The 70,518-nt window shown below is 51.3% G+C and overlaps 1 protein-coding gene across 2 annotated transcripts; it reads left to right on the forward strand.

Moving 5' to 3' along the window:
• The first annotated feature begins 12,065 nt into the window (after positions 1-12,065).
• On the forward strand, positions 12,066-45,998 carry WNT9A (Wnt family member 9A). Of its 2 annotated transcripts, none has more exons than XM_066266433.1 (4): positions 12,066-12,270; positions 38,490-38,746; positions 40,112-40,374; positions 43,023-45,998. In XM_066266433.1, the coding sequence occupies exons 1-4, from the start codon at positions 12,176-12,178 to the stop codon at positions 43,500-43,502; spliced, it is 1,095 nt and encodes a 364-aa protein (XP_066122530.1). In that variant the 5' UTR covers positions 12,066-12,175; the 3' UTR covers positions 43,503-45,998. The 2 variants fall into 2 exon arrangements, with proteins under 2 accessions (XP_066122530.1, XP_066122526.1); XM_066266429.1 differs by having other exon boundaries at positions 12,088-12,270; positions 40,112-40,362.
• Positions 45,999-70,518: the final 24,520 nt, after the last annotated feature.

Below are 70,518 nucleotides of genomic sequence, written 5' to 3' on the forward strand. Positions count from 1 at the left end.
CGAACCGGCGACCTCAGTGTTTCCAGGTCGACACTTTATCCACTGCGCCACCACAGGTCAGGCCGGCCTTGCATCTTTTTATTCATTTATTATCATTTTAGTAAAGTCTTGGGAGGAAGAAGTCAATGTGTGGGCTTAGCAGTCATCTTTAGTCAGGATTTTTCTCATGTCCTTAGACAGTTAAAATTGCCGGGAAACATTATTTGAAAACATATGTCCTCTGGGGGACATTTATAATACTTGTAATTTTGTATGATTACAAATCATGCTTTGATCTCTACACCTGTCCTTGGTGTTTGTCGGCCTGTTACTTTTCTAGCATAAACGCCTAGAGACTGGGTCAAAGATTTGACAAGGTTCGAGCTCTAGTGCCAGATGGCCTACAAAATTTGCACTGCCCCGCCAGCCTCTTCCTCCTGTGATAAAAGCACTGGAAAATTGTGTGTTTTATTTTCATTATTTTAAAGTCTCTTAAATACCTCTGAAAGCCATTTATGGCAAAGCTAAGGGTGTATGACTCTTTCTTTTTCCAATAGTTCATTTATTCTCTTTTATCTTTTTTTTTTACTTTAAAAAAAATTTTTTTATTGATTTTTAGAGAGAGAGGAGAGAGAGTGAGAGAGAGAGAGAGAGAGAGAGAGAGAGAGAAGGGGGAGGAGCAGGAAGCATCAACTCCCATATGTGCCTTGACCAGGCAAGCCCAGGGTTTCGAACCGGCCGGCGACCTCAGTGTTCCAGGTCGACGCTTTATCCCACTGCGCCACCACAGGTCAGGCTGTTTGTTTTTTGATAGAGACATAGAGAAAGAGGCAGATAGGGACAGACAGACAGGAAGGGAGAGAGAGATGAGAAGCATCAATTCTTCGTCACAGGACTTTAGTTGTTCATTGATTGCTTTCTCATATGTGCCTTGACTAGGGGCTACAGCAGATCAAGTGACCCCTTGCTCAAGCCAGCGACTTTGGGCTCAAGTTAGTGACCTTGGGCTCAAGCCAGGAATCCCATGCTTAAGCTGGTGAACAAGGCACTCAAGCCAGATGATCCAGTGCTCATGCTGGTGACGTCAGGGTTTTGAACCTGGGTCCTATGCCTCCCAGTCCGGCACTCTATCCACTGCACTACCACCTGGTCAGGTTCTTTCATTGTTTTCAGTCAGCATGTCCCTGTTGCTCATTTGTGCCTCTTCCCACCTCACGGTGGTGCAGGGCTGCACAGGTGGGACCAGTTCGTGGTCTGGCTCAGAGAACAGTTGTGAGTCCCGCTGGCTCTGCTATGACACCGCCAGCCACCTGCACTGGCATGAGAACAGCGCTTCACCCGCCACCCAGCTGATGTGTCTCAGGAATGTCTTCCCAGTACAGGTCAGGTTTGAGCTAAGAAGGTCGGAAGAGGTTCATAATAAACACTTGACCACGTGTGGTTCTGCAGCACTTCACACAGGTTCTCTGAAGCTGCTTATTCAGAAGTCCACACAGGCCAGAGAGGATGGAGGTGAATGTTATGTCCTTGCATGGGGCGCTGCTGCTCTCTGCCCTGCATTCTGAACACCCTGGCTGGCTGGAGGGTCCAGAAGGAGCTGGGAGCCTCACCAACAGCAGGGACAACATGACCTGGCACCCACCCCTCAAGGATCCAGGCTGCTGAATCTGCAGGATGAAGTCATGGGAAAGGCAGGTCCAACTTGGGGAGGGGGGAACTGTTCAGTGTGCCTGTCCCTTGGCTGCTGGCATCTGGATGCCTACTGACAGCCCCCCTTCCTGGCTTCAGAGGAGCCTGCTAAAACTGGGGTTGCTCCTGGGTCAGGGCCAATCCCAGGGAACATGCTGAGCATCTGGAGAGGTTCAGCATGGCTTGTGTATCCCCATCTGCTCTTGTGGGCCAGTGAGGCCCTGGAGCAGGGGCACCTGACAGAACACGGTAGTCTCAGGGTCAGAGCTCCACTGGCCAGAGAGAAGAGTAAAGAGCCTGAAATCAGGATCTGTGCTCCCCTTCAGGGAGCCTGAAGCCACTGGACTCCCGCCAGGGGCAGGGGCCTGTAGGGGCAGAAGCCAGGCCTTAACAGTGGGAACGGTGCCCCTCCCACTTGTGCTCTAGGTGGGAACAGTCTTTCAGTCTGAGCACCTGCTTGCTTTCTCTGCAGGCCCTTTGGCAAGCATGGATCAGCACCCACTGAGGGAACTATGTCCTACCAGTGGCAGATAAACCAAGGAAGAAGAGGCTGTTCAGAAATCCAGTTTGGAGTAGGTTATTCATGTGAAATCCTTTCTCAAATCAGGTGTCAACATCAAATTAGTGGACAGACTATTTCTGCTTTCATTAAAGAATGTATTCAATATTTTTAAAATTTCTTTTGAGACTCTTTGACCCATGGGTTATTAGAAGTGTGTCATTTAGTTTCCAAGTGTTTGGAAATTTTCCAGGTGCCTTTCTGGCACTGATTTTTTTTTTTTTTTAGATTTTATTTAATGATTTTAGAGGGGGGAAGGCAGTGGTGGGACTCAGCCAGTTCACACCGGTTCTGCAGAACTGATACCTAATTTTTCGTTGAGTTCGGCAAACCGGTTGTCAAAATGGCACTTGTCATCAGGGTTCTAAGGCCTGGGCAGCCGCCCAATGTGGAAATCACAAATTTACATTCCTTATTTTTTTTTAACATTCATCTGTGCAACAGTGTATTCTAAGTGCCAGTAGTAATTTCATCCCATGCATTGGTGAAAAAAATTGCAAGTGAGGATGGCAATCAAGAAGCAATATGAAAGTATCTTAAATAAGTTTTATGTTTTTTGTCAGGTGTTAATATTTTTTCACTAATATTTAAAAAGCCTTTCTTATAACATAATCTAGTTTTGTGTACATCTTTTATTGTTCTTATTAAAGTATTAAATGCATGAAATAATAAACTACCTTTCAGTATAGTGTTTTTTTTTATACTTAAAACAGTCATTAGGGCAGAGAACCAGTTGTTAAATTATTTGAATTCCACCACTGGAGGAGAGAGAGAGAGAAAGGTGGGGGAAGGAGGAGCAGGAACATCAAATCACTGTTGCTTCTTATATGTGCCTTGACTGGGCAAGCCCAGGCTCTCAAACTGGTGATCTCACTATTCCAGGTTGCTACATCATCCACTGTGCCACCACAGGTCAGGCTCTGGCACTGACTTTTAGTTTGATTCTATTGTTGTCAGAGAACACAACCCAATGACTTCGTTCCTTTTACATCAGCTCAGGTTTATTCTATGCCCTGAGGTTTGATTTGTGTTCCACAGCCATTTGAAAAGAAGGTACATTTGGCTGTTGTTGGGTGGGTCTTAATCAGATCTCTTGGGGCGTTGAATTTTTCAATGTCCCTGCTGATTTTCTGTGTAGTAATTCTTCCCACTGCCAACTGAGGGACATTGCTGTCCCCAACAATTAGGGTTTGTCTACATCTCATTTCAGCTCTATCAGTTTTGCTTCATGGGTGTGGAGTCTCTTGTTGCTTGTTATGCACATTGTGGAAATTACAATGAAAATACAATGTATCAAATATGTAGGATACAGCTAAAGCAATGCTGAGGAAAAGTTTATAGCACTGAATACTTAAACATTAAACAAGAGGACACTGCTCAAGTAAATATTCTAAGTTTCCATCTCAAGAAACTGGAAAAACAGGAGCAAAATAAAACCAAAGCAAGAAGGAAGTAGTAAGAGCAGAAATCAATGAAACTGAAAACAAGAAAACGATAGAGAAATCAGTGAAACAAAAGCTGGCTCTTCAAAAAAAATCAATAATGTTTATAAACCTCTAGTAAGACTGAAGAAGATACAAAGAGAGAAGACACAAGTCACCAATAACAGGAGGAAAGAGGGAGACATCACTATAAACCTTGGAGCATTACAGTGATAATAAGATAATATTTTACGAAAAACTCTCTGCTGATAAATTCAACAACTTAAGAAGAAATGAACCAATTTCTCACAAACTAGACTACCAAAACTCAACCAAGATGAAAAAAAAACAACCACAACAGCCCTACTATCATTTAAAATATTGATATACATAAGAAACAGATTTATAGATACAGATAACAAACTAATGGTTGCCAGATGGGAGGGGGTGAGGGGTCTGGGTGAAAAAGGTGAAGGGAGTAAGAAGTACAATTGGCAGTTACAGTATAGTCACAGGGATGTAAAGTACAGTATAGGGAATATAGTCAACAATATTGTAATAACTATATAGGATGCCAGGTGGGTACTAGACTTATCAGGGGATCATTTTTGTAAGTTACATAAATGTCTAACCACTATGCTCTACATCTGAAACTAATATAATATTGAATGTCAATTGTAATAAAAAAAAAACTCCCCAGAAAGAAATCTCCATGACCACAAGGTTTCATTGCAGACTTCTATCAAATAGTTAAAGAAGAAATAACACCAGCCTGACCAGGCGGTGTCGCAGTGAATAGAGCGTTGGATTGGGATGCAGAGGACCCAGGTTCGAGACCCCAAGCTTGCCAGCTTGAGCACAGGCTCTTCTGGTTTGAGTAAGGCTCACTAGCTTGAGCCCAAGGTCGCTGGCTAGAGAAAAGGGTCACTCGGTCTGCTGTAGACCCCTAGTCAAAGCACATGTGAGAAAGCAATCAATGAACAACTAAGGTGCTGCAATGAAGAATTGATGCTATTCATCTCTCACCCTTCCTGTCTGTCTGTCCCTCTCTCTGTCTCTGTCATGGATAAAAATAAATAAATAAATAAATAAATAAAAAGAACATCAATTTTATACAATTCCTTCTAGGAAACAGAGGAGATGGGAATAGTTCACAACTCATTTTAGAAAGCTAGTATTGCCCTGTCTAACTCCTACACTAGGCAGACAGTACAAAAAACAAAACAAAACTACAAACTAATAGCCCTTATGAATGTAGAAGCAAAAATTCACAACAAAATATTAGCAAATTGAATGTAGCAATGTACGAAAAAAATTATATAACACCACAACCAAGTGGGGTTCATTCCAGGTATGCAAGTCTGAGTCAACATTTGCAGTCAATCTATTTAACTTATAATATCAACAAGCTAAAGAAAAAAAAACCCCATACAATTGTATCAGTACACAAGAAGCATTTGGAAAAAAATCTAACACCCATTCGTGACAAAACTTTTAGATTGAGGGGGAATATCTCTGCTAACCTACAGTTCATTTCATACATGGTGGAGAAAAGTGAATGCTTTCCTTTTAAGGATGAGAACAAGGCAGGGATGTCTGCTCTCACTGCTGCAAAACATTGTGATGGAAGTTTTAGTCAGTGGACTAAGACAGAAAAAAGAAAAAAGGCAGACACATAGGAAAAGAAGAAATAAACTATTCCTATTGGCAGACGGCAAGATTATCTACATAGGAAATTAGAATATTTTCCAGTGAATATTAAGAAAAAACAAAACAAAACAAAATACAAAACCTTCTAGAACTAGGTGAGTTCTGTAAAATTGCAGGATACAAGAACAAATGCACGAAACTCAACCACATTTCCACATACTCATAGTGAGCCTGTGGATACTGGAGGGTATCACACAGCACTGTTTATAACCACTCTAAAGAAAATAACACAGTTACAAACTGAACTTGTGTAAAATATGCACATTCCAAGTTTGTGGATTGCAGGATTCCACTCTCCCCACATTGCTATACAGATTGAGCATGATTTCAATTACAATCCCAGCAAAGCTTCTTGTTGGCACAGACAAGCTTATTTTAAAACTTATATGAAAAGGTACAAACCCTGGCACAGCAAACAGTCCTGAAAAAGAAGAAAGTGGAAGAATCACCCTGTCTGACATGAAGGCTGCTCTACACCTACAGAAATCCAGACAGCACGGTATCACAGAGGGACATGCAGAGATGAATGAAGTTGACAAAGAAGTCACAAACAGGCCCACACACATCTGTCTGATCTTTGACAGATGTGCAAAAGCACTTCAGTGGAGAAGGACCCTTTTCAACAAATGGTGCTGGAGCAACTGGACGTCCACAGGTTAAAAAAATGAACCCCGATCTAAATCTCACAGTTTAGATAAAAATGAACTCAAAACGGATCACAGACTTAAATGTAAATGGTAAAATATAAATATTAAACTTCTATTTTAAAAAGGATAAATCTTCAGAATCTCAAGCTAGGAAAAGAGTGTAGACAAGACCAACAGCATGAGCTGTAAAAGGAAATATTGATAAACCTCATCAATAGTAAAAAGTTTTGCTCTGCATATGAATCAGGATGAGAAGACAAGCTATAGACTAGGAGAAAATATGTGCATACCAGGCATCTGACAAAAGAATCATATCCTCAATATATAAAAAGCTTTCAAAACTCAACGTAGGCCCTGGCCGGTTGGCTCAGCGGTAGAGCGTCGGCCTAGCGTGCGGAGGACCCGGGTTCGATTCCGGCCAGGGCACATAGGAGAAGCGCCCATTTGCTTCTCCACCCCTCCGCCACGCCTTCCTCTCTGTCTCTCTCTTCCCCTCCCGCAGCCAAGGCTCCATTGGAGCAGAGATGGCCCGGGCGCTGGGGATGGCTCTGTGGCCTCTGCCCCAGGCGCTAGAGTGGCTCTGGTCGCAACATGGCGACACCCAGGAGGGTCGCAACACGGCGACGCCCAGGATGGGCAGAGCATCGCCCCCTGGTGGGCAGAGCGTCGCCCCCTGGTGGGCGTGCCGGGTGGATCCCGGTCGGGCGCATGCGGGAGTCTGTCTGACTGTCTCTCCCTGTTTCCAGCTTCAGAAAAATGCAAAAACAAAAACAAAACAAAACAAAAAAAAACTCAACGTAAAATAATCCAAGTAGAAAATGGGCAAAGATGAACAGACATTTCACCAAGGAGGAGACAGAGATGGCAAATAAAAATAATTAATATTCAACATCTAGCCAATAGATAAATGCAAATTAAAACCACAATGAAATATACTCTATCAGAATGGCTAAAATAAACACGACAACCCCAAGTGCTGACAAGGATATGAGAAACTGGACCAGTCTCACACTACTGATGGGAATGAAAGGTTAGCTTCTCTGGAAACAGTTTGGCAGTTTCTTACAAAACTAAACATGCAGCCACCACATTACCCAGCTATTGCCCTCCTGGGCATTAGTCCCAGAGAAACAAAACATATGTTCACACAAACCCTGCATATGAATGTTTGCAATAGTTTTGTTTGTAGTAGCCAGAAGCTGGATGCAACCTAGATGTCTTTCAATGGGCAACTGGTTAAACAGACTGTGGGACATACATACAGTGAATTCCTGTGCAGCAATAAACAAGAACTATGGATATGCTTAACAACCTGGGTAAATCTCCAGAGAACTATGCTCAGTGCAAAGTCCATCCCAGAAAGTGACATACTGTATGATTCCATGCGTAAAGCTTTTTTGAATACACAAGTGGTAGGGGGAGCAGTGTGAGGGATTCTGTGCTGATGGGGATGTTCAGTTATGACTGTGGTGGTAGACACTTGAATCTCCATGAGTGATAACAGGGCACAGAACTAAATACATGTGCACACAAATAAGTGCATGTAGTGAGGTCAATGGACTATGTCAATGTCAGTTTCCTGGCATATTGTCCTAGGGTTTTGCAAGATGCTACCATTGAAATAAGCAGGGAAGGGCTCAAGGTTTGGTTCTCGTTATTTTTTTTTTTACAGCTGCATGTGAGTCTGCAATTCTCTCAAAACAATGCTTTCAAATTTTTGAAACATGTTGAAAAATGCATAGTACACATCTAAGTATCCAACCCACATCTCACAAAGAAAAGTTGGAATGACTAGACAGTGTCCCATTGTGAAGAATTAGCTCCACATCTATTTGGCATCGGTCCCAAGAAAGGTCCTCTGGTGCTGCACAGAGAGTGTATGCGTGCTAGAACAGGATGCTAGATGAGGATGCTGGACTGGAAGCTGGACAAGGATGCTGGATGAGGATGCTGGACTAGATGCTGGACAAGGATGCTGGACCAGATGCTGAACTGGATCCTGGATTGGATGTTGAATTCTGGATGAGGACGCTAAACGAGGATGCTGAACTGACATTGAGCCCTTCCCTTTCTGACCTGCAGGGGGCAGCCTGGCCAATCAAGGAGAGGGCTGTGGTGAAGGCCCTGCTGGTCTCAGCTTTCCAATCCTAACTGTGTGAGCACCAGTGTTCTCCCACCTCCCCACCCCACCCTGCACAGCACACACACATGCACACATGCACGCACGCTCCACAGCTCATGAGCTCATTCTGCCCACGACTGACAGGCTGGGTGGGATCATTTCTCCTTGAGCTCTTTGTCCAGCTCAGTTTCAAATGACTCATGAGTGGTCCCCTAGGGAGACCTCCTGCCTGGCCTCATAAACCTTCCCAGTTAGGCAATGCTTCCTGATAAGTGGTTGTTCACCCACTCTCCCAGACCACCCGAGAGAACTATTCCTCTTCCCGGGCAGCAGCTGGCAACATGGCCTCCCCAGCTGTCTTGTCTCCTTCTTCTCTCCCCTTCTGTCTCTGGCCTGGGGGGGGGACTGAGAAGGTCTCTGAATAGACAGTTGAGAACTCACCACTGCACCAAATACAACCCTGAATATGTTGGGTGGCTTGCCCTCACCCAGTCTGGGGTCATGGTGGCCTCCTCTGACTTTGCAGGAGTTTGCTGTTCAGTGAGGTCTTGGCAGCCTCACTGCATTGCTAGGCACCCCCTTCCCTAGGGCACAGGACCTGTTGTTGTGCTGACTCGGCCAGTTCACAGTGCCAAGGTCTCATGAAGCTGGATGTCTGCAAAAGCTCTGGGTCTGATGAGCATTCACGGCCTACTGCCTTTATGCTTTGGCTCCCTGAGTGGGTTCTGCATCAGAGCATATACTCCTGCCTTGGGCCCATGTAGCTCTCTTGGGGCTGTTGTGCATGTTCCAACTCTCATTAGGAGTGTGCAGGAGGGAGATAAACCCAGCCCAGCCTGGACTGCTCCTTATCGGCCTTGCTCTGCACACGGTAGCTGCAGTCTCTGGGCCAATGACAGCTTGTCCTACCCCTGACTCTGATGTTCTCTCCTGGCCAGTTACTCTGTGCCAGGCAGGCCTGGAGGCCATGGGGATGAAGGAAGCCCAAAGCTTGGCATCTCCAACATGGCCACTTTGTCATTGACCAGAGCACACCATACTAGCCGAGAGAGCTCTGCCCTCTGGGAAAACACTGCTCCTCAGGATGTGCCCAAGGCCAGTGAGATGATCTGTGATATGATTAAGCTGGGAAAGCAGGAGGCTGGGCTCAGGGATTTGTCCCCTAGCTTGCCCTGTGCCCTTCAGCAGTTCTCTGGGTCTCAGTTTACCATCCAAATCAAGTGAGCAGTTGCTGGTCTGTCAATGGTTGTTCCCCATGAATTCACCTTCCTTCTCCAGTATGGACACAAATGGAGATTTACACATATTCACTGGGTGGCCAGGGGAGGTGTTACAGATAATCAGTTAGTACAGGTGGACTAGGCAGAGTTTGGGGGAGGCAAGAGCTATAGGCACAGAAGTGATAGCACCAAATTCCCACCTGGAGAGGGATACACTCTACAAGATCTCCTTGAAGGACAACTTGGCTCTCCCTGCAAGTTAGGAAGGACTCTCAGTGACTGTGGGGGAAGTGGGAATGCAGGCAGGGGCAGGGCAAGGCAGCCAGGTGTGATGGGGGGTTTTTTTCAAGGCCTGGCTGCTCAATCCTGTCTGGGAAGGCGGTGAAGCCTGTTTCCAAGGTCCAGCTGGGGTGAGGGTAGCTGATGGTACCACCTCCATCTGCTGCCATCTCCTCAGACACAGGGGACAGAGGCTGGGGCAGCCCCTGACAGACCTCAGGTATATCCCCAATATCCCAGCATCACCTGCACTGGGCATTCCCCCTATACCATGTGGCCCAGTAAAGTCTGGTTCTTCTATAGGCCTTGTTTGTTCACTATCTTATCCCCTCGACCCTACATCCTGCACTGAAGGGGTCTCTTGGAACCCTTCCCCCGTTGATACTGGGGTTTCAACTGGGGTACTGTGGGGCTGCTCAGGGCTGGCTGAGCTGACAAGATCATGGTGGCTGTCCCCTTCTGGAGTCCACAGGAGATGCTCCTCTTTTCAGCCCCCTTGGGCTAGATGCTGCCCAAAGGTCCCAGGCTGGGCCTGGGGCTCTTACCTCCTTCCTCATATTCACTGGGTGGCAACAAGAACCCTGTGCTCTGGAAGAAGGGAGTTCTATAAAGTCACAGAGCGTTCCAGATACAAACTTACAATCTCATACTTCATTTTTCTTGGACAAAATCTCAGTGCCTTTAAATATGTCATCACTCTGTGTCCCCATGCCACACCTCGTACTTCCTGGGTGTAGGGGCCAGCCTTTCAGGTGAAGCTGCTCTGGGCAGAGTCTGCTGTGGTGGAGAGGGCAGGGTGATCCTAGACCTGTAGTCTGGGTGGGCTGGAGATCTCTCTGCTGTGTTAGTTGGTTGGTGAGGTGATTGGGCAGGCAAAGGAGAGCCCTCTCCCATAGAAGGGTCCCTGGAGTGGAGAATGACATGAGGCTGTCACACCCATGTAAAGGTACAGCTATGCTGCTGCTTCTACAACATAACCACACGACTTAAAAAGAGCCACTGCCTCCTGGAGGTTGATGGGCTTCAGATGGGGAAACAGGCCCAGAAAGAAAGTGATCTGCCTAGGCCCCATCTCCTCCCTGCCCAACCCTCACCCAGCCATGCACCAAGAGCTCCCCCAGAGGACAAGGTATGCTCACTTGGGTGGCCTTCTCAGAGAGGCAGGAGCTGAGCTGGGTTCTGCTCCAGGTCCATGGTGGGAGTGCATTTTTCATTCCCCTGCTTTGCCTCTCAGCACTGTCCAGAGACAGGTCACGAGGGTAGGTTCTCAGTCCAGGACTGAGAATTAGGCCCTAAACACTGTCCTCCATATTCAGACCCTGATAGGGAGCTACACTCTGCCCTGTTGACCCAATCTCTCACAGAGCAGCCTAATCAGCCCACAGGCCCTTCACTGTCATCTAAAGGTCACCAACCTTGTGTTGGCATCCAGCACAGCACAGCAGGATTCAGAGCTATGTTCTCCTCCTTGTGTGGCTGCTGACAGGGGGCTTATAAAGGTTCTCACTGATGCCACACCCCCTCCAGTGTCCGCTAATTTGTTCATCTGTTTTAGTTTAGGTTTTGGGGTCTTTAACACAATTTACTTCAGAAGTGGCTCCATCTCCTCTCCTTTCCGCCTCTACCCACTCCAGGCCTCACTGTCCCCTGGAGTCCCCTTCCTCCAGTCTCCCCTATACACAGGCTCTGAGAAGGAGGTCGACAGAGGATCAACAGTGGCTGTGACCTTGGCCACTACCTCCTCTCCTTTGATTTAAGGATGGGGAGACGGAGGTCCCAAAAGCTTGAGTTCCTCGGTCTGGCCCTGAAACGGCCAGGTCACCTAATTCCCAGGCCAACAGACCACGGAGCAGCGCCCCCAACCCCACCCCTCGCTTCCTGAGCGGTCAGGTTTCGCCAAGGGCGCGGACATCACCTGCTGTCCCGTTTCCCTTTCTTCCAAACGACCCGGGGAGAGGACAGGCGCGCAATTCAGCTCGGGCTGACACCAGGTCCCCAGAAACTCCAGTCCCAAGCGTCCCAGCCTTGAGCTCCACCTTGGGCCCGCTCCAACCCACCATGCCACCGCCGCTGCCCGTAGTTCTCCCCGCGGCTCCCCGCCCCCCTCTACACTGCAGGCCGCCGGGCTTCCACCCAGTGTCCACCTCTCCCTCCTCCCCCCACCCCCCCGCTCCAGCCGCCACCTCCGTCGCTTCCCAGGGCCGCCCACAATCTTCGCCAGCTCCGCCTCCACAGCCGCCCAGGCCCGCAGCGCGCTCCTGCCCCTCCCGCCGGTCCCTCCGGTCCCACTGCCCCTCGCGCACCTCCCCTCCCCAAGCTTTCCGCGCGCCCCAAGGCCCGCGGGGCCGGGAGGCGGTGCCGCGGGAGGGCTGGCTCGGGTTTCCGCCCGCCCCCGGCGCCGGCGTGACCCCTCCCCGGGCGGGGCGGGCCGGGCTCAGCTGGCGGCCCCGCCCCCGGCCTGGCGCTCCGGGCGCTATAAGAGGGCGGCGGCCGTGGGGCGCCCTGCACGGGGCCAGGAGCGCGATGGTCAGCCGCCGTGGCGCGGCAAGATGCTGGATGGGCTCCTGCTGGCGCGCTGGCTGGCCGTGGCCTTCGCGCTGACGCTGCTACTTGCCGCGCTGCGCCCCTCGGCCGCCTATTTCGGGTAGGTGCCTGGCGGCCCTGCGGACGGGCTGGCGGGTGGGCTGGCAGGCCCGGGGCGGGGGCGGGGGCGGCGCCCAGGCGGGGGAGACCAGGTGCGCGGGGCCGGGCTGGTGGGGGCTGCCGGGTTTCCTGAAGCTGTTTGCGGCGCGCGCGTCCCTGGGTCAGCGAGTTTGTGTCCCCCCTGCGCTGTGCGGGGAGAGGGGCCCGCGTACCCTACGGGCTGGCGTGGGGCTGCTGTCCTCCCTGACTCCAGAGTCGTCGTTGCCGCGGGCGCAACCGAGCGCTGGGATCCCTGGAGCTCGGGGACCAAGGTGTGGCCCCGGCTCCCTTAGGCCGCCGAGTCCTTGCCAAATGGCTGGAACCTCCCAGCCCCTGCCCACCCACCCCCCTTGCAGCTTCCCCCTCCTTTCTCTCCTCGAGAAGTTAATGTAACAACAACAAAAAAATACGTACAAAATCCAGATGTTCCTTGCACTGAGCCCCAAAGGAAAAAAATAACTCCAAGTCGGAGGAATTTATTTTTCTTGTGCTTTGCTTCTGACGCTCGCTCGGGCCCGAGCTCGCGGGAGTGCGTCTATGTGGGACCCGGACAGGGCTATGAGCGCCGCCGCCCGCCGTCTGGAGGGCTGCTGCCCGGTGCGCTTCTCCGCAGCAGCCGTGTGCGTGTTTTCAGCGCGTTTCTCTCCGCTGTTCCTTCCTGCCCTAACTCGCCCTTTGCTCCCAGATCTGGGATATCTAACACAGCGACCTTTGGGGACCCTCGCTGCGATACGCATTTGGGCACACTTAAGTTTCGAGTGGCAACGTTCTGGCAGCTTTCGGCTCTTCTCTGCCTCCCCGCTTCCCGTCCCTAGCCGACCCGGGAATTTCGGCCCACTCTCTCGCCCCGGCCCCTGTCCGAGGCGCCCTTCTGGCACGCCGGAGCCGCTGCCCTCCGCCCTCCGCCCTTCACCTGTTCCCTAGACCCTGGCCCCCCGCTCTGGAGGGCGGCGGCCTGGCCGGCAGAGGGCCCTGTTGGTCCAGAAATGTGGCACCGCCAGGGCGGGGAAAGGCCGACTGGGCGAAGAGCCCTGCAGGTGTATCCTGTTCTCAAACAAAATAAAATATTTTCATGGGAAACTTTTCCTTTGTGTTTTTTCTTCCCCCGCCCCTTTCTCCTGTTCCTTTCTCCTGAGTTGTCTTCCAGGGTCAGCTCCGTGTCTCCTTACCTGGATCCCCCACCCTAAGGCCCTCTCCTGTGGGTTTGGCCCTGCCTGAGTTCCAGGCTGTGTGGAGGCTGGCAAGCCCCTGCACACCATCTGTGCAGCCTTTACCTCGCCCTCATGGGCAGAGGGAGGGTCAAAGGATGGCCGTCTGGCCGCAGGTCCACGGGTGAGTCACACGGGCCTGTCAGCCAGCTGTGCCTTCTTGCTGTCCTGGCTCAGCTGCAGGTCTGTTCACCAGGCTCTAGACACACCCTGGGCTTGTCTGTTCGAGTTGGGCTCTGCCTGGAGTCTCTACTGCTGCTGCCCCATTCCTCCTGGGGAAGATCAGTTGGGGTGGGAGTGCTGGGTCTTGGCAGCATCCCCTTTTCCCCCTTTCCTTGTGCTGTGCACCTCTGGAGAAGTCTGAGCTGTTGACGTGTGGGTTTTAGCTCCCTCTCAGAGAAAAGTCCTGGTGGGCATGGCGTGTGGGGAAAGATTGGCTCACTATGGCTCTTACAGCCCATTGAGCCCTGCTCTTTAGCCCCAAAGACCTCATGAAGTGAGACTTCTGGGGAGCATAAGAGGCAGATGTGTTGCCCTGGTGACAGCTAGCTCTGCTGTAGGCACTTGCCACCCCAGCATCAGGTGAGAGAGCCAAGAGTCTGCTTGGTGGAGATGGAGAGTGAGAGCAGCAGGCCCAGCACCAGCTAGTCAGCAGAACAGGGGAGGGACCAGGTGCTGGAGGGGCCCACCCCCAGCATACACCTCAGGACAATGTCAGGACAGAGTTGATTCCTGAGGTGGAGCCAGGCCTGGGAGGAGGGGAGGAAGGTGACTGACATATGCTCTGCTTTATGCTACTGTGTATGGAGACCTTGCTGCTCTGGCCCATAGTGACTTGCTGGGCTGGGGTCTAGGGTCCTTTCTCCTGGCTCAGCAAAAGGGCAGAAGCCAGAAAGAGGAGGAGATGGCCCAAGGGAGACAGGGTCCTGCTGGATCCAGGGGGCCTCGCTATGTTGCGCATGGGGCAGAGAGAGCAGGCGGAAGGATCCGATCCAGGCCCTCTTACCCTTCCCCCTCTCGGAAATCTCTGCCTGGCACGGAGGCTCACAGTCAGGGCAGCTCCAGTTACAGCCCAGAAACCCGTAGAGTCTGGCCTGGGGGAGGGTCACGTGGGCGGCCGGAGTCCTCCCTGCCCCCTCCCTGAGGCTGCAACCCAACCCATGAGCTGCTGCCCTGCTCCTGCTGCCCGCCTCTGGCCTCTGGCCACTAGGCAGGACCCTCTAGGTTGCCTGCTGGCTCCTCTCTGGAATGATTAGCAGGTGGCATTTCCATCTGGTTTTCTGGGGCTTTAGAAGTGGCTGTGATGGGGGGCCTAGAGCCCTTGACCTTATGTCCTCCTGGAAGGAGGGAGGAGCCCAGCTCCCAGAAGGTGGGCTACCGTGGGTCTCTTGGCTATTTGGGGATATAGACTCATGTATCTGAGTGTGTTGAAAGCTTTGCTCTACCTTGGTTTGTGGGGTGCCTGGCCCCTCTCCTAGCCTTATCCTCAGGTGTGTGCTGAAACCTGTTCAGGAAGGGACTCCCCAAACCCAAGGACAAAGGCACTGCTACTTCCTGAGTGGGGAGCCAGGGACCAGGTTTGGGGCTTGGGCTCTGGCACACCTTACTGCCTTTTGCTTAGAGATTCGGATGCATGTTTAGGCAGCCCCTAGCAGAGGACCTATATCACAGGGTTGCCACAGGTGAATGGAGGCCTATGACTTGCAATGTGGTTATCCTTCAAAGGAAATAGGAATGGCTGTCTGATATAGTGTTGGCCCCTGCCCTCTCCCCTTTCTCCCCCCATTCTGCAGGAAGCATTTACAGGCTGGCTTGGGAGAGTGGGGCCCTGCTGTAAGGTCTGCAGACTGGCCCTACCTCTGGTCCAGGATGGCTGGAGGCCTGCATGGAGGAGGCAGCACTAGTCATGGCACCGAGGGCTCCTCCAGCCAGTCTGGACATTGTCATCGGCATGTGAGGAATACTTGAGCAGGTCTGAAAGGCAGCTAAGGCAATCTGGGCCACTGTGAATGGGGGGCCAAGTGGGTGTCTCTTTTTGTTATTGAAATGTAATTTATATTTTTTAAATTTACTTTGTTAGAGTAGACAGTTCAGTGATTTTTAGTTCATCCACAAGGCTGTGGAGCCAGCACCCTCTCTAATTCTAGAATATTTTCATCATCCCAGAAACCTCATATCCCTCCACCCCACCCACAGCCCCTGGCAACCACTAATCCACTTTCTGTTTCTGGATTTGCCTGTTCTGGACTTTTCATAGAAATGGAATCATATGATATGTAGCCTTTTGTGTCTGGCTTATTTCACTGAGCATATCATTTTCAATATTCACCCATGTTATAGTGTATGTCAGGGTTTTGTTCCTTTCTGTGACTAAAAATATTCAATTGGATGGACCCATGCAGTTTTTCTCATTTGTTAATTGGATATTAGGGTTGTTCCCAACTTCTGACGATTGTGGGTAACACTGCTGTGAACGTCAGTGTACAAGTTTTTTGTCTTTTTTTTGTGTGTGTGTGTGAGTGTTTTTAATTCTTCTGGGTAGATACTAAAATGGAATTGCTGGGTCACATGGTCATTCTGTTTAATATTTTGAGGAACCACTGAACTGTTTTCCACAGTGGGAGCAACATGTTACATTTCCACCTGCAGTGCACAAAGGCTCCAGTTTCCCAACATCCTCATCCCTGATTGTTATTCTCTGGGTTTATAACTCTTAATTATTTTTATCTTAGCCATCTGGTGGGTGTGAGTGCTTTTTATTTGCACATCCCTGTTGACTAGTGAGGTGACACCTTTTCATGGGCTTGTTGGATATCTCTGTGTCTTCTTTGGATAAATGTTCTGTTCTTTTGCCCGATTTTTGGTTGAGTTTCTCTTTGTTGTTTAGTTGTAAGAGTTCTTTATATATTCTGGGTTTTTCTTGAACTGAGGAGAACCTGGTTTCTTGACCCGTAACAGCACTCTGTCTGGCCCCTGCTGTCTCCACAAGTCTTCAGAGCTCGGCCCTCCAGCCTGACTATGGGGGGAGCCAGGGTGCAGTTGATGGTTTACTATCAACTGGTCTGGGGGCCTGATGGGGACCCTGGCTGAGGAGGCTGCCTCAGCACAGCTGTGAGGTGCCACTCTGGAGGGGCTGCCATGGGGGGGGGGCTGTGCATGCGGGGTCAGGAAGGTGAGGGCTCTCTCTGTGTCTCCATGCACCCAGCCTGGGACCCAGCTGGAAGCCATGTGGCCACATGCCTGCTGGCTGCTTGGAGGAGGGGTGCCCAGCTGGTGTAGGATGGGGCAAACCTGGTGCAGAATGATAAAGCTGCATGAGGAGCCTGTGAGGAGCAAGGAGTAAGATAAGGTGCTGCTGAGAAAATGGGAAAGCCCCCATGGGGCACAGGGGCTGGGGGCTGGAAGGGTCTGGAGGAATGGCGGTGAGGGATGGATCCCCAGTTACTCCCTGACTGGGAGCCAGTGGTAGTGGTGCCTGGATCTGAGCAGGCAGGAGTTTGGATGATGGTCTTGAAGGTGCTGTCCATGGAGACCCACCTCAGGACAGCCATGCCTGGATCCAGAGTTTGGGGGGAGGCCGTGGAGAGCAGAGTGCTTTGGTGGGAGACTGTCTGGATTGGGAGGGTTATGTACCAGGAGCAGACGGGGAGAGAACCTAGTGAAGGACCTTATTGCCATGTCTGGGGAAGCCAAGGGGACATAGAGAGCCTGTTGAGGTCACTTGGATGTGGCTCTGTGAGTGAGAACTTCAAGTATCAAGTGCAGGGTGGGGGCTGCTAGCTGGGGGCAGGATGACACTCGGATCCAAGGAAGCTGGTGGGTGGTGTGTGGAGGGGCCTAGCTTCCAGCCTTCAAAGGAGGGGAAATTCTGCCAGTACACATGGCCTGGGGCCCCTGAGGCCATCAGAGGGACTAAGATGTCCTGGTCTCCCAGGTAGATTCATGGGAGGAGTGAAAGGCAGGTAGAAAGAGCAGGCAAATGGGCAGAGGAGATCCCTTGGGGGGACTAGCTACTTTTTGCATCCCTGATCTCCAACATCTGTTCCTTCTTCCTCCCCTCTCCTGTTCTATCTGCTCTGGGGGCCATGAACGCCCCACCCCTCTGGTGCCAGCCTGCCCTGGTCCCCTTCTATAGGCCCTGAGGGACTCTCCGCTGGCCCCCTATACAGAGACCAGGTAGAGGCAGGTGGGAGCATGGGGCCACGTTGGAGCTCTGGGCTGGGGCCTCATGATGGTGGCACTGTGTGCAAGCCTGGCCCTGGGGTCGGAGGTGAGGAAGAAGCCGCAGCCACCTGGCTCCTCAGCTGTGTGAGCAGATGTCCTGCCACAGCTGGCCGTCTGGGTTGGGGGCGGTGGGACAGCTGGTCTAATCTTGCTCCTATCCTTGCCACTGTGGCCCTGGACCTGACTCCAGTGCCTCCACACGAGGAGGACCCTGCTCTGGCTCCAGGGTGGCCCCATCCAAGTGCACCACCCGCCGCCTGCCCAGGGGACTTTCGATGTTGAGAACAATAGGAGAAGTGTGTGGTAGCTTTCTCCTGGGAAGGAATCTGCGCACATGATTCCTCCCCGTGGGCTGTGGGCCCTGGGCCCTGGACTTGGGAGGAGTGATGAGCTGATAAGGGCCTGGCTCGGCTCTCCTGGCTGTGGAAAAATGACACCTGTTAGGGGCCAGCACTCAGCCCCCTTAATCCTGGTCTGGGGCACCAACTCCCTTTGTGTATTGTCCCTGTGGGTGCTGGGTGCCCCTGTGGTACCCACCTGGCTCTCTCACGGGGCTGCAGGGAGTTTATGAGGAGGTACCATTGTCTGGGAAGTAAGAACAGGCCCCACTTGGAGGTAAGCCTCTGGCAGGTGGGGGGGGGGCAGGGCTGCCATGCTCCAGGTTGGCCTCAACTGTCAACTATTCCAGGAAACCAGGAGATAGCCCAGCGGTGTCATTCTTTATTGTAGCTGGAGCTTACCTCTGAGGAAGCCAGGAGGGTCTCTCATGGGGTCTCTCCTCCAAACTGTGCTGGACTAGAAGCCTGTGAGATTCCCTTTCCCCTTTCCCCTGGCCCTGGGCCCAGAAGCCCAGTATGAGCCCCAAGGCATTCATTCCCCTGCTACCCTTGGCTCTGATCTCTGCTTGCTGTACCCACACCTGCTGGCCTCAGGTGCATGGATGATTGGCCAGGTGCAACAGACCACTGGCTTGGACATCTGGACCCTGGCTTTGTGGTGGCATGGGTGCTGTGCTGATGGGTGAAAGGCTCCCGAGAGTCTTCCTGGCGGGTGTGAGGTGTGGTCTGGGAGCTCTGCTGGGTGAGGATAGGGTAGGGTGGCTAGCTGTACTGCAGGCCTGGTGGCCTGGGTTGGGTGATGACCAGCCTGCTTTCTCGAGAGAGCTAATCATTACGGGACATCGGTTGGCTGGGCTGGTCTGGTTGGCAGGTAGCTGTGCTGGGAGCCACCACAAGAAGACAGCCCCCAACCTGGGTGGCACGAAGCCTCCAGGCTCTGTGACCCAAGGACCAGCCTGTGTCCTTCCTTGCCCCTCCCAGTGGTTCTCTGCTGGCCTGGTGCCTCTGGCCACAGGAGGAAGCCCGGCCGCCCAGTTGGCAGGCCCTGCACCGCGAGACCAGCAGCCGGACGGGGGAATGGAAAAAGGCGAGCCTCGGGCTACGTTTGTTTTTCTTAGAGATATTGAGGTGGATGCGGCCAGGGAAGTGGTCTGGCCCATGAGGAGAGGCTGCCAGGGGCTCCCAGAACAGAGCGTGTCAGAGCTTCTCCCTCCCAGCCCCGGCCACCCTGTCTGTGCTCTGCACCTGGTAGGCCAGCTCCAGGAAGTAAGCCATTCACTGAGGTGACTGGTGCTGGCTGAGGTGGGGTCCCCTGGGGCTCTCCAGGCGCCTGCCCAGCATCCTGCCTGCCCCTCCATATGACATCCTTATGGCTCTGTGGCCACTTCTGAGGCCTGGGGTATGGTGACTGGGACAGGGGTGGCCTGTAGGAGTGCATGGACTGAGCCTAGCTTCTCTGGTTCCTCCAAGAAACCGCCGCAGCCTGGCTTCTCTCAGCTATCAGTGAAGCTGGGGTCCCACAGGCTCGCTCTTCCACTCTGGGCTCCAGCATCCTGCTCCTGAAAGGGGCCAATTTGTGCCCCTCTGAGTCTGTGGGTCATGCAGGTTCAGTTCACTCTGAGTCCAGAGGTGGATAGGGTCATTTCCCTTAGGCAGTGCTGTGGGTCCTGGTGCCCTGCAGTTTGCTGAGTCATACGTCTGCCCACTGACCCCCTAAGGGGCTGGATCTGGGTGAGAAGCTCCCCGTAGGTGGCCGGAGAGTGATGGATCTGGGGGCTGACTGAGAGCTCTCTGTTCCCTGACATAATAGGGCCCTGTGAGGTGGGGAAGCTGGGGTCCAGTGGCTAGAAAGCCAACAAAGGTGACAATCATTATAGACGTGAGTTCCTCGCACTGGTGTGAATGAATCGATCCACATGTGAATGCCCTCCTGTCCCATGATCTCTTGCCCACAGTCTCCTGTCCTGGTTTCCTTGGCATGTTGGGCTTTGGGTGACAGGAGCCCTTGGAAGCCCCCAGGCCCTATCAGTGCCTATGCCCACTGCACCCTTGTATCTTCTGTCCACACGCTGGATGAGAGGTCGCAGGCTGCAGGAGAATGGAGGGTTAATCTCAGAACCAGTGTTTCAGTGCTGGAATTTGTTTTGAATTTGATTCACACAGAAATTAAACGCCGTCTGGTGGGGCTGAGGTTTCCTTGGCAGGGCACTGTGGCTTCTGGAACTCCAGCCTCTTCCCCTCCACCCAACCCAGGGTCTTGTCTCCCTATACCCAGGGAGCTGAGTTTGCGGGCAAGGTGGCCGTTGGGGTGGCCAGGCCTGTTGACAGGAGAAAGGGCCTTCAGAATTTGTTGTCACCCCCCCCCCCTCAGCAGGAAGTAGTGAGACATTTGGAGGGGGGCTTCTGGGCAGGGTGGGCTGAGTCTGGCTGAGACATTCAGGGCTGGGATCCTGGTGACAAGGACATCTCTGGCCCTGGACTGGGCCACAGCTGCACCCAATAGCCCCTATATAGCAGTGTCCATCTGCTACCTGGCTGTCCATGGGGGCAGATTTGATGGTGTGTGACCAGCTGAGTGCTTAGCGGGGCAGTCCCTGTCCCCAAGCATGTGGGCTTGACAGCCTCAGGTCTGGCCCTCAGAGAGGGACAGTTGTCCCCAGACTTGGCTTTGTCTCTCCTAGGTTCTTTCACACTCTCTGTGGGGCTGGGGTGGAGTCTCTGCAGAGCTGCTGCAGGTGGTGGGAGGGGGAGGGGGAGGCTCTCAACAGTGTGGGACCCAGTCCAGGACAATCTTGTCTCTACTTCATTACCTTGATAACATCTGCAAACATTCCTGATGTCACATTCTGAGGTTCTGGATAGGCGTGAATATGGGTCCCTTTATCCTTTGCTTAAGATTATCCCTGTAAGCAGTTTCTCTTTTTTTTTTTTTAGATTTTTAAAAATTTATTTAATCATTTTTGGAGAGAGAAGAGAGAGAGAAGGGGGGAGGAGCAGGAAGCATCAACTCCCATATATGCCTTGAACAGGCAAGCCCAGGGTTTCAAACCAGCAACCCCAGCGTTCCAGGTCAGTGCTTTATCCACTGCGCCACCACAGGCCAGGCAGCAGTTTCTCAAATACAGTGACCGGCAGGGTCAGGGATCACTTGACTCTGGGGAAATGCCATGGGAGCCCTGCCAAAATGATGGCTAGTCAGTGTGTAGCACAAAGTACGTCTCATTGTCTGCAAGGAGTGAGACACCCAAGCTGACCCAGCAAGTCTGAATAAAACCATGTAGAATGGGGGAAAATTTTTAAGAAACAGACTGATTTGAAAGCAAATTAAAAACTGCTGAAAGGAATTAGTGACCTGGAAGATAGATAGGTCAGGAGAAATTACTGGAGTATGGCCTGGGCAAGAGACACACAGAAAGCAGAGAGAGGGGTGAGGCCTGGGCAGAGAGGGAGCCTCGCATCTTCACCAGGGTCCAGAGGTGGGGACCAGGTGGTGTCTGGAAAGAATGGTCAAAGATTTCCTGACGTTGCTGGGAGCAATGAAGGGGACTCAAGAGCCCAGTGTATTTCCAAGCAGGAACATGAAACTTCGTTTTGGAATACAATGACTTGGAAGCGCAGGGCACTGAGCCCAGAGAGTTGTGAAGCAGTATAAAGACACAAAATGCAGATTACCCTGCTGAGGGTCCTTGAGCTGATAACTCACTGGAGACACAGCAGTGTGAAGGAAAGTAGCTGTTCAGAGTGAGATGAAATGAAGACATTTTCAGCTCCTATCAAGAGCTGCCCTGAAGGAGCCATGGATACACAGCTCAGACCTGGGGAATGCCCCAGTGTGAATAGGATGTGGGATAGAATGAAGCAAGAAGACAGGTTGCATGGAGGGATGAGGGCACTGAACAGCCTCTTGTCAGGTGCTCAAGGTAATACTAAATACACAACATCCTATAACCTCACATCAATGGGCTTGTGCACTCAGGCTTCCTGTTTCCCAGAGGGGACAGTGTTGACCATGTTAGATGTAAGTTACAGACCCTTGTAATTTTGAGGGTATTCATTGAAAATATTAGAAACATACAACTTTGGATAACAAAGAGGAAAATAAAATAAGAACTCAAAGCAAGAGAGGACAAAAAATATAAAGAGATGCAAAACAGGTATGGGTCAGTAAAAAAGATGAATTTAAAGCCCCAGGTAGAAGGCTGTGGTGATCAGGTTGTGGTCTGGTCCTGGCTAATTAGGCTGCATATGAGGACACAGGGAGGATGTAAGGAGATAGCACACCGACTCAGTAGAAGACAGGAAAACAAGGGAAGAGAGTGAAGGATGTACAGTGTGTCCGTAAAGTCATGGTGCATTTTTGACTGGTCACAGGAAAGCAACAAAAGACGATAGAAATGTGAAATCTGCACCAAATAAAAGGAAAACTCTCCCAGTTTCATACCTATTCAGTGCAGTTCGATGTGGGCTCATGCACAGATTTTTTAGGGCTCCTTAGGTAGCTATCCCATATAACCTCTACAGACTCGTCACTGACTGATGGTCTACCAGAAAGAGTTTCTCCAACAAACTGCCAATTTCCTTCAACTGCTTATCCCACCGAGTAATGTTACTCCTATGTGGTGGCGCTTCGTTATAAATGCGCAGATATTCACGTTGCACTTTGGTCACGGATTCGAATTTAGTGAGCCACAGAACACACTGAAGCTTTGTGACAACATGAAGAGAAACAATATCTGCATAATAGGGGTTCCTGAAAGAGAAAAGAAAGAACAAGGGATAGAGAACCTGATTGAAGAAACTATAGCTGAAAATTTCCCTAAATTGATGCAGGAAAGAGTCACACAGGTTCAAGAAGCGAAGACAATGCCATTAAAAAAGAACCCAAAGAAACCTACACCAAGACACATGATAATCAAAATACCAAAGCTAAGAGATAAAGAAAGAACACTAAAAGCTGCAAGAGAAAAGCAGTCAATCGCCTACAAAGGAGCCTCCATAAGAATGATATTCGACTTTTCAACAGAAACACTTATGTCATCTCAACTGGCCTCCCACTGAGGCCAGAGGGAATGGCAAAAAAATATTCAAAGTAATGCAGAACAAGAACCTATAACCAAGACTTCTTTATCCAGCAAGGCTATCATTTAAAATTGAAGGAGAAATAAAAAGCATCCCAGACAAAAACAACCTCAAGGAATTCATCACAACCATACCAATGCTGCAAGAAATGTTAAGGGGCCTGCTGTAGACAGAACAAAGTGGGGGAAAAATCTAGTAAAAGAGGAATGTAGATCTAAAGAAAAAAATGGCAATAAACAACAACATATCAATAATAACCTTAAATGTAAATGGATTAAATGCTCCAATCAAAAGACAGGATAACTGCATGGATAAGAAAACAGGACCTGTACATATGTTGTCTACAAGAGACCCACCTCAAAACAAAAGATACACATAGACTGAAAGTAAAAAATGGGAAAAAATATTTCATGCAAATGGAAATGAAAAAAAAAGCTGGGGTAGCAATACTTATATCTGACAATATGGACTTTAAAACAAAGAGATAAAGAAGGTCACTATATAATGATAAAGGGAGCAATCCAACAGGAAGAGATAACCATTAAAAATGTCTATGCAACTAATATAGGAGCACCTAAATATATAAAGCAGACTTTGATAAACATAAAGGGCAAGATCAACAGCAATACTATAATAGTAGGGGATTTCAATGCTCCAACTAACATTACTGGATAGATTCTCAAGAAAGAAAATTAACAAAGAAACAGCAGAATTAAGGAACATACAGATCAACTGGATTTAATGGATATCTTCAGAACATTTCACCCTAAAGCAGCAGATTATACATTCTTTTCAAGTGCTTATGGTACATTCTCTAGGATAGACCACATGTTAGGGCATAAAATGAGTCTCAACAAATTTAAGAAAATTGAAATCATATCAAGCATCTTCTCTGACCCCAATGGCATGAAACTAGAAATCAACTACAATAGAAAAACTGAAAAACACTCAAACACTTAAAAACTAAACAACATGTTATTAAATAAAGAATGGGTCAACAATGAGATTAAGGTAGAAGTAAAAAAATTTCCTTGAAACAAATGAAAATGAACATACAATAACTCAAAATCTATGGAACACAGCAAAAGCAGTCCTGAGAGGGAAGTTCATACCATTACAGGCATACCTTAAGAAGCTAGAAAAAGCTCAAATAAACAACTTAACCCTGCAACTAAAAGAACTAGAAAAAGAACAACAAGTAAAGCCCAGAGGAAGTAGAAGGAAGGAAATAAAGATCAGAGTGGAAATAAATGACTAGAAGCTAAAAATACAATACAGAGGATCAATGAAACCAAGAGATGGTTCTTTAAAAAGGTAAACAAGACGATGAACCTTTAACCAGACTCATCAAGAAAAAAAGAGGACTCAACTAAATAAAATTAGAAATGAGAGTGGAGAGCCCTGGCCGGTTGGCTCAGCGGTAGAGTGTCAGCCTGGCGAGCAGAAGTCCCGGGTTTGATTCCCAGCCATAGTACACAGGAGAAGCACCCATCTGCTTCTCCACCCCTCCCCCTCTCCTTCCTCTCTGTCTCTCTCTTCCCCTCCCGCAGCTGAGGCTCCATTGGAGCAAAGATGGCCCCGGGTGCTGGGGATGGCTCCTTGGCCTCTGCCCCAGGCGCTAGAGTGTCTCTGGTTGCAACAGAGTGATGCCCCGGAGGGGCAGAGCATTGCCCCCTGGTGGGCAGAGCGTCGCACCCTGGTGGGCGTGCCAGGTGGATCCCGATCCGGCGCATGTGGGAGTCTGTCTGACTATCTCTCCCCGTTTCCAGCTTCAGAAAAATACAAAAAAAAAAAAGAAAAAAGAAATGAAAGTGGAGAAATAACAACTGACACAATAGAAATACAAAGGATTGTAAGAAAATACTACGAAGAACTGTATGCCAAAAACTTAGACAACCTAGGTGAAATGGACAAATTCCTTGAAAAATATAATCTTTCAAAAATCAATCTGGAAGAATCAGAAAACCTAAACAGACTGATTACAACAAATGAGATCGAAACGGTTATCAAAAAACTCCCAACAAATGAAAGCCCTGGGCCAGATGGCTTTACAGGCAAATTCTACCAAATATTCAAAGGAGAACTAACTCTTATCCTTCTCAAGCTATTTCAAAAAATTCAAGAGGAGGGAAGACTTTCAAGCTCCTTTTATGAGGTGAACATAATTCTGATTCCAAAACCAGGCAAAGACAACACAAAGAAAGAAAACTATAGTCCAATATTCCTAATGAATTTAGATGCTAAAATTCTCAACAAAATATTAGCAAACCAGATCCAGAAATACATGAAAAAAAATCATACATCATGATCATGTGGGATTTATTCTGGAGAGGCAAGGCTGGTACAGTATTTGCAAATCAAGCAATGTGATTCATCATGTAAACAAAAGGAAGAAGAAAAACCACATGATAAATTCAATAGATGCAGAAAAAGCATTTGATAAAATCCAGCACCCATTTATGATCAAAACTCTCAGCAAAATGGGAATATAAGAAACATACCTCAACATGATAAAGGCCATCTATGACAGACCCACAGCCAACATCATACTCAATGGGCAAAAGTTAAAAGCAATCTCCTTAAGGTCAGGAACAAGACAGAGGTGTTCCCTTTCACCACTCTTATTCAACATAGTTCTGGAAGTCCTAGCCACAGCAATCAGACAAGAAGAAGAAATAAAAGGCATCCAAATTGGAAAAGAAGTAGTAAAACTAACATTATTTGCAGATGATACGATACTGTACATAGAAAACCCTAAAGTCTCAAATAACTACTGAACCTGACAAATGAATTTAGCAAGGTGGCAGGATATGATATTAACACAGAAATCAGAGGCATTTTTATATACCTACAATGACCTGTCTGAAAGAGAAATTAAGAAAATAATCCCTTTTACTATAGCAACAAAAAAATTAAGTACCTAGGAGTAAATTTAACCAAGGAGATTAAAGACTTGTACTTGGAAAATTATAAAACATTGATAAAAGAAATCAAGGAAGATACTAACAAGTGGAAGCATATATCGTGTTCATGGTAGGAAGAGTAAACATCATTAAAATGTGTGTATTACCGCCCTGGTTGGTTGGCTCAGTGGTAGAGCGTTGGCTGGACGTGTAGGAGTCCCGGGTTCGATTCCCGGCCAGAGCACACAGGAGAGGCGGCCATCTGCTTCTCTGCCCCTCCCCCTCTCCTTCCTCTCTGTCTCTCTCTTCCCCTCCCGCAGCCAAGGCTCCATTGGAGCAAAGTTGGCCTGGGCACTGAGGATGGCTCTATGGCCTCTGCCTCAGGCGCTAGAATGGCTCTGGTTGCAACAGAGCGTCACCCCAGATGGGCAGAGCATCGCCCCCTGGTGGGCATGCCCGGTGGATCCTGGTTGGGCGTATGTGGGAATCTGTCTGACTGCCTCCCCGTTTCCAATTTCAGAAAAATACAAAAAATAAAATTTTTTTTTAAAAAGTCTATATTACCCAAAAGCAATTTATAAATTCAATGCAATTTCTGTTAAAATACCAATGACATACTTCAAAGATATACAACAAATATTCCAAAAGAACATATGGAACCAAAAGAGAACATGAATAGCCTCAGCAATCTTGAAAAAGAATAAATTGGGTTGTATCACACTTCCTGATATCAAGCTATACTACAAGGCCATTGTACTCAAGACAGTTTGGTACTGGCATAAGAACAGGCATATAGATCAATGGAACAGAACAGAGAACCCAGAAATAAATCCGCACCTTTATGGACTATTGATATTTGACAAAGGAGGTAATAGCATACAATGCAGTAAAGACAGTCTCTTTAACAAATGGTGTTGGGAAAATTGGACAGCTACTTGCAAGAAAATGAAACTAGACCACCAACTTACACTATTCACAAAATAACTCAAAATGGATAAAAGACTTAAATGTAAGTCATGAAACCATAAGCATCCTAGAAGAAAACATAGGCAATAAGCTCTCTGACATCACTCGCAGCAATATATTTGCTGATTTATCTCCACAGGGCAAGGGGAAAAAAAGACAGGATAAACAAATGGGACTATATCAAACTAAAAAGCTTTTGCACAGTTAAAGACAATACGAACAGAATAAAATGACAAACCACACAATGGGAGAACATATTCAACAATACGTCTGATAAGGGGTTAATAACCAAAATTTATAATGAACTTGTAAAACTCAACACCAGGCCTGACATGTGGTGACGCAGTGGATCAAGCGTGGACCTGGAATGCTGAGGTCGCCGGTTCAAAACCCTGGGCTTGCTGAGCCAAGGCACATATGGGAGTTGATGCTTCCTGCTCCTCCCCCCTTCTCTATCTTTCTCTGACTCCCTTCTCTAAAATGAATAAATTCAAAAAATAATTTAAAAAACCCCCAAAACCCAAAACAAAACGTAACACCAAGAAGATAAATAATCCAATCAAAAAATGGGCAAAAGAAACGAATAGACACTTCTCCAAAAAAGACATACAGATGGCAAATAGGCATATGAAAAAATGCTCAACATCACTAATCATTAGAGAAATGCAAATTAAAACCACAATGAGATACCAGCGCACACCAGTCAGAGTAGTGCTCATCAACAAAACAACACAGAATAAGTGCTGGTGAGGATGTGGAGAAAATGGAACCCTCCTGCACTGCTGGTGGGAATGCAGACTGGTGCAGCCACTATAGAAAATAGTATGGAGATTCCTCAAAAAATTAAAAATCAAACTGCCTTTTGACCCAGCTATCCCACTTTTAGGAACATATTCTAAGAACACATCCCTGATTCAAAAGAAGAAATGCACCCCTATGTTTATGGCAGCGTTGTTTACAATAGCCAAGATCTGGAAATAGCCCAAGTGTCCGTCAGTGGACGAGCGGATTAAAAAGCTTTGGTACATATACCCTATGGAATACTATGGGGCCATGAGAAAGAATGAAATCTTAACTTTTGCGACAACATGGATGGACCTGGAAACTATTATGTTAAGTGAAATAAGCCAGGCATAGAAAGAAAAATATCATATGACCTCACTCATTTGAGGAATCCAATGAACAGTATGAACTGAGGAACGGAATAGAGACAGAGGTGGGATCAAAGGGTCCAGAGGAAAAGTGGACCGAGGGAAAGGGGATGATAGGATGGGATCAGAGAATGGAAAAAGATCGGTTAAATTATATCCACATAACACAGCATTTTCTAGAGCAGAAAAGCAAATCCTGGAGTGAAGGGGGGAGGGCGGTGCGGTGATAATTGGAGGGGGGCAAGGAGGATGTTGAGGGGAACAGAGGGGAGGAGGGATGCATTGGGGGGACACTAGAATCTATGTAAACACAAATTAAAATTTTAAAAAAGTGTAGGTATGACATTTGATGAAGTTCAGTATCCATTTATGGTTTTTAAAAGGCTCTTAGCAAACCAACAGCAGAGGGAACTTTTTTTTTTTTTTTTATATAATTTTATTTTTTTAATGGGGTGACATCAATAAATCAGGATACATATATTCAAAGATAACAAGTCCAGGTTATCTTGTCGTTCAATTATGTTGCATACCCACCACCCAAAGTCAGATTGTCCTCTGTCACCTTCTATCTTGTTTTCTTTGTGCCCCTCCCACCCCCTATCCCTCTCCCATTCCCCCCTCCCCCCCGTAACCACCTCACTCTTATCAATGTCAGAGGGAACTTCTTTAACTTGGCTTGATACAGGGAAGATAGGCAGTGAGCTTCATACTTAACAGGGAAATGGTGAAGGCTTCTTTTTAAGACATGGAATAGACAGGAATGCCTGCTACCATCTTTGTTTGAATGGGGGTGAAGCCAGCTGTCTTAGCAGACCCTCAAGCAACATGGAAGTCTCTCTTAGGTAGTGAGCATGTTCTGGCTCTGCAAGCACACTTGCCCAGTCTTTGGCCTTGTTGTGCTCTGCCAGTCTTTAAAGAGCCCTTGTCTGCCACATGAATTTGTGCCTTTGGAGGGGACATGAAGCAGAGAGGGCGCCCACTTCCTAGCATTGGTGCACAGCAAGATAGGAAGCTTTTGGAGGATATTTGAGTACTATATTTATGATAGTAGAATCGGAATGGGTTTCTAAAAGAAGATAGAAGTAACACAGACAGCAAGAGGCTAAAAGTTGAGGTGCAGTCAAGTTAAGAATCAAAAACAAAGAATGTTTTGTTGATGGAAAGACATCATGAAGAGAATGGAAAGGTAGCCATCTCCTGGGAAGGGGTGAAACTCCCATCCTTCCTGCCAATGATTGATTGTGTCTCGTGCGGTTGCTGTGGGGATTAGAAGGTGCTCCCCCCTCTGACCTCTGCAGGAAGGACTCAGCAGCTCCTGAACACAGGTCATTTCTTTCTTTCTTTTTAGAAGCATTCAAGTTTTAGGCTTTACATTTAGGTCTATGACCCATATTAATATGTTAATATTTATATATAGCAGAAAGTATGGATCAGATTTATTTATTTATTTGCATATAGCTATCTAATTGCTCCAGTACCACTTGTGGAAAAGAGTCTTCTTTTTTTTTTTTTCAAGTGAGTGAGAAAGAGAGAAACAGAGGCAGAGACAGGAAGGGAGAGAGATGAGACGCATCAACTCATAATTGCATCACTTTAGTTGTTCATTGATTGCTTCTCATATGTGCTTGACTGGGGGACTCTAGCTAAGCCAGTGACCTCTTGCTCAAGTCAGTGACCTTTGGGCTCAAGCCAGTGCTAAATGATAACCACGGAGTTTTGCACCTGGGACCTCAGCGTCCCAAGTCAATGCTCTATCCACTGCACCGCCACTGGTCAAGCAAAAGGATTCTTTCTGCACCAAGTTGCCTTTGCCCTTTTATTAACAAAATCCATTTCCCATATATGTATGGCCCATTTCTGGTACTTTGTATCTTGTTCCTTTGATTTATTTGTCTACTCAGATACCAACATTATACTTTCTTGGTTCCTAAGCTTTTTAATAAATCTTGAAATCAGGTAGTGTAAACCCTGCAACTTTGTTTTTTTTTAAGTTGCTTTAGTTATTTTTATTTTTATTTTTTTGTATTTTTCTGATACAATGCTCTGCCCATCTGGGGCGCCGCTCTGTTGTGACCAGAGCCAATCTAGCACCTGAGGCAGAGGCCGCAGAGCCATCCTCAGCGCCCGGGCCAACTTTGCTCCAATGGAGCCTTGGCTGCGGGAAGGGAAGAGAGAGACAGAGAGGAAGGAGAGGGGGAGGGGTGGAGAAGCAGATGGGCGCTTCTCCTGTGTGCCCTGGCCGGGAATCGAACCCGGGACTCCTGCACGCCAGGCTGACGTTCTACCACTGAGCCAACTGGCAGGGCTAGCTATTTTTATTTTTCCATTTCACATTGCCTTCCCTTTGACAACTATCAGCTTGTTCTCTATATGAGTGGTTCTGACAGAAATTCTGTGCTGGTCTGCGAAAGAGTTAACTACTGGCACAAAATTTCTGGTGGACTGGCACCGGTTTGCAGACCAGCAGTTGAAAACCGCTGCATGGGGGTTTCTAACCTGTTTTGTTTTGTTTACTCATTTTTGTTTTTTAAATTCCACAGGTAGGAGAGATTATATGGTATTTGTCTTTCTTTGTCTAACTTATTTCACTGAGCGTAATATCCTCTAGGTCCATCTATGCTGTCACAAATGCAACACTTCATTTTTTTTCATTGCTGGATAATATTCTGTTGTATATATGTAGCACATATTCTTTATCCATTTATCTGTTCATGGACATCTAGACTACTTCCGTATCTTGGTATTACTAGTACTGCTGCAGTGAACATAGAGGTTCATATACATATCTTTTCAAATTAGTGTTTTTGTTTTCTTTGGATAAATACCCAGAAGTGGAATTGCTGGATCACATGGCAGTTCCATTTTTAATTTTTTGAGGAACCTCCATGTTGTTTTCCATGGTGTCTACCAATCTACAATCCAGTCAACAGTGTACCCAGGGTTCCTTTTCTTCACATCCTTGCCAACATTTATTTGTTGGTTTATTGATGATAGGCATTCTGACAGGTGTGAGGTCATATCTCATTGTGGTTTTAATCTGCATTTCCCTGATGATTAGTGATGTTGAGCATCTTTTCATATGTCTGTTAGCCATCTGTATGTCCTCTTTGAAGATATGTCTATTAGGTCTTTAGTGGTTACATATAAATTTTAGGATTATTTCTTCTAGTTCTGAGAAAAATGTCATTGGTATTTTATAAGTGATTGCATGAATCTGTAGATGCTTTGGGTAGTATGGACATTTTAACATTTTAATTCAACCAACCCATAAGAAAGGTTTATCTTTCCATTTATTTATATCTTCAGTTTTTTTCATCCTTGTCTTGTAGTTTTCTGGGTACAGGTCTTTCACTTCTTTGGTTAAATTTATTCCTAGGTATTTTATACCTTTCGATGCCATTGTAAATTGGATTTTTTTTTTTTTGACAGAGACAGAGAATCAGAGAAAGGGACAGACAGGAAGGGAGAGAGATGAGAAGCATGAATTCTTCATTGCAGCTTCTTAGTTGTTCAGTGATTGCTTTCTCATATGTGCCTTGACAGGGGGGCTACAGCAGAGTGAGTGACCCATTGCTCAAGCCAGCGACCTTGGGCTTCAAGCCAGTGACCTTTGGGCTCATGCCAGCGACCCCTAGCTCAAGCTGATGAGCCCGTGCTCAAGCCAGATGAGCCCGCACTCAAGCTGGCAACCTTGGGGTTTCGAACCTTTTCCAAGTCCCAGTCCAATGTGCTCTCCACTGTGCCACTGCCTGGTCAGGTGGGATTGTTTTCTTAATTTGTCTTTATGACAGTTCATTATTGGTGTATAAAAATGCAGCTGATTCTGTATATTGATTCTGTATCTGCAACTTTACTGAAGTCATTTATTCTAGTAATTTTTTGATGGATTCTTTAGTATTTTTTATATACACTATCATGCTGGTTGGAAATGAGTTTTTCTTCTTCCTTTCTGATTTGAACGCTTTCTTATTTATTTATTTATTTATCTTTTATATATTTTTTCTTTCAGTAAGAAGCAGGGAGGCAGCTAGACTCCTGCATGCGCCTGACCGGGATCCACCCAGCATGCCCACCATGGGGCGATGCTCTACCCATCTGAGCTGTTGCTCTGTTGCAACTGGAGCCATTCTAGTGCCTGAGGCAGAGGCCATGGAGCCATCCTCAGCACCCGGGCCAACTTTGCTCCAGTGGAGCCTTGGCTACGGGAGGAGAAGAGAGAGACAGAGAAAGGAGAGGAGGAATGGTGGAAAAGCAGATGGGTGCTTTTCCTGTTTGCCCTGGCTAAGAATCGAACCCAGGACTTCCACATGCTGGCCTGATGCTCTATCGCTGAGCCAACCGGCCAGGGCCTGAATGCTTTTTTATACTGTTATTTTTAAAAAATGTTTACTTTATTAATTTTAGAGAGAGAGGAAGGAAGTGGGAGAGGGAGAGAGGCAGGAATATCGATCTGTTCCTGTATGTGCCCTGACCAGAGGTTGAAATGACAACCTCTGTGCATTGGGATGATGCTCTAACACAGTGGTCAGCAAACTCATTAGTCAACAGAATTAAATATCAACAGTACAACAATTAAAATTTCTTTTGAGAGCCAAATTTTTTAAACTATATAGGTAGGTACATTCCTTATTGAGGTAGCGCCCGCACGTGATATTTTGTAGAAGAGGCACGCTCAAGGAGCCAAAGAGCTGCATGTGGCTTGCAAGCTGCAGTTTGCTGACCAGGGCTCTGACCAACTGAACCATCTGGCCAGGGCCCAATTTGAATGCTTTTTATTTCTTTTTCTTGTCTTATTGCTGTGGCTAGGACTTCTAATACTGTGTTGAATAAAAGTGGTGAATGTGGGCATCCCTGTCTTGTTCCTTTCCTTAATGAAAACGCTTTTAGCTTTTTACTATTAAGTGTGGTATTAGCTGTAGATTTGTTATGTTGAGGTATGTTCCTTTTCTGCCCACTTGGTTGCAAGTTTTTGTCATGACAGGATGTTCAACTTTGTCAAAAGCTTTTTCTACATCTATGAAGGTGCTGTTTTTCTCATTTGTTAATGTGATTTGTTATATTAATTGATTTATAGATATTGAAACACTTTTGCATCTCTGGTATAAATTCCACTTAATCATGCTATATAATCCTTCCAATGTACCATTGAATCCAGTTTGCTAATATTTTATTGAGAATTTTTGTATATGTGTTTGTCAAGAATATTGGCCTATAATTCTCTTTGTTGATAGTGTCTTTATCTGGTTTTAGAATCAGAGTCATGCTAGCTTCATAAAACCAGTTTGGAAGCATTTCTTCATGTTTTGATTTTTAAAAAGTTTTATAAGGATACATATTTTTCTTTAAATGTTTGGCTGTTTTCTTGAGTGAGAGCTGTGTTCCCTGGACATACTGTATCTTATGAGAATGTTAAAGCTTAAAGGGAAATACCTGAATGTGGTCAAGTGCATTCAGATCTGTCCTTTCTTCCTGGAAAGTGGGCTCAGCACTGTGAGAGGACACATTCCTGTCTGCAGCCTATGAGCTTATCACACATTGTCCTGTGCACGTATAAACTATCCCAAACAGCAACTCTCAGCATACAGCAGGTGGCCCAGATGAGTTCTCTCCCCTACCCCACCCCCACCAATCGCAGGCTCTCAGTTCTATACTCTAGCCCGGATGAGGAGCCTCTGCTTACCCGATCTCCCTCAGGGGCTGTGCCTTCCAGTCCAGAAAGTAGCCCAGGCCACCTGGCACAGCCCAGGCTCCCCAATCAGCCAGCTCAGCTGCTCATTGCAGCTGTGCCACCCCCTCCCCCTGCCAGTGAATGTCTGGCCTGGGACAGACAAACCCACAAGCCTACACAGGCAGCCAATGTAGGCAGTGAGCCTGGGCAGGCTGCCCACAGGCGGCAGCCCCTTGATTGTCAGCAGAACCCCTCCAACCCCTGCTTCATCTGGCTGGTTGCCTCTCACAGTGCTGAGCCCACTTCCCAGGAAGAAATGACACAACCACCTGTGTCCGGGGTCGCCCGTGCTCCTGCAGACACACATGCAACGTAGAGGCAGGCAGGCCAAGTATGCCATGGAGGGATGGATCCGGTTATTCAGCTGGTCTCCAGTTGTGTATAGTAGCCCCTAATTCATGTTCAGTTTCGCTTTATACAGTTCTGGTGACCCATGGTCAAAAAATGAAAAATTCCAGAAATAAACAATTCATCAGTTTTAAATTGTGCAGTGTTCTGAGTAGCATAACAAAATCTCACGCTGTCTTCTTTGTTCCATCCAGGGCATAACTTGTGCCTTCGTCCAGCATTTCCAGGCTGTGGACACATCCACCTGTTAGTCACTGAATATCTCTCTTGGTGATCAGATCAATTATCAGAGAGAGAGGGACCCTATTCACATAACACTTACTGCAGTATGTTGTTATAATTGTTCTGTTTTATTATTTTTGTTAATCTCTTACTGTGCCTAATTTATAAATTAAACTTTATCATAGGTGTGTATATTTAGGAAAAACACAGTATATAAAGAGCTTGGTACAACATGCAGTTTTAGGCATCCACTGGGGTCTTGGAACATCTCCTGCAGATAAGGGGGACTACTGGATAACAAAAAGTGTTTCCATTGTTTCATTGTTTTTGTACAACAGTATTGTGTTGAATAATGTGTGAGTGATGTGTGCATGTATGTTTTAAGATAATATACCTGTAGCTTGTATTTCCAGAAAGAGAACTGGTGGGTGAAATTTTACAGATATGTAAGACCAGGCATGGAGGGCCATTCTTTTTCTCCTTGTCCTTGACAATACAGGGAGTCCCCAGGTTACAACAGTCTCCACATATGATGTTTCAAGTTTACGACACTCACTCCCATAAAAACTAAAAAAAAATTGAGACATGAATGTTTTGGCTTACGCTGTTAGCATTGTACTTACAGACTGTGGGCGAACTAGTTTGGTTGTGTGCAGCGGAAGAATATGCAGTAACCCGTGTATGAGCGAGGGAGTTGGCGTTCCCCAGTACGCTTACCTACGCCATTTTGGACTGTGCAAGTGTTTCGTTTGTGTTAGGCTAGGTAGGGTCTGTTTCGACTTACACCAAAATTCAGGTTCATCACTGTTGTAGGAATGGAACTGTGTCGTAATCCAAGAACCCCCTGTGATTTGATCAGGCACTGATTTGTGCTCATCTGATGAATGAAAAATGACATTGCTATCGTTTTATTTTGTGTTTCTTTGATTTGAGTGGATCCTAAGTTTCAGTAACAGCTATATTTTCTTCCTTTAAACTGTATGTTCATATGCTGTGTTCTCTGCACTTGACTCCTTTTATTATATTGATCTTTAGAAAAAGGCACACACACACACACACACACACGCACGCACGCACGCACAAGCACGCTAGCAAAGGAAGTTGGCCCTTGGTCTGGGGTCTGAGTTGCAGCATTTCACCTGTCTCTTGTTTATTATTTTTTAAAACTCTATGCTACTTTTTCAATGTGCAGAGATTCTTGTATTTTTAGAGTAAAATTTATTAATTTTTCAGAGATTTCTGGATTCTGAGTCACTCGGAGAATAGGTTGATAAAACACTTGTCTTTCTTCTAGCTCTGCTGTGGTTACTCTTTTTGTGTTTGGATTTCTGTCCTGGATCCCTGACCCCTATCATTGGGACCTCTTCCACGGAGCCCAGGCCAGCTCTGCTCCCCACACCCTGACCATTGTCTGCCCATGTATCTCACCACCTGACACGTCCACAAGGATCTGTCCTCTGCGCCCCAGGCTGTGAGCCCGCAGTCAGGCCACACACTGAACACACCCTAACAGTTTAAGGGTCTGGGCCATCTGGGTGCCGGTGTCAGAGAATTTCAGAGGGCTGCCTTGGGAGCAGAATACTCCCAAGTATTATGAGGCTGCAGCAGGGTTCCAGCCTCATATCACCTCTAGGGGTGGGGTAACCCTACCCTCAGCCTGCACTTATAATGTGACTGGGCACGGCCCTGGGTGGGAGACCCCTACTCTCTTCTTTCATGTGCAGCATAGACGGAGGGCAGCGCAGCCCTGGGTGTGGGGAGACCCCTGCCCTCTGCTTGCCTGGCTTGGAGGCAGTGTGGTCTTGGTATGTTGGGACCCTTGCCCTCCACCTCCGTATGCAGTGTCAAATGAGAAGCAGGTTAGCCTGGGTGTGGTGGGAATCTTGCCCTCAGACTCCCTGGACTGGGAGGAACCGTAGCCTAATCTTCCCTTCTCATTGTTTACTCTCACAGCTGCCCTTTCTGGGCTGGCCCCAGGTTCCCTCATGTTGGCCCCACCTTAGGGGGTCCCCTTGGGTGCTGGAGTGTTTTGACACTGCCTGGAGCTTGGTTAATCTCGTGCAGGTTGGAAGCTGCAGGGTTTCTGCTGCCTGGCATCCATTCTGGACACAGCTGTTGACATTCCTGTCTGGGGACAAGTCTCCTCTGTGTGAGCCGTCTTTGTGTGAGGAGCATGGCTTTTCCAGCTCCAGGCTTGGGTTCTGCAGGCCCTGCCTGTTCTCTGTCTGCCTTAGCAGTTGTCTTTAGGCAGGAGGTCTGGAAGTCTACAAAGCCGTCTGTGGTAGCCTCTGCTGTGTCCCTGTGCCCTCAGGCATAAGCCCTAACCCCTGCTGTGGTGTTGGGGGTATAGGTCAATGGCCTGCATGCTGGCCTTCTTCCTCACTACTGCCTCTCTCAAGCAAGACCCCAGCTTGGAACCTACAGGCACCTTTTTTGAGGCCTTGCTATCCTTCTTTCTCACCCCTGGGCCACCCACTCTGGGCCCCTCCTGTGTCTCAGGGACCTTTGGGGTTTTCCCCCAGCCCATGCTCATGCTGGCCTCCCACTGTATATGGGGTTGGGAAGCAGGGGGGCTCCTGGCTCAGAGCATCATTCAGAGGAGAGCTGGCCCTGCAGTGAAGTCTGCAGGGACTGGGGTTGGTGGGGACATGGCCAGGGCTGTGCTCCAGTGCCATGTCTGCTCTGGGAATGTGGGGAACAGGGCCCGGGCCTGGGATAGCCTTCTTACCAAACCTGAGTATGAGAGGGATGGAGTATGAGGGTACATTCTTGGTCTAGGACCTGCCTGTGTGGCCTCACTCTCCGGGGGGTGCCTTGCTGCTGCCTGCCTGCCATTCCCCTCTATACCCTGGGGTCTTCTGCCCTCGAGGTGCTCACTAGAACTAGTAAGGCAGGTCCTGCCCCTTCAGGGCTCTTAGGGTAGATGCCTTCACCCCAGGCAAAGCCCAGGAGAGGCCATGCTGGGTATGCATTCCTCTCCCTGCTCCAGGAGTAGCTGGGGCAGGGAGCCTTTGAAAGCCAGTGCTGCCCTGGCCGGTTGGCTCAGCGGTAGAGCGTCGGCCTGGCATGCGGGGGACCTGGGTTCAATTCCCGGCCAGGGCACATAGGAGAAGCGCCCATTTGCTTCTCCACCCCCCTCCTTCCTCTCTGTCTCTCTCTTCCCCTCCCGCAGCCGAGGCTCCATTGGAGCAAAGATGGCCCGGGCGCTGGGGATGGCTCCTTGGCCTCTGCCCCAGGCGCTAGAGTAGCTCTGGTCGCTGCAGAGCGACGCCCCGGAGGGGCAGAGCATCACCCCCAGGTGGGCAGAGCATCGCCCCTGGTGGGCGTGCTGGGTGGATCCAGGTCGGGCGCATGCGGGAGTCTGTCTGACTGTCTCTCCCCGTTTCCAGCTTCAGAAAAATATAAAAAAAAAAAAAAGAAAAAGAAAAAGAAAAAAAAAGAAAGCCAGTGCTTAGGTTTTCCTCAGAGGGACATCACTGCTGGGGATCTGCAACAGCATGGAGTTCTAAGAGGGCCCACTACATCCCTTTTCCTACAGAAAACTGTGGCTCTTGGAGTCAGCCTGGTGGCCACTATGCCCCTGAGTGGCCTTTCAGCAGGCAAGAGGAGAGAAGATGGGACATGGTGAGGGGACCTTGGTTTCCATGGGTGGGCTGGGTGCGAGGCTTTTTTCTAAAGATGCTTTGGTGGGGGCTCTGAGCCAGGCCCCTGTCCAGGTGGGCATCTCTCCCTCCCAAGGGCTGAGATCTGGTTGTGGCTGATCATGGACATGCCCAGATGTACAGTTGTCTATCTGGGGATACCGAGGCCATAGCAGACAGGCCAAACCTGTCGGTTGCTGGATGGAGCAGGTGGGTGGGAGGTGTGGTGAGCCACAGGGCAGACTACAGACCCTGTGGGCCAAGGCCACAGATGGAGCGGCAGGAGAAACAGGCACTGGTTCCCCAGTGTCCCCTGGGTCCTGCAGTGGCTCTTCCTCTGGGGCGGTACTCACCCTGGTTTCTCTGTGTGCAGGCTGACCGGCAGCGAGCCCCTGACCATCCTCCCGCTGACCCTGGAACCTGAGGCAGCCGCGCAGGCACATTACAAGGCCTGTGATCGGCTGAAGCTGGAGCGGAAGCAGCGGCGCATGTGCCGCCGCGACCCGGGCGTGGCCGAGACGCTGGTGGAGGCGGTCAGCATGAGTGCCCTTGAGTGCCAGTACCAGTTCCGCTTCGAGCGCTGGAACTGCACCCTGGAGGGCCGCTACCGGGCCAGCCTGCTCAAGCGAGGTGCGCTGCACTGGAGGTGGGGCAGTGGGCGGCCAGGCCCAGGTGCATCAACTGTGGGAGGGGGTCTCAAGTTTTTTTTTGTGTTTTTTTTTTTTATTGAGTGAGAGGAAGGGAGGCAGAGGGACAGACTCCCCCATGCATCCGACCGGGATCCACCTGGTAAGCCCACTAGGGGGCGATGCTCTGCCCATATGGGGCATTGTTCTGTTGCATGGCAACCAAGCTATTTTAGCACCTAAGGTGGAGGCCATGGAGTCATCCTCAGTGCCCAGGGCCAACTCGCTCCAATTGAGTCATGGCTGCAGGAGGAGAGAGAGAAGGAAGAAGGGTGAAGAAGCAGATGGTCACTTCTCCTATGTGCCCTGACCAGGAATTGAATCTGGGACTTCCACATGCTGGGTGGACACTCTACTGCTGAGCCAGCTGGCGGGGGGTGAGGAGGTCCCAAATTAAGGAAGAAGAGCTGGGGGTGTGGGAGAAGACCCTGTAGCTAGTTCCTGCACAGCTCCTCCCCAATGCAGTGCCTCCACCCTCCCTCCTGCTGGGTCCTCACAAGATCCTGAACTGTTGCTGGCAGGATGATGAATATTTGGCAGCTTTGACAGGGCCCCAGGCAGCTCTGATGGCTTTTTCTACATGCCTGTGGTCAAGACCCAGTGCCAACAGGGACAGTAGGGGTCCAGCTGGTGCCCGAGTATAGTGTTTCATCTCCTGTGTGCCCTCCACGTGTGGGAGCTGCTTTAGACTCTCATCTGAGCCTCTCAATGGCCTTGTTTAAAAACTGGGGGCCTGACCTGACCAGGTGGTGGTGCAGTGGGTAGAGCATCGGACTAGGATGCAGAGGACTCAGGTTCAAGACCCCGAGGTCGCCAGCTTGAGCGCAGGCTCATCTGGTTTGAGCAAGGCTCACCACCTTGAGCCTAAGGTCGCTGGCTTGAGCAAGGGATCACTTGGTCTGCTGTAGCCCCCGGGTCAAGGCACATATGAAAAAGCAATTAAGGAACAACTAAGGTGCTGCAACCAAGAATTGATGTTTCTCATCTCTTCCCTTCCTGTCTGTCTGTCCCTCTCTCTGACTCTCTGACTCTCTGTCTCTGCCACAAAAAAAACAACAACAAAAAAATGGGGACCTGAGGCCCAGGCAGGGCTCCCCTAGGGCTTTGGGCCATTCTGGTGAGTGGGAGACCCTGCTCGGTGGGGTCCCTGATTGCCATGGTACTTCTGGATTCTTTGCCCCCCTCCATGTCCATAGGAGAGCCTCTTCCCCCTAGGTACATAGTCAGCCCAGGTAGTTATCCCCCAGACCACCGGCCCATGTTGATCAGCTGCTGGTGCCACCACTGACTGGCCCTGCTGTCCTCCCAGGCTTCAAGGAGACCGCCTTCCTCTATGCCATTTCCTCCGCGGGCCTGACGCACGCGCTGGCCAAGGCCTGCAGTGCAGGCCGCATGGAACGTTGCACCTGTGATGAGGCCCCTGACCTGGAGAACCGAGAGGCCTGGCAGTGGGGTGGCTGCGGGGACAACCTCAAGTACAGCAGCAAGTTTGTCAAGGAGTTCCTGGGCCGGCGGTCAAGCAAGGACCTGCGTGCCCGTGTGGACTTCCACAACAACCTCGTGGGTGTGAAGGCAAGCAGGGCGGGGGTGGGGTGCAGGGTTAGGGAGGGTTGCTGTGGTGGTGGTGGTGGTGGTGGTGATGGGTGGTGGTGGTGATGATGATGGTGGTGGTGATGGTTGATGGTGGTGGTGATGGTGGTGGTGGTGGTGGTGGTGGTGGTGGTGGTGGTAGTGGTAGTGATGGTGGTGATGGTTGATGGTGGTGGTGATGGTGGTGGTGGTGGTGGTGGTGGTGGTAGTGGTAGTGGTAGTGATGGTGGTGGTGGTGATGGTGGTGATGGTGGTGATGGTGGTGATGGTGGTGGTGAATGGAACAGGCCAGGCTCAGAGAGGGCTGGGGGACAGGGAGGAGGTGAGGTTCGTTATCTCTGTGCTTTAGCCATGTGGTGCCAGCCAGGGTCTTCCAGTCTTCCTGCTTGTATGAGGTTCATTACTTGCCAGATAGATGGAGATGCCGTTTGTATGGAGGGTGCCTGTGGTCCCCAGTGGAGAGTGTCCTGTAGTGTCTGGTGGTCTCTCATGGAGAGGTAGAGCTGGAAGGCCTACTTTTTGTTGCTGGGGAGGAGCCAGGTGGGTCTGGGCCCACCTGTATCTGGCCCTGGGTGGTTAGGCCACTAGAAGGGTCTCTCTGTTTTGGGTGCCATCTATCCAGGAGGATGGCAGACTGGGAACCCTGACTGCCAGGGCCGATGGGCAGTAGGTCCTGTTACCAGGGGCCTAGGTAGAGGCAGTCTGGTGGGTGTGTGCAGGCCAGGGGTTCCAGGGAAGGACTGAGGTGTGACTGGTCCAAGTGTGTGTGTATGGGTGTTTCTGCCTCAGGAATCTCTTCTGTGGCCAGGACTCTCCTCTGGGGCACACAGCTCAGAAGACTCAGGAAAAGAAATGTCTTGGCGTTTTGGCTGGGCCCTTTTGGGGGCTGCTGGCTGCAAGCATGGCTGGTCTTGAGGTCACCTGGCCCCTGCCACCCTTCATCCTCCCTGCAGTCCCTCTGCTTGTGGGTGCACAACACTGGAGTAGGTGTCAGACCCATGCCTGTAGTACTTACTGTGAGTAGAGCAGTGCCCCTTCAGTCTCCCAGCAACTTGGGCCACCACATGCCCCCAAGGCTTAGCCGTTGCCTGGGACCTGCAGGGGATTGCCAAGAATGTGGAGCCCTAGCCTGGGGGCATGTAATTAGAGCCTGCCTACTCTGAGTCTCCCTAATGACTAGCTGGGCCTCTAGAAGAGTCACACACTCAAGAGCCACAATCACAGATGGGAGCTCCTTGCCTCCTTCTGCCCTGTAGGGAAGGGTGTGGGCAGATTAAATCCCCCAGGCAAGGCCCTTCTTTCTTTTCTTTTGTACTTGCCCTTTGTAAACTATAAAGGAAAAAATCAGAATATGAAAAGTGCTCCATTAACTCCAGGCCTGGGTAAGCAGTGTTTTAATTAAATTTGTCATGTTTCTTAGCAAAGTATTGTTGAATGTGACTTTTCTATTGTGTGGTCAAAGAGCAGCTATATTTCTTAATCCCCTCAGGTGACCCTGGGAGCTCCAGCCTGGCTTGAGTCACTTGGGAGGACTTCACTGCCCTTCCTCTCCACATTCCTCCTGGGACCCCTATGTGGGCAGTCTGGCAGAATGCTCAGTGGGACAACTGGCCTGACTTCCTGGCTTTGTAGGGGACACCCAAGTTCTGCAAGCGGAAGGACCCATTTTGGGTCTCAAGTAGCTTCCCAGAGCCTGAGTAGGAGCCACACCTGCTCCTACCCTGGCCAGCTGCCTCTCATTTCTGGGTCAGTCAGGTGGCACCCATAGATGCAGTAACAGCAGGTCCCAGGGCTTTGAGCATGCAGCTCTGCAGAGAGCAGACTGCTAGGACCTGCCTGACAGGATGCTGATGCTGGAGCTAAAGGATGACCTGTGCTGCCCTTGTAGGGTAGCCCCAGACACAGGAAGAACATCTGGGTGGGAAAGGAGTGTCTCTACTGGGCCACAGGCACTGTGCTGGCCACTCTGGAGGCTACACTGCTGACCAGAGGGCTTCTGTCCTAGGCCGTCTGTGGCTGAAAGGTGGAGGGATTGGTGTGTAAGCCAGGGAGCCTGGGTGATGGGTGGTGGTGGCGCTGTGGGCCGTGCTTGGGTCTGGGGACCATGAGGTTGGGCCCTGGTGCTGATTTTAGCCTATCTGGGGTCATCTGTAGGGTTTTGGTCTCTGTTCTGCCAGGCGTGGCCCTCTGTAACGCAGGAGGCCCAGATCTAGAAAATTGATCTGGTGTTGTTGTGAGACCCCAAAGAAACCACAAGGAGGACCAGATGGAGTGGACATAGCCTTTATTACTTACATAAGAGGGCAGCACCTATGAAAGCTTCACATCCCACTGAGGGGGCCCATGGCTTTTATAGCTAAGCCCTGGGCAATTGCTTAAGCAAACAAGCAGGCAAGTAGGGGCTAGGGGCAGAGTTGTATGCACCTTTCTGTGCTGTTTCTCTTTGATAGTATCTGGCAACTCAGTTCCTTTGTCCTTAGTAAAAATGTCAGCTGCAGTTTAATTACCCTTTCTTCTATAGCTCAAGGCCAGGATCCATGACCAGGTGCCAGGGACTGGGGAGGGAGAGGAGCCATGTCCAGCATCAACCCTGCACCCTTACGCTCACTTCCCTCCCTCCCTCTCTCCAGGTGATCAAGGCTGGGGTGGAGACGACGTGCAAGTGCCATGGTGTGTCAGGCTCCTGTACTGTGCGGACGTGCTGGCGGCAACTAGCACCCTTCCACGAAGTGGGCAAGCGCCTGAAGTACAAGTATGAAACGGCACTCAAGGTGGGCAGCACCACCAACGAGGCTGCTGGTGAGGCAGGCGCCATCTCACCACCAAGGGGCCGGGCCTCGGGCACAGGTGGTGACCCGCTGCCCCGTACCCCAGAGCTTGTACACCTGGACGACTCACCCAGTTTCTGCCTGGCTGGCCGCTTCTCTCCAGGCACTGCTGGCCGCAGGTGCCACCGTGAGAAAAACTGTGAGAGCATCTGCTGCGGGCGCGGCCATAACACGCAGAGCCGGGTGGTGACACGGCCCTGCCAGTGTCAGGTGCGCTGGTGCTGCTATGTGGAGTGTAGGCAGTGCACGCAGCGGGAGGAAGTCTACACCTGTAAGGGCTAGTGCTAGGTGGCCAGGCTGCCACAGGGGTGCTGGCAGCATATGCAGCAGAGGCATCGACACTCCCAGACTGAGCCCCAGGCTGGGTGCCCCCAGCACATTTGGGCATGGGCCTGGTCTGACTTCCATGTACCCTCTGCTTGTCCCTCCCTGGGACCCAACAGCTTTGCACTGATACTTTCAGGCTGTGTCTGTCCCTAAGACTCCAGTTCCTGTGTCACAGCGCCCCCTCACTACTTGAGCTCCTTCTGAGGAGCATGGGAGCACCTTTGTGACCACACAGGGCCTCTGTGGCAGCCTGTACCAGCTCTGGTTAGAGTCAAACCACTAGAAGAGGGATGGCCAGCCACCAGGTGTGGGGGAGAACTGCTGCCCCGTTATGACATCAAGCACTTCTCTTTGTAGTGATATCAGTGACATTTAAGTTATTTTTATTTAACTAATATGTAATAATTATTTCCTCTGTCCCCACTATGTCCTAGGCTGTGGCTCTTCCAGTCTGGAGGGGGCCCTTTCCTTTTTCTTCCCCCCCACCCCAGACTTTTTGCCTAATCTGCTTTGTGTTTGAAACCACTAAGTCAAGTAAGTCAAGAGAGACTTTGCTGTCATTGTTCTAAAGAATTAAAGTGAGCTGTGTCTGGCCACCTCCCTCAGGGCTTCTGAAAGTCAGGTCCAGGCTGCTGCCCCCAGGGAGGTTATCCTGGGAAGGGTGCCTGTGGGCAAATAGCCCTGCACTCCGGCTCCAAAATGCAGAATTGGGGTGGGGGGTAGGCTGTGAAAGAGGCTGGACTGCCCTCTCCAAGGGATGTATGTGGACAGAGTGATAGGGCCATCCCCTTGGAATGTTTGTTTCACAGAGAAGGTACAGCTTGCTCTGTGTCACTGGGAGAAGCAGGGTGGGGATAGATGTGATGGACAGTGTCTGGGGCCAGGATTTGGCAAATGGGAAGGCTGTCTTCTTAGCCATAAGGTGAAAAGGTTGGCCTACAGGGACCTAGTTTGGTTCTAGTGTGTGCATACCTGTGCGTGTGTGCTTGAGTATGCCTCTGCATGTGTAGTATGTGTGCATGCATGTGCAGTGTGTATGCACAAGTTGCATGTATGTGAGCATGCATGATGCATATAAATGCATGAGTGCATTGCATGCTTGTGTGTTAGCATATGCACATTTCTGCATGTGTTATCTGTGTACATGACTGCACCTGTATTCATGTGTTCATGGGTGTGAGTATGCATACATGGATGAGTGCATCTGAGAACATGCATGTGCATGTGTGTTCTATACGCATGTTTTATGTGCCTGTGTATGGAAATACCAGTGATGTGTGTGCATGCGTGAGCATCTGCCCATGTGTGTGTGTCGGTGTGGTCTCTGGGTGGCTGGGCTGTGGCATCCACCCTGTGCCCTTCCTTAGCATGGGCCTCTCCTTCCCACATCGACGTTAGTGGCAGCCTTGGCTCTGAAGCCTCTGCCCTGGGCCTGTCCCGCTTGGCTGGGTGGTTGAGCTCCAGGGTGCAGGTAGTGTGGAAGTAGGAACTACTGAGCTGGGGTGTCCCTTGGAGTCCCGGGGGCTCCAGGAACCCCAGGGAACTGTGTTTTTTTTTTAAAGAAAACCTATTTATGTTGATTTGGGTGTCTTTGTCCCTGTTTTATAGTGTAAATAGTAAAGTTTATTCTCCTGTGGTTCAGAGAACACCCCATGAATAACTGCTGTGGAGGCCCATCCTGGAAGGGAGCCAGGTGGCTCTGCAGTGGCAGGAGACGTGGACCTGTGCCTCAGTCCCGCAGGCCTGGCTGGACGGGGTGAGCTAGGGTGCTTCCCAGCCATCCCTGTCAGTCCCCACCTGCTGAGGTGCACAGCAGGTGGAGTGGCACACTCTCCCTTGACAAGACTGTAGCCAGTCACTACTGGGTTCTGGAAAGATGGCAAGTCAGAGGAAGGATATTTTTTTAAGTTAAATACCACATTTATCTATATGTCATAAATATTAAGAAAAGTATTTTTAAAAACAAGGCAGACTGAAAACGTCTGCTGGCTGGTTTGTTTATATATAAATATATATCAAAATGTTTTGCTAAGCAAAGAAGCAACTCCCACTGATGGAACCTCTCCTAATGTGCTTCTCTCCCGTGTGGCAGAGCACCTTTGAAGAAAACATGTCTGTAGTGGGGCCAGAGTCCCAGGTTCAGCCTCTCTAGGGCCATGGGGGCAGGCAGCCATGCTGAGGGCCAGGCAGGTCCCGGCCACCTGCTCCCTACCAGCCACTCAGATGTGGGTTCTGGGCTTGGTTCTGCCAGGTTCAGAGGTCAGGAGAAGAGGGGCATTCACACACAGTAGCTCTCCTCTCTGTTCAATCACTCTCCTGCCGGCCTGCCCACTTCTCTACCTCATCTGTATAGCGAATAGGTGTGTACTCAAGTGACTTGGAGAATGTATTTATTTAATGGCTCTGTGTAACACAACCAGAAAAAAATGGAAACAATAAACATATTTTAAATTATAGCCTGTCTCATTCTGATGACTTGAGAGTAGTCACGAGAAGCCTGTGGGTGGAGGGACGAAGGGAGGAGTGCCTGAGGGAGGAGGAACCAAATGAAGATGTTGGGGCAGGGGCAGAAGAAGGTTGAGGTAAGGAGGCTGGGCATGAAGACCTGTGCAGGTGGACCTTGACAGTGTGTGTTCAGGGAGCTGAGTGTTTTCTGCAGCCCCGATATCGTGCATCTGCCCCCAGATGCGGGATGGGTAGTGAATCCGTGGTCACAACGGACAGGCTACAGCACTCAGGAGCGGAGACCTTATCTGATATCCCTGTCTCTGAGTGGCCTACATGGTCCCTCTCATGGTGCCATCACTGGGGTCCCAGATGTCCAGCAATGTTCAGCTTGGCCTCTGTCCCAATATGGCCTCAAACTGGGGAGGTCCTAGTAAGTCTTGAGACTCTTGTCTCTCCAGACCTGGAGGCAAGAAGCCAGATGAAGGTGTTACAGGGCCGCATTCCCTCTGGGGGTTCCAGGGGAAGGTCTTTCCTGCCTCCTCCAGCAGCTGCTGCTCCTGGCTTCCCTGTCTCTGCCGCCCTCATCATGTGGCTTCTCCCTTCTCCATGTCGTCTCCCTTCTGTTCAGGTGTGGGCACTTGTCATGGAATGGAGGGCCCACACAATCTGGGGTGCTCTCATCTTCAGATAATTAAGTATATCTGCAGAGACCCCATTTCCAATTAAGGTATCACCTTGAGAGTCAAGTGGCTGTAAATTTTGGGGAACACACCTCTACCCATAGCAGTCATGGAGACCTGGGTGAGGGGTGAGCCTGAGCCCTGGGTAGGGGAGGAGTGAGCTCTCTGCTGAGTGGGTGGGCTGGGCAGGACATACACCTCTTTCTCTTGATCTTTTGGAAACAAGGCTTCCGTTTCTTGGGCAACTCTTCCCTTCACACTTCAAGGCCTATGTCCTTCATTGGTCAGTGGGGAAAGGCCTCCGGGATGCTGGAGGGTAGGTTACCTCCCAACATACTGGGCACTTGCCTCTGCCTCCCTCTCCCTTCTGCAGGAGTGAGAGCAGGGGAGGCAGAGACAGACTCCTGCATGCACCCTGATCGGGATCCACCTGGCAAGCCCACTAGGGGGTGATGTTCTTTTCATCTGGGACCATTGTTTGTTCCGTTGCAACTGGAGCCATTTTAACACCTGAGGTGGAGGCTATGGAGCCATTTTCAGCACCTGAGGCCAACTCGCTCTAATGGAGCCCTGGCTGCAGGAGGGGAGGACAGAGAAAGAGAAACGAGGGAGAGAAATTAAGAGAGGTAGGGGTGGAGAAGCAGATGGTCGCTTCTCCTGTGTGCCCTGACCAGGAATCAAACCCAGGATATCCACACGCCGGGCTGATGCTTTACCACTGAGCAAACTGGTCAGGGCTCCAGGAGTGTTTGAGGTGACTTCAGCTTGCTCTCAGGATGCCTGCTCTCCCTCCTGCTCTGAGTCTGAAGCCTCTTCCAGAAACACATTCTTCACAGCACTGGGCCCCTAACAGTTTGTTGGTCCATCTGTCTACCCACTCTGAGTCTGGGGTGCTCCGGGTACAACCCACAACCCCCATTTGGCCCTAGTCCCTGGCCTCACCACCCTCCCTGCTGGCCTTTGTATTTCCTTCAACTGCCTTGTGTGTCCTCCCAGAGCTGTGATGTGCCCTACTAGACTGGTGGCAGGCCATGTCCTGAGAGGTTGCCTGCCTGCCACCTCCAGTCCCATGTGAGCACCCTAAGTCCCCAAGAGAGAAATGTGGGTTTACCAACCTAATCTCTGTGCCCAGACAGAGAGGGGCAGACCCTCTTTCCAGCTCATGGCCATGGCCATGAAGAGGCCAGGAGCTACCTCCTGGCACTAGACCCTGTGCCAGGCTAAAGACCACCAGGCAACTCTGTGATGCCCTCAGCTGGGCACTGGACTCTGTAGGTGAGGGATAGGCGACAGTGGCACAGCAGGGGAGGCGTCTTGGGGCATCCCATCACTTAGGGGATGCATGGGTGCCAGCTCCTTCTCATTGCATATTGTAAGACAGAAGTCCCCTCCTGGGCACTGGGGTGAGTGGGGGTCTTGGGCCTCTGTGCCTGGCAGGAGGGGCTGTGAGCTGCCCAGGCACAGGGAGCAGCAGGCTGCTTGAATAAGGTCATTCTTCCTTGGGACTGGTGGCTGAAACTGTAGCTGCAGCCAACCCAGTGTGAGAGGACAGGGACCAGGCTTCCAAGGGGAGCAGGACTGCAGGTACAGAGCCTCCACCACGGCCGTCCTCCAGTCTGGACACGTGGCCCTTCGCTGAGCAGCTCTTTCTGGACCCTTGGGTCTTCCCTGGATGACAGGGTCCAAAGTGTGGTGGCTCCACCCGATGTAACTGGCTAGTTTTGAGTGTCTCTGTATCTGCGTGTGTACATGTGTGTGAGCATGTGGGGGGCTGGGTTCATGCATCTACCCACACATGTATGTGCATGTAGGCATGGTTGTGCATGTGTCTGCGTATGTGTACATATGTGTTTGTGCCTGCATGCATGTGTGTCTGTGTGTATACTGTGAGGTTGAAGTGCTGGGCTGTTGCTCTCCTTTCTGGCCACTTGTCTTGCCTGGTGACCATGGTATCCTGCCTCACCTCTGGCCTCTTCTAGCTGAGTATTTCCCGATGACCTGGCCCAGCACCTGAGCCAGGGGAAGACCTGCCTTGTCAGACCACATCTGCCAGGTGGGCAGAGACACCTAGCAGACTACAAGATGCTTCCTGTCTGCAGGGGAGCAGACAAGAGGCCTCAAGAAGTTCCAGAGGACAGGGTATCCCTCCAGCTCCCTGGCGAGGCTCCATGGGGGTGAGGAGAAGAAGAAGAAGAGACTGAAGGGCTCAGGGCTCAGGTTGGGAGGCTGCTCAGAGCTATTTATAGCCAATTGGGCTTGGCTACCATTTGCAGGTGTGGAGGCTGCCCAGGATGCATAAACAGGTGGCCAGAGGAGAATCTGGCTGGAGCCCAGCCTGGCCTGGTGGCGGGAGGCAGGAGATGGTGGGGGACTAGGAAGAAGGCAATGTTAGGTAATGTCTCAGACAGGAAGGTATTCAGCTGGATCCTGCTTGCCCTTTCCAGGCTGACTTCAGAGATGGAGGGTGAGGTGGAGAAACAAATGAGGGGGGAGAGGGGAGGAAGGGAAAGGGAAGGAGGGTGAGAGGAGAGAGTGGAAAATATGAGGCCAGCAGTAGGACATAGCAAAGGCTGTGTCACCTCACTGTGAGACCCTGTGGGACCTAGGACCATCGGTACCTTGGATGGGGGTGCTCGCTGCCACGTGGGGCCTAGCCAAGCCACACACAGCAGGTGCTAAGGATGGGAGAGGGAGGCTGCCTAGGAGGGCTGAAAGCTGGGAGGCTAGGGGCTTCCATGACCTGAGTGGCTCTCACCTCTCCTGGGGGCTCTTGGCTGTGGCGAAGGCCACACCAGTGGGACTGTGGCAGCAGGACACTGGGCTTGTGTGCTAGTGCCCTGGATGTCCAGCCTCAACCAGCTTCTCAGCTCTACTCCAGCTGCCTTCTCCCTCCCGACCTGGGCTCCTATGTCCTCCTCCCACTGTGCTCCTCTGAGCCCCTCCCTGCTCACTGCCTCGGGGTTCCTTTCCTGGATGGGCTCCTCTCAGCCTGCTGTCCAGTGCACAAGTCAGCTGTGGGACACAGCCTGGACCCCAGTTCTGGGTGATCAGGCTGCATGCTTAAGGCTGCCCAATCCACCCAAGCTCCCAGGTAGAAGGATACCCCAGCCTGGGGGCAAGTGTCCTTGTCTACCTGGTTTCTAGGCCCCACTTTCCCCACTCTTTGGACATAGAGCTGACAATTATTGGCTGCTCCCTGACAGCCCTGGATTCTGGGTGGGGCCAGGCCAGAGTGGGAGGTGGAGCTAGTGGCCTGGATCAACTTAGTCCCCAGAACCAGCAAACTTTGAGTGGAGGAGGGGTCTAGCAGGTTTCCATAGTAACAAGACCAAACAAATATCTGCACCCCTCCCCCCACCACCCCTGTGGCAATTACCTCATCTGCCCACCAACCCTGTGCTGTGGGGGGTCCTGGGCTGGCAGGGGAGCTGCAGCATCCATGTCTGTGTTGGGCCCGCGTCCATGGAAACTGGCTGGAGAAGGAGCCCAGAGGCTCCTGCTGTGGTTATTAGCTGGGTAGCCAGAGGCCCTTCCCAGAGCAAGGGAGAAGGGGAAAGGAGAGAGATGTAGGGGGGAAGGGAGAAAAAGAGGAGGCAGAAGGATAAAAGAGGGAAAAAGAGGGGAAGGGAGAGGGGAGGAAAGAGAGGAGGACAAAGAGGGAGGGGAGAGCAGAGGAGGGCGGGGAGAGAAGAGAGGAGGGTGAGGAGGGCGGGCAGAGCAGAGAACATAGGAGCAGCTGTGATTTGATGACAGGAAACTGGCGTGGAGGTGGGAGGCCTGTACTGGTCCGCAGGGCTGTGGGCTGAGAAAAGGGACCAGCATACCAGTCAGGTGGACAGGCTGCAGGGCCTGCATGGGAGGTGCCGTCATGTTGGGACCTGGAGGGCAGGAACTGGAGTGGGCTGAGGCTTGGGGCAGGGCCTTAGTGTGGATGTTGTCACAGGGGCATGGTGCAGTCTCCATATGATTCTGCCCTCAACTGTGCAGGACAATCTAATGAGGAGGGGGGCAACTGTCTGCCTCCAGCAAGCCCAGATCCTGTGCCCATTTCACCAGCTGTTAACTCAGTCATGTTTACTTTGTCCTCTCTGAGAGCTGTTGGCCCATCCCAGCACATCACCCATCATCACTGTCAGTGAATCCTCTGACATGCCACTTATCACATGACTCTTGACAATTGAGCATGGAGGAGAAACCTCATTGTATATCTTGTTTTCTTTTTGGTTTCCTTATCTGGGACCATAGAGCATGTACTGTTTGCCCTTTCAGGGCTGCTGAGGTCGGTCCTGGGCAAGGCTATAGCCATTCTTCCTCTACTCTATTATGGGCAACAGGAACTCTCCTGGAGATGTCCGAATCCTGCCATTTCAGCTTTGGTTATTGCATGTTGTTGTTCTGCAAAAACATCTACCTTTGCTAACTTTTTACTGTTGCTAACGACACGTGTTGTCTTTTTTTTTTCAATTAGAAGTTTCTATTCCAATGTTCTTGGTATGCTTTGAGGGCTGACATTTTTCCAGATATGGCTGGAAGGCCCCTCCAAATGGCTCCTCTATCCTTCTCTCAGTCTGTAAAGACGTCCTGCTTTTCTGGATTTCAGGGGTGTTAGAGTGACATGTGGTTACAGAATCTCTCTGGCTGTTCTTGGGAGATATACAAAGAGATGAATTTGGAAGAAATAGAGATAATTCAGGTCACAGAAGGAAGTTTTTAAGTAAAATCATTAGACATATTTATGAAGAAATTATACAAAACAAGCCTGACTGGTAGTGGCACAGTGGATAGAGCATCAACCTGGGACACTGAGGCCCTAGGTTTGAAACCCTAGGGTTGCCAGCTTGAATGCAGGCTCACCAGCTTGAGTGTGGGGTTGCTGTCTTGATTATGGGATCATCGACATGATCTCATGGTCACTGGCTTGAGGAAAATGTCACTGGCTCAGCTGGAGCCCCTCAGTCAAGGCATGTATGTGAAGCAATCACTGAACAACTAAAGTGACGCAACTGTGAGTTGATGCTGCTCATCTTTCTGCCTCCTGTCTCTCTATCTTTGTCTCGAAAGAAAGAAAGAAAGAAAGAAAGAAAGAAAGAAAGAAAGAAAGAAAGAAAGAAAGAAAGAAAATTACACAAAACAATAATAGAATCAATAAAAAAAGTAAAAAAAGAAAAGTGAACTATTGGAAATAAAAATATGGAAAGTGAAATATAAATAACTTCATCTTGCTTATCTTGCATCCACAGAGATCACCTGACAATTTTGAAGATGTGGTGATGAATTGCTGTGGAGAGGGTCCCTTCTCTAATGAAAAGCAAAACTTTTTAAGAGAATGCCTGTTTTGCTTATCACCTCCACCCTTCCATGATTTTCTGGCCTAGAACATAGGCCATGATAAATGACATGCAGTAGCCATCCTGGGGTCATGAGTATGGAAACCACACATGAAGGATAAAGAGACAAAAATAGAAAAGGCTTGATTTCCTAGTGACTCCATAGAGCTACCCCCACATTGCCTCTTTTGTTTCGTGTGTGTGTGTGTGTGTGTGTGTGTGTGTATGTTTCCATGTGATTGAAAACAAATGAACTTCTGTTTGCTTAAACTCTCATTGATTAAGTTTTGTTCTCTGCCGTCTAGATTATTCCTAACTCCTGTGTACATGGAGCCTGGAGAAGGATGGACAGGTATCTGACATCATCAGTAGTGGGGGCACTAGACTAAAGTGGACCATACCTTTCAAGCTCAGGGACAGCCTTCTTCAACCTAGAAGTTTGTGCCTAGCCAGGTTTGCATAAAAACCAGAACAGAGGCATTTGGGGGCAGGCAAGTTCTCAGAAAGTTCACTTCTGTTACACACTCTTTTTGGTAAATTACAGGATTTGGAAAAGCAATGCACAGAGCAATTCAGGGGATGCAGAGAATGAGGCTCCACCTGGTGGGTAAAGAGAAACCATGGAGAACTTGGGTAGGGGCAGGGACCAGGGCAGGGGAGAGGTCAGCTGGGAGCAGGAGTGCAGACCCTTGGTGGGAAAGCGGAGAGGTATGCAGCCCAGGAGCCTTTTTTTTAAAAAAGAGTCCTTCATTTATTTATTCACTTATTCAAACACCTGTTGAGCTCCTGATAGATGCAAATGCTGAAATTAGGGATGTAAACATTAAAATTATCAGCTTAATAGAAGGAGATATATTTGCAGAAACCTCTGTGGACACGCCACAAGAGCACAAGAAGAAACCGGAGGTACTGATGCCAATTATTTCAGGGGAGCAAGGAGGGAGGTCTCTCCAGTGTCTGCCCACAAGGGCACTCCGGTCAGGGCCCAGGGATACACGCCACCCCACAGGAAATGGTTTGTGGATGCACCAGAGCCCTCTGCAGAGCCATATCCTTATCACTGTCCTGGAGGGCAAGACACATGTCTTTGTACTGGTCACAATTTGAGCACACACAAGATTCCAGAGACAGAAAGCCAGATGCTTCTGCCTCTTGTTCACCTGGCCCCTCCTCATCCCTAGGGAGCTGAAAGGCTGAGAGGAGGGGATAATGGACATGCCTAGATTGAGCCCAATAGCAACACAAGCTGGTCCAAAAACACGACCTAGAGGAAAAGGTTGGTGCCGATGAGATCAAAGTGTAGTACCACTCAGGTAAATTAATAACGTGCAGATGGGAACAGGACAATACTTCATGGGTACACTCTCAGCATAGAGGCACCCTAAAGACAGGAGCATGGATGAGGGTGGCCCCACTACCCATACATACCCTGTTCTGGGTGAGTGGAAATGAGAGAACAAGAAGGAGCAACTGATGATGCAGAAAAGAGGGGATTCCTTCCTGCAGGAGAGAGCCTGGACCAGTAGCCATAGGTGAGTCATGTTGAGGGTGGGTCTGCTGACCGTCCCTTGTGGTCAGCTGTTCAGGTGCAGACAGATGAGGTGAGGTTTGGCCCAGTGGGACTGTTGGAGGCAGGACATCAAGGGTCTCCATGGAGGGACTGTACCAGTGGGCATAGGAGCAGTGAGCACAGGGACTGCTGGAGCTGGACCTGGAGCCTCGTTGGGGGCAGCATCAGGTGTGGCTAGATGGAGGTGGCTGGAGGTGAGAGGGGTGAGATGACCCGGCAAGGGGCCAGGTGTTTGGGTGGGGCTTCCTCCCCAAGGCTGAGCCCCTTCCTGCCCACCCTCAGAGGCATCTCCTGCCCCTGAATTTGGAGCAGAGCCAAGCTGGGGCGGTAGGCAGTGAACAGGGCCCCTTGTGGTGCAGCTGCTCTGAGCCATGGCCTCTGGCCCACACTGAATCTGGGGGAAGGGGAGCCAGGGCAGTGGGTACTGTGGGCTGGTCAGGGGTGACTTCTAGAGGACCTCTCTTTTTGGAGTAGACAACCCACAGTCACTCTGTACTGGACTGTTTTCAGATGAACAGGCAAGTGTCCTCTGAGTCTGGACATGAGGCCTGAGGGACTCATGACCACACCCTGAAGATGCTGTCTCCTGCAAGGTGGTGGTGGGCATCAGGACTTCCAGGTTAGGGGTGAGGGTAGCTGGAGCTTCTCTCAGCCAGGTGGGAGGCATAGGGGCTGGGAGCCTAGCATGAGCCTGCCTGGTGAGAGCTGGTGCAGAAGCTGAGGGGTTGAAGGCTGTCTGAGAGGAAGCTGGTAGAGGGGCCAGCTGGGCAGACCCAGAGAATAGCTGGGGGCAGGGGGTGAGGGAGAAGGCTTATATGTAAGTGTGTGTAACTGTCAGTGATTGTGAGTGTGTGAATGTGCATGAGTGACTATGTGGGTGTGTCAGTAAGTGTGTGTGTGTGTCTGTGTGAATGTGTGTGTATGTGTATGTGAATATGTGAGAGTTGGGGGGTGGAGTGTTTGAGCTGAGATTGCTGCAAGGGACTTTGGCCCTGGGCTGGAGTGCTATTGAGCCAGTGCTTTCTAGGGTCTGGGAATGGATGTGTCCAGGGTAGGACAGTCTTAGCAGAGCCTGAAAGCTTCTAGTATGTGAGCTGGGGAACCGCCTTCCCTGTGGGGTTACCCAGGGGCTGGACCACTGTGGGAAAGCAATGGAGATCCAGCCCCATCAAATCAGGCTTAGTGCTTGGTGGTTAAAGTGTCCTTGCCCAGGGGATGGGTAGTGGTCCTGGGAGGGACCACAAGTGTCACCCTGACCATTTCTCTGGGTGGCCATTAGTCTGCATTGGACCCACAGTCCTGCACTCTGAGGTGTTTGCTCCTCCCTCACCCAACCCTGTGCCTGTGTCTGAGTGAATTTTGGGGTGGGGGGGGAGGGCAGAGAGAGTGAGCGCTCCCAAAGGCCACACAGCAGGTGGGGAGGAGGACAAGCCCAGTGCTGGCTGGGACACTGTCATGTCACTGGTGATGGTGTCCATGGCCAGTGACATTTTTATTGCTCTGGGGGGCGGGCAGTTCCATGCCAGACAGCTTTGCAGGGCTGCTGTGATGAACACATGACCAGGGTGACAGGGACTCTATAGGCTTCATTGTAGGTGTCTGGGCTAAATGGTCTTCTTGGCCGCTGCCTGGGTCCAATTTCTGCCAAGCATGTAACTCGTCAAGCTGGGAATGTTTCAGCAGCCATGGTTGGGCTAGGTAGATTCCCTTGACCAGCAGAGCTGGGAGGGGGCTGGGTCGTGCTTACGTTCCCCCACCAGCTGAGAGGGGCTGAGAGCTCAGGGCACACAGCGGTGCTCAATGCATGCTGATATGTGGAGCAGGCTCAGAGAAGACAGGCAGGCCCTTCTGGAGGTTAAGACCCTGGACCCTCATGTCAGGGGATAGTGTGCACCCCAGACACCTGACTGTTCCTGAGAGAGAACTGAGTGAAGCTGGACAGTAACCAGAGGGACCTTGAAGTGCTCAGCCTGCTCTGCACATGTGGCTTTGCAGAAACCTGCAACCACATAAATTGTGCCTCTCAGGCTCAGTCTATGCTGGGCCTGAAGGGAATGTCCCCATATCCTGCCACATCCTGCTGTGGGTCCAGGAAGCAGGACCTCCAGAGTGTTAGGCCATGTGAAAGCCCAGCCACGTAGATCTCAGGTCCAGGATTTCAGGAGGGCTGGTGCCAGCCTCGAAGAAAGCCCTTGAACAAGTGAGGCTTAGATGAAGCAGAGGCATGCTCCAGTAGCTAAGAGGAATGCAGAGCCTGCCTTATAGCCAGTTGAGTTCTGCCTCTTCCCATGCCTGAGGGTGGGAGTCACCCTGCAGCCACACCAAGATCATGGCCTGGAAATGGCTTAACTCCCAGCTCAGCTGGGCATCGAGACTGACCAGTTCTTCTAATTACCGCCAGGAGTCCCAGACCAGACCCTAGGGCAGGGGTCTCAAACTCAACTCAGCATGTGGGCGGCAGAGCAAGATCACAGCCGTTAGGCGGGCCGCACTAGGTCTACAAAAGGCAACTGTTATGCAACACTTTTCTCACTGCAGTTGAAAACAAAAAAAATTCAGAATAACAAGCACAATCATACATGCAGTTTACTCAGTGTCACAAAACGACCAGAAACTGTAGTTCGCATCACAACTGCTGTTAACTAAGCTAATATCTAGCTAGGATGCTAGAGAAATGAAAAATACAAGTAGGCCCCTAGGCTTACTTAATTTTATCCAAAATATTTTGAACTTCGTGGATTAGTCTGCGAGCTGCACAAAATTGTTCGGCGGGCCGCATGCGGCCCGCGGGCTGCGAGTTTGAGACCCCTACCCTAGGGCATATCTGTGTCACCCAAACCAGACCCCACAGCAAGGTCGTGTCCCCCGGGCCCCAGGGCCAGGTCCAGATTCTTTAAGGCTAACTTCCTGAATCTGCACTTCACTCAGGTAGAGTCTGAGATCTAGAGGCCTTGGGTAGCTGGAGGGTGAGCACGGTCAGCTGGCCCTCCCCTCACCTCACATAGCTTGGGTGTCTTGTGCTGACCTCAGCCTAGTGCAGCTGTGAGTGTGGGAAGCCCTCCCGTGCTCCTGGGCTTTCTGGTTTTCCATGCCTGGAACAGCACTCTCGTTTGGCTCAGGTATCCACTGAAGGAGGCCTGTGGGGGTTCAGGACTAGACCTCTTTCCTGTGGCTTCTGTCCCTGGGCTCAGAGTGGCAACAAGTGCCCGAGGCCCTCTTACCCCTTGCTCCTCTCTGCACTGGCTCTCACTTTATCTAGTGACCATAGCTGTCCGGGTCCCCATGGGTCCTGGGGAACCCTTTCCTCCTCAGGTCGGTGGGGCAGTAGCTGTGATGCCAGCCTCCCTTCGGTGTTGGCCCCACACCTCTGTCTCCAGGCAGTCATAACGGTTCCAGGATGAACACAGCCCTTTGTTCACCTATCTGTCTTTGGACCTGCAGGAGGGTCTTCTCAGCCTCCTCAAGGCATGGGTGAGAAAACTGAGGCCTGAGGGTCTAGAGCCAAAATGGCCCCCTCCCCTGACAGTGCTCATAATCTCAGGAGGACGGCTGAAGACTGGGGAGGCCTTAGCCCTTGGGCCCCAGGTCCAGGTTGCCCCTCAGCCCCACTGGGTGAGGAGTGTCAGAAGGAATACCTAGAGCTGTACCCTCTGGCATGGTGACTAGGGAACAAAGGCCTGGAACTGAGGGAACCTGGTCTGAGACCCTCAGAAGCCCTGGTCTGGGAGGCAGCCAGGAGTCAGAAGGGAGTGGCTGCTGAGCAGGGGGTTGCTGGTGTGAGGGATCACCCACTGGGCCCCGAGGCAGCCAGTGCCTTTATCGAAGTTGTCTTCAAGCCTCTGCCCTGGGCACCCCCAGCATCACCATCTCCCTGAGCATCTGCACCTGTGAGGCTGGTCCCTGCAATCTCTCCCTACCCAGTTTTCTCTCCAAGGATTCGAATGCAGAAAGCTGGGGACCACTATTTTCCTTAGGTGTGCCCTCATGCTTTGGCCCCAGTGGCCAGTGTCTCTTCCCTTTCTGTGGCCCAAACTGCTTTAAGGCTTCTGAACTCTGCCTGGGTCCTGACCCTATCATCTACCTGATGTAATCCCATTACGTAAGTTCAAGGATGCTGCCACTTCCTGCAGGCAGCCTTCCCAGATTGCCTGCTACAGGTGTAAGTGCACCCCTGAGTGAGAATGTTTCTATTCTCAGTGGGATGGGTCTGTCCAGAAAAAGGAGACCTTTCTGGGTCAGGGTGGGCTGGCCATGGAAAGCCAGGGAATAGGTCTTCTGGCACTCTGCCAGCTGGGGTTGCACATGGAGGAGATGCATCATTGGTCTAATTTGTAGCCTAAGAAGTAGCTCCAGAGATGGACAGTGGTCTGGGCTCACTGCCTGGACTTAGCGGGCGCGGAGCTGGGCACCCTACCCACCTTCCACACTCTCAGTTCCAGGGGCAGGGGGGTAGTGAAGTGTTTATGTAAATAGTGCGTGCTGCCAGATTCTGGCTGGGTGAAGTCATTCCCCTCTCACTGACAGATGCACAGCTAGAGCTTGCCAGGGGGGCCAGGCGGGGCTGAGACCAGCCCAGGCCCACCCAGAGTGGGGTCCAGCAAAGGCGGCGTTGCAGCACCTGGAGTACCAGCAGCAAAACTGGGAGAAAACCCTTGGCGACGACTGTGATTGGATATATCAAGGTGACTGCAATTGGCTACATCAGGGGAGAGGGACTTGGAGGGTGGGATCTCTGCCCCCCACCTGGCCCCAGACCTTCTCCCAGTGCTCTAGGAGGGAGGACCCATGGAGGGAGGGCTGCTCGTCCAGGTGGCTGACACCCAGCCAGATTCCTGTATGATTTGGGCCGATTCCAGGAGATTGTGAGCCCAGGGGATGGGTGTGCACACCGTTGGTGCTCCATAACTGCACAGGGATGACCGGGAGCTGGTGAAGGTCACTAGCACTGAAATGGGGCCAAAAGGCGCCACTCTGCAGGGCGCACATTTCTTACTGTCCAGCTGCCCTGCGAGCCCTCTCAGGTCAGAGGTTTCTGTTCCCATTCTGTAGGAGTTAGAAGTGATGGACAATGGTGACTGGTCAAAGGCAGTGCAGAGAATAAGAGACCAGATAATCACACTCATGTCAGACCCAGCCATGGTATGAACCAACCTCAGTAGAGAGTGTTTTAGGAGAGATAGTGACTGAGAACCCAGGAGCAAAGGAATAAATCACTCAAGAAAAATGCGAAGAATAGAGAAGGCTGGTTCTCATCCATGAGACGTGGGGACAAGGGCTGAGGGCATGTGCTCACCCAAATGTGTTCATTTACTCACCTACTTGTTCATTTGTTCATGGGCCCATCATCTATTCCCTCATCCATCATTTAGGTTGCTGTGAGTCTGACCCTGAGTCCCTGGGTCAAGTCAGGTCAGGGGCCCCTCAGCCTGCAGGAATGACAGCCATGTTTCCATCTGACACCCACCTCATGTGGATAGCTGGCAGTCTCTGGTCAGCAGGCAGAGCTGACCTGGAGGACTGTTCCCTGGAACCACTGGCGGCTCTGAGAGGTGGGGGCTGCTCATGGCTGGGGGGACTGAAGGGATCTCCAGGCAGGGTCAGCTGGACATAGAATTCTAGGTTGACCCTACACCCGAATCCAGCCATATCCCCCCACCCAAGGTTCCCCTATCCTCTCCCTGTTCTCAGCCCCTCACTCTTGAGCCCAGGAAGTAAAGGATTACCTGCAAGGCAGATAGTTTGGAACCTGTCAGTAGTTGCCAGGTCCTCCTCTTAGCATCTGTCTCAAAGCAGGGTCCAGCACTGTGACCTTCTGTACCCTGAGCTTTGGGTTAAGAACCCCAAGGGTGTCTTCTGTGCCCACTACTGGCGGCATCCCCAGTCCTTTGCCTGCTCCAGCCTTGGGCTTTGGCTCTGCGTGATCAGACCCTATCTTTTCCCCTTGCTCCATCTAGGCTCTACCTCCAGTGGCTCAGGACCTCAGTGGCTGCCTCCAGCCCAGTGTGCCAGCCCAGCATCCTGGGGCTAGCTTTCTGAATGGCTCGATGGTGAATCAAGCACATGTCACTCATGGTATCTGCCATGACTGCAGGCACCCAGTGAGTGGCTTTGCCAAACTCTCTTTCAGGTGGCCTCCATCTGCCCACCCCGGAATGCCCCTTCCTCTTGGCCACTTGATGAAGTCCTCAAACAACCCAAATCTAGGCCACACACCCTCCTATAGCTCCCACATGCCAAGTCTTTGCCCTAGGAAAGAGCCTGGTACATCCCCCTCAGCACCCACTCCATGCCTTCACTCAGCTGTCACTTTCTCAGGGATGGTTTCCTGAACCTCAGAATTATTCTGAGTTCTTCCTTGGGACTCACTGAGGGGCAGCACTGTCCCATCCACCTGTTCTCGAGCTTTGAGACTCCTATAGAGCTCCTATGTGGCCAGGGGCAGGTGTTTGGAGGAGGCCTGCCCACCTGCTTGGCTGAAACTTCCACAAAAGAAGAAAGACCCTCTGGCCCATTCTAGTCTTTGTCCTCATTCCCTTCTCTTGACCTGGATGATGAATGTAAGACTCAGCAGGCAGCAGCCATCTTTGGACCATGAGGATAGGGCCAAAACTCCTGCACTGATGGGGTCGAGCCTGGCCTGGAGCAGCTGCTCTAACCCCTCCAGTGAGACTGGACATGTGTTTTTACGGCCCCTACCACTCAGATTGTGAGCTAAACATCAGCATCACCAGGTGCTTCGTCCCCACAGTCCAGTGGTCAGAATCAGCCTTTTGACAAGGGTCAGGAAGGGGATGGCAGAGAACTCTGTGTTCTGTGGGTTCCCAGAGGAGGAGGGGTGCTGGGCTGGAGCTCCCCTCACCGGGGCTGTGCTGCCCCCAGGAAGACTGCTGACTCCCCCCCCCCCCGCCCCCGCATGGTCAGGCCTTTCTGATTCCTTCTAGTCCCATCATATGAGGGAGGTTTCTAAAATCAAATTATGGTACTTAAAAAAAATTGATTTGGTTTAGTTACACTGGAGAAGGCAGAGCCCTGCTGTAAGTGAGGGACGAGTGGAGAAACAGAAGGAAATAGGCTTCAGCTGGGCCCACTTCCTCTGACTGAGCAGCATGGACCTGCGGGGGGGTGGGGAACGGGGAGGGGGTGAACAGCACACCAGGGCTCTCATGGCCTTTGTCATGGTCCTGGGATGGACTTCATTCACCCATTTCCCTGGTGAGGACACTGAGGCCCTGGCAGGTGAAGAAGGCCCAGGGCACAGGCTTTGCATGTAGAACTCAGATCCCCCGCTCTCCCTCCCTTGAATGTCGTGGTGGGCTCTGGGACCTCTGAGGATTCCCCAAAGGCCTAAGGACCCACAGTGAACAGGCTGTGTGGCGCCAGGCCTCTGTGTCCCCTGTAAGCTATGCAGAGGCCTGGGCTGTGGGGGGTAGGAGTGGGTAAGGGGCCACAACTCTGGGGGAAGAACAGGAGGGGTGCAACTGTCTCAGCCTTCAAGGATAAACTTGACCCTTCTTGCTACTGTCAGGCACTGTTTTTGCCCACCTGATCCTCAGTCTGTCTGCACTTCTCTCTCAGGCTCAGGCTTCAGACACAGGACCCCAGAACCTCTGGTCCCTGAGCACCACCCTCTTTCAAGTCCCCTAACTGCCCAGAATATCTTTCCTGCTTTGTGCACTCTTATTTACATTACAAAGCCCATCTCACATACCCTCTTGCCTGGGTTACCAGCCCTAACTCCGGGAGAAAGGGCTGGATGGGGCTGGCTGCTTGCCCTGGACACTGACAGGCCCCTGGATGTTGCTTCTTTTTCCCTTCTGCTCCTTGCTTATGTGCCTGACTGTGGGCCCTCTGGGCTGGGTTGGGTCTGAGCTCCTGGAGCCTGGCATGGGTTTGAGTGAATGAACCATTTCGTGAACGAACGAACACCTGAGCAGATGAATGGAGGAGGATGCCCAGGAGAAACTTCAACAAGCATGCTTTGTCCTTGACCTTTGCTAATAACTTGTCCAGGCCCTGCTCCTGGGAAAGAGACTGGGCTGGGGTGGGAGGAGCTAGATCCTGGTGCCTTTGTCCAGTGAGAGTCTTGGAGGGGTCTGGTGCAGGTGGCTGCCCCAGGCACACTTAGGGAGAAGATTCCTGCCTGTTGGAATAGGCCCTCAGATGGAAAGTCAGAAATGAGGTCCTAGGACACAGCTAGACTGTGCCATCCTGGCTGGCCATGCCCCAGAGCTGAAGCTGCCCAGGAATAGAGCTCCTGAGTTCCATTGGACTCTCCTTTCCTACAGATCCTGTGTGGCCACCTCTACCTGCAGAGCTCCTCCTGGGAAAGGTGGCTAAGACTGGAGGACATAGAGACTAAGGGGCCATGGGGTATGGGCTTCAGGCCCTAACTGGGGTGCTGGGGGTCAGGTCTTCTGACCAGTTCATGGCCACTGGAGCAAAGAGTGGCTGTGGCAAAGATGGCCAATGCACCTGCATTTGGGAGAGGGGAGGCAAGTTAGAGAACTGCCTGAGTCCCAACACTGTGGTCCGTCTGAGAGCATTGGGAGCCTCATGACCCAGAGGGTCGCACAGCACGACAGGTGAAGGTAAGGGGCCGATGGGGGCCACCATTTGAACACCTGAACACTGGTTACCAGCTGGCCTCTGGGCCTTTGAGTTGTAAGGGCTCCAGGGCGGCAAGGCCACCATCCTGGAGAAGCTGGTGGCAGCCTCTCCGCTGTGCCTTTTCCTTCTGCCAGGCTTCCCCGTCCTTGGAGCTCCCTTGTCCTTTTCCACCAAGCCCCTAGGTCCTCTCCGTTCCAAGCTCCTGGGACTCCCACAGAGAGTGAGTCTTGGGTCTGTGGGGGACTGGTCCATATGTCTGAGCTCCCCACCTCTCTGGGTTGCACCTGTCCTGTGTCTCTAGACTGTGGCCTCCTACCACACCTGCTTCCCTTCTTACACAGAAAACCCCCCTGAACCAGCCACATTTCAGAGGCACAATTTGGTTTTCTAAGGTTCAGGAGAAACATGCCAAGAAGCTCCAGGAGATCCATTGGTGCCTTGTTTTGTGTTTTGTGTTTGTTTGCTGTTTCTTGAGCCTAAATGTTTGAGAACTAGGAGCTGGGTTGTGGAGAGGCTGGTGGGCCCCTGAACCATGTCTGAAAGGGTCACTTGGGAACCCCCTACGTGCTCCAGCTTGGACTCTGTCTCCTAAGGTTGGTCCGGCTCCCAGGACCCTAGCATTGCAGACTCTCCCTGCATCCTCAATGGTGGACAGACACTTTAAGGCAAAGCTGTTATGGGTTCCTGCAGGAGGAGGTGCTGGTTGGTCAGGATAATTACTTCCTCCAGGGTTTGAGAGGAAGTCAGCATTGCCAAGGAGAAGGAAACTTGGGGACCTCCAAATGCCAGACAGGGATACCTACTTTGTTCTCCCTCCTCTTCACAGCCTTCCCAGGGCCTCAGCCTTCCCAGGGCCCTCCCTCCTTGTGGAGATTCCTCCTGAGGCTGCAATACCTATTCTCACCTGTTGGTTAGGCTTTCCCTGTAGAGCCTGCGCCTGCTCACTGGGGACAGGCTGTTGGGCCAGAACCTGAGCCTCTTCCCTTCTCCTGGCTTCAGGGCTCACTAGCTGGTAGGGCTGCAGCCGAACCACTGCCTACCAGCCTGGAAGGACAAGAGATGGGGCACTCATGGCTTGCCCAGGCTCCTCCCAGGGCTGTGAACATACCCTGCACACCCACCTCCCTCCTTCAGTATCAGGCGCCAGAGGGCCAGGGCTGTGATGATGCCCCTGAGAAAGCGAGGTGCCTGTCCCACCCGGCCCCGCTATCTGCAGGAACCATGCTCAGGAAGAAGCCAGAGTCCCAGAGGCCCTTGCCAGGGGCCGGCACACACATGAGACCTCGATGGTGGTGTGTGCTATCACCTACTGATCTGCCCACTGAGAATGCCTGGCCCTGGCTGTGTGTCCTTGCCTTGACTGCCCTTTACTCCAAGGCAGGACCTCTCATCTTTGCATCTGGGTGCTGGCAAAGAGAGCGTGGGAAGCCCAGGTGGCCCCTGGGTGGGACCTGGGAACAGCTGCAGCCACAGTGGTCAGCAGAAACTGAAAAATGTGGCCTTAGCCTGAGGGTGGGGAACTGTTAAGGGTTAAAAGTTGCTTTTTCTGGCATAAACTTAACACACACTTTGTCTGTTGACCAGGAAAGCAGAAAGAAGAACAGTGTGCACCACCCGTCAGAGAGCCGGGCAGGCGAGGAGTCCCTCCTCCCTTCCTGCTCCTTTTTCATCTCCCCGCAGATTCTCAGAATTCCTTCTCAGTCTCCTTTCTGGCTGGTGGGACCAGGAACCACAGCCAAAGCAGTTCTGTCCAGTCCTTGCCCCGTGGCCTCCAGTCTCAGCTCCAGGCCAGTGCTCAGTGGTGCCCGTGGCATTAGAATCTACTTTCTGTCATCACCATCCAGGATCCAGGGTAGGGGCTGCATGATGCCTGCCCCAAAACACGTCCACTCCTAGCAGCAACACTCATCCTGCTTGGGGGTTCGGCTGGGACAGGAGTTGGTGGATGGCTGGTTCCCACTCCGTGTGGCTGCGGGCACTGGCAGACCCCACAGGTCTTGTGGGCTCATCCACTTTTGGCTTCTTCCACAGCATGGTGGGGGCTCCAGGTGGAAGCTTTGTCACCTGGGGTCATCCCCAACATGTCTAACGTTTCACAGAGCCCCCTTCTGATGAGAGAACCCTCCCAGACACCCATGGGAAGGCCCAAGGGTCCAGCCTGAAATATTTTGGTAGCATTCCTGGAAAACACAAGAGCCAAATGGGTGCCAAGGCACACTGTCCCAGGCCAGAGTGTACTGTCCTCTCTGGCACCTGAAGGGGAGACCTGCTGCCAAGGGAGGACAACCCTCACTTTCTACTCCAAGGCCTCTGCACCTCTTCACCTGTCCTTTCCTTCCCTCTTGTAGTGAGGCCTTGTAGAGTATCCTGTCCAAGCCACCCATTAATACCTTTTCTCTGGGTCCTTGCTTTTCCTTCTTGGCATTTATTGTTTGCTGTTAGACCCGTACCCCCCAACACTACCCTACCTTGGCTGGAAGTTCCAGTCAGGTTTGTCCCTGTGGCATTCCCCGACAGGCCTGCTGTAGATAAGGGGTCTGTGGAGCCCTAGATGCCTACAAGAGGGTCCCTTCTGGGTGGGTGGTGCCTCACAGCCCACTTTCTGCTCCTGAGGTCCTCTTTCTCCACCTGCTTCTCCAGGCCCTCCCCAGGCTTTTATGGGTCCCGCCTCAGTGGACAGGCTTCTGGACTGTGCCACCTCCTCATGAATCCCTTCCTCCCGACTCTCCTGGGCATGGCGTGCTCAAACCCCTATCTGAGGCTCCCCATAGGCATCTACATAAGGCCCCACATGAGGCCTTGATGTGGCCTGAGGTGTACTGAGCCCACCTTAGACCCCAGTCACCTTAACAGTCCCTCACATTCAGAAAGGCTCCCCCCACACACACGGGTCTCTCATCAGGCAGGGGTCAGAGGAAACCAAGGCTGGAGGACACTGGGGCCATGCTAAGTCTGGGCCCTTATAGCTAGAGTACTGAGCTTACACTGAGCTTACACTTCGTCCATCTGCAACCAGTCCAAGTTGGGAGGCCTGTATTCTGAGGGCCGTGGGGTGGGGCAATAGGCTGCCTCTTTCACCTCATCTGCCCCTCTGGCCCACCCACACTCTCTTTCCCTCTGTACTCAGATAGTAAGACCTTCATATTCCCCTCTCCCCTACCCCACCCAGAGACTTCCGTTGCACTTGGGGGCGGGCAGGGACTTGAGCCCTCCATGTCACCACCTTGCTTGCCTGCTCTCACCCCCTGATGATTTGCAACCTCACCCAGTCTCAGACACATGCTGTCTTGATGATTGTGTCCCTCTCTGTCTCTCCAGAGCTGTCCCCCAGCAGATCCAGAGGTGTCCTGGCTACAACCTCCATCCCAGACTCATCATGGCCTCCATGTGGTCAAGGTGAAGTCTTTAAACTACAGAGGCCCTTGCAGTATGTGGTACCCGAATTTGAGAAGCACCTAAATCTAGGTCCTGCTGGGCAGCCAGGGCCAAGGCAGCCAGCCACTGAAGCTGACCAGAAACTCTGTTTCTACTGCAGAGGCTGAGGCCTAGCAGCCACCTGGCTGACTCAGGAAGGCTCCAGAGTAAAAGCCCCAGCCCAGAGTGGAGCAGTGGGCTGTGAGTGAGTGAGGGCACAGCACCTCAGGCCCAAGGGCTGGCCACTCTGTCGATTGCTACAGCCCCGGAGGAAAAGGGCAGGTCCTTGTGGCTGTTGAGCTAGGGCTGGGGCTTCCCCGTCACCCCACAGACAATGTTGTGATAGAACACAGATCACCCTCAGGTTTCACACAGACTAGCCACCTCCTGACTCAGGGATGAAGACACTATTCCAGTGGAAATTGCCCTCCGTGTGGGAACACTCTCTACATGTGGACAACTCTGGTGTGACGGGGATGCTTTTTTGTAACCACAACGAACTGACTGATAAATCTTCATATTCTCTGTTGGGTGAGGTTGCAGCTTCTCCCTCACCCATACACTTGTTCTCTCTCCAGTAGCAGAGGTTGTCTCCAAGGCAAGGGTCGTGCTTTCTTGTGACAAAGCACCAGTAATGGCTCAACCTACCTGGCCCCACAGCAGCAGGTCCTATGTAGGCTACCCCATTTGGCCTCTGCAGCCTGCCCACAGCACATACTAAGGGGTGAAGGGAGATCTGAGAGGCAGCCCTCCCACCACGTATCTGTACATCCTATCCAAGCTGTGGGTCCGGGTTTCAGGGTTGCATCTACACTGACCTGGTTTTGCTCCCTGAGAGGACGGGAGCCCTAATACAGCATCCCAGCTGCCCAGGCCCCTGTGTGTGCAGTGGCCCGGTGCAGCCGTTGACATGTGTTATTTCACTTGCTGGATCCAGCATTCCAGGGCAGGGCCGAGGAGGTCATAAAAATGTTGTGATAACCTATATATTATTTCTACGCTGGCACTTAACATGACACCTTTGATATATGTGCATGTAGGACCCCGTTGTCAGACCCAGGTCTATGATGCACACACAGCAGGACCGCCGTGCCTCTTACACACCTGCACAGGCCGCGGGGCCGGCACTGAGCTTCTCCAGCCTGGATCTGGACGGAGTCCAGCTGCTAGCTGCCTCCCATCCTACTTGCCTCCCATAAAGCTTCCCTGGGTGAGGGCCAGGGAGAGGGCTGGCCAGTGGCAGCCCCCTCCAGCTCAGGCCCGAAACTGAGGGAACACTCAGGCTCTCTTGGCAGCCATGCTTGCATGCCTGTGTGAGTGTGCGTTCCCTTCTGTGCTTGTGTGTGTGTGAGTCTGTAAGTGTGGCTGAGTAGACTCGACTCACTCCAAACCAGCCCCCCAAAGCCCTGCAGGCCTTGTCCTTAGCCTGGTTGGACCAGGACTGGGCTCTTCACCCCGTATGGTGACCCTGAGCCCCATGGCATGACCTCAGGCTTTCCCCTGGGCAGACAGAAAGCTGGCAGCTCCCCAAAGCTTCAGAGTGTCTTCTGGTCTTAGGGGACATACTGAGTCAGGCTCTGCTCCCTAGCTCTCTGAGTTTCCATTTCCTTATATACACACAAGACTGGCTCTGCAGCTGAGTGGGCAAGGTGATGGGGTCTTAGAAGAGTAATGTGCTGCTTCTGAGTGGGGAGCCTGGAGGGCATCCTGGACTGGTGAGTAGGAGGGACACACAGCTTCTGAAGACCACCAGGTCTCACATACGATGGGCTAGGGCCTCAGGCCTTCCTCACCTGCCCCGTAGCTGCAGATTCTGTACGTCACTCCTGGTCCCACTGCTTCGGGCAGAGGTCCTGGATCAGGGAGGCCGAGTGCCATGAGCTCTGCCTGCCTCTGGTTCCTTCTTTTGGGCTCCTGGTGCCATGGTGTGCAGTGCTTCTTCTGAGTGCCCACTCTAGTGGGCTTATCCTCGCCCTCCCTCTTCTCATCCGTGAGAGCAGCTCCAACACACTCCCTTGTACTTTGCGGGGGTCTCATATCACACCCTGGCTGTGATACAGGTGAATGGACACCCCTCTGGCTGCTCTGGACTTGACGGGGCACCACAGCTGTGCTCGCACCACCTGTGTGAACAGCTTACCTGGAATGGCCCATCATACCCCCTATGCCTGGAACACTACCCGCAGAGGGCTTTTGGATTATGTATATTGGTTGCATAATGAACCAGGGTGAGTGACACACAATAATCAACAATTACTCATTGCCTGATTTTGGGGTCCGGCCAGAGGTTCTGGCTGAGGGCCCCTTGCAGGTGGCTGGGACTGCATCTGTCCTCTAGTGGAGCTTGCTCGTGAGTGCTGGACTAGGGTCTCAGTGTCCTTCGCATGTCTCTTCACATGCTGCCTGAGTCCCCAGAACATTATGGCAGGTGTTCTTGAGCTGTCAGTCCAGGACCTCAGCTGCATTCCACTTCGGGAGTCTGTTGGCTGCATGGCCATCTGGGGCTCATGGTAGAAAGAGTGCTCCAGGGCATGAAAGCCAAGAGCACTGCTTCTTCCACATGGAGAAGGCTGCTCACAGAGTGGCTTAGTGAACATAGCAGGTGGCTGACACCCAGCAGATGCTAAACAGAATCTGTGGCTCAGCCCCAGACCAGGTTCAAAAAGATTTCACTTCTTCCTAGTCTGGACCCTGAGCCCTGAGCCCAGGCACCGGCACCTGACAGGCCCAGGAGGGGAACCTGCAGATGCTTCTCTTGGAAACAACCCTAGCTGCCTCATAAGATTGGGGTGCAGCTGCATCCCCTCTGTGTCTCCTCACCTAGGGCCCCTCCCTCCCAGGGGCACTGACTCCATCAGGAGCCCATGGGAAGCCCTGGGTCAGGATGTCCCTGAGGCTGAGGCCCTGACCAAGCCTGAGAATAGCTGAGAGGTTGGGGAGGTCAGGGACTTCAGTTCCACTCCCAGATGCTCTGTCTCAACTCCAGCAGGGTCTTGTGGTGTCAGAGGTTCTTTGGAACACAGGCAGAGTAGATGAGAGCCACTGTGGGGGCAGTAGGCTGGCTGAGACGGTATTTCTGGAAACCGTCTCAGTTAAGTGCAGCTGAGAGGGGGCTGAGTTTTAATTGAGGAGGAAGGGTGGGTTCTTTCTGGGCTCTTGGCAGGACAACCTAGAGGTAATGAGAAGGATGGAGGTGGGGACTCTGAGACATAGAAGGTGGGCTGGGCCTGATGGCAGGGCCTCAGGAGAGGGTGGACAGTTCTGGCTGGGAGCTGCAGTTGGGAGGGCCCTTCCAGAGTGGGGGTCTTGGGAGGGGCTTACTTGGCAGGTACTGGCCCTGAGGCTCTATAGCTCAGGAGAAATTTGAAGAGAAGCAGCTCTTGGACCAGCTGTTGGGAGCCCCAGGGGTGGGTGTGCCAAAGAGACATGGGAGTGGCCTGAATGTGATGTGGGTGCTGTGGTGCAGAGTACAGCCCTCCCTTCCCAGGCTCCTGGGCCAGTGCAGGGGCTGGGGGTGTGGGGCTGACAGGTAAGCTATCTATGCTGGTGTTGGAGAGGAGGTCCTATCAATGTTGACAGAAGGACAGGCTCCTGAATAGATGTGGGCAGGCGGCCAGCTGTTAATGCAGGCCTGCTGTCCCTGCCTGCCTGAGGTGGGGACAGAGAGCTGGCCTGGACCGTCTACCTCCTGGGCCCTCCCATTCTCTGGGCCTTAAACTACTGGGCCTGGGGCATCTTGTGGGCATCTGTCTTGGTGGGGATTAAGGGACAACAGAAATGATGAAACATCAGCTATGACTCAGAGCAAACGTTTGAGTGCTGAGGCTGAGATGGGGGCCTCCCCACACCCCCACAACTCCCCACACCACCCCACAGCAGCGGGCACCCTCATACAGGCACGCACATGTCCACTGGTAGGGGAGAGAAAGTAGGCCTCTTTCCACTATGAGCTCCAAGCCCTGTGCCAGCACCAGGGGCACCTTGTCCAAGGTCCCATACAGTGAGCCCCGTCCTGCTCCTGAGTCATCCTTCAGCTCTGCCCAAGGTTCCCTACTGGTTGGCTCTTCAGTCCAGGGGACCCAGCTCCTCCCTGTGCAAGTGTCAGGTGGTCTCCAAGGCCAGCCCTGAGATCCATCAGGACCCAGAGGTGGTGGTGGGGCTGACCAGTGGCCTGGCAAGGGAGCACACGCCTGCCCGCTGCACACACAGGCAGTTTCTAGGACGTGGGAGGTGGTGTCGGCTTTCTGCCCCACTGTGTTTTATTAAGAAGGAAGAGGGAAGACAAGTCAACAGAAGTCCCACAGGGACCACCCACATGGCACAGGGCAGCAAGGGCAAGCTGTGCCCAGCTGGTTTCGGCTTCTGGTCTCCTCAGGGCAACCCGGAGAGGAATTTAGGCCCATGGATCCTGCTGGTCTCAGCCCAAGACTCTATGCTCACTGTCTACCTGCATCCCTTGGATTAGGGTTGGGGACCTGGGGTCGTTTGAGTGCAAGTCTTGCCTGGCTTTGCTTCCTTCACATAGTTCTGGTTGCAGCCTGACTTATCACAGATTTGTTCTGAGCCCTACCCTCCCACCCAGAGAAGGCCTCCTCAGAGAATGCCTATCCCAGTTCTAGTGTGGGAGTGTTATTAACCCCACTCCTGACCTCTCACCTCCAGGTCAGCCTGGGCACACCTTGGCTCAGGAGTTTAGCTTTCTCCTTTTACCACCTCAGACAGACCATTGGATTGCAAAGTCCTGTCTCTCCAGGGCTAAAGCCCAACCTCAAGGACCCCTGAAGCCCCAGGTCCAGGGTGGGTGCCGGACCCAGAAAAGTAGGGAAAAGGCAGAAGGGACAATAGGCCACCCCCCACCCCACAGAGCTTGCCACTCACCCACCTTGCACCCACACTCCCTCTTAGGCCATGCACCTGTGGCATGA

Source organism: Saccopteryx bilineata, chromosome 1 (assembly GCF_036850765.1).
Source record: "Saccopteryx bilineata isolate mSacBil1 chromosome 1, mSacBil1_pri_phased_curated, whole genome shotgun sequence".
NCBI classification, from domain to species: Eukaryota; Metazoa; Chordata; class Mammalia; order Chiroptera; family Emballonuridae; genus Saccopteryx; species Saccopteryx bilineata.

Excerpts from the sequence above, each read along its gene's own strand:
- WNT9A (XM_066266433.1), top strand. The coding sequence starts at position 12,176 with ATGCTGGATGGGCTCCTGCTGGCGCGCTGGCTGGCCGTGGCCTTCGCG. Across the intron at positions 12,271-38,489 it reads CCCTCGGCCGCCTATTTCGG|GCTGACCGGCAGCGAGCCCC; the intron begins GTAGGTGCCTGG and ends CTCTGTGTGCAG. Across the intron at positions 40,375-43,022 it reads ACAACCTCGTGGGTGTGAAG|GTGATCAAGGCTGGGGTGGA; the intron begins GCAAGCAGGGCG and ends CCCTCTCTCCAG.